General features: G+C 45.7%; 2 protein-coding genes across 5 annotated transcripts; both read left to right on the top strand.

The window, feature by feature from the left end:
- The first annotated feature begins 9,216 nt into the window (after nucleotides 1-9,216).
- LOC140410269 (uncharacterized) lies at nucleotides 9,217-12,865 on the top strand. Its single transcript, XM_072498236.1, has 2 exons — nucleotides 9,217-9,306; nucleotides 10,152-12,865. Exon 2 carries the CDS (start codon nucleotides 10,241-10,243, stop codon nucleotides 11,024-11,026), a length of 786 nt encoding a protein of 261 aa, XP_072354337.1. The 5' UTR covers nucleotides 9,217-9,306; nucleotides 10,152-10,240; the 3' UTR covers nucleotides 11,027-12,865.
- LOC140410266 (uncharacterized) lies at nucleotides 11,044-47,397 on the top strand. 4 transcript variants are annotated; one of them, XM_072498235.1, is made up of 2 exons: nucleotides 11,044-11,390; nucleotides 41,183-47,397. In XM_072498235.1, the coding sequence occupies exon 2, from the start codon at nucleotides 41,534-41,536 to the stop codon at nucleotides 42,449-42,451; it is 918 nt and encodes a 305-aa protein (XP_072354336.1). In that variant the 5' UTR covers nucleotides 11,044-11,390; nucleotides 41,183-41,533; the 3' UTR covers nucleotides 42,452-47,397. The 4 variants fall into 4 exon arrangements, with proteins under 4 accessions (XP_072354336.1, XP_072354333.1, XP_072354335.1 ...); XM_072498232.1 differs by lacking the exon at nucleotides 11,044-11,390 and adding an exon at nucleotides 37,207-37,276; XM_072498234.1 differs by lacking the exon at nucleotides 11,044-11,390 and adding an exon at nucleotides 37,257-37,303.
- The last annotated feature ends 13,551 nt before the right edge of the window (nucleotides 47,398-60,948 follow it).

Genomic DNA, 60,948 nt, shown 5'->3' with positions numbered 1-60,948 from the left:
AGATGCTGCAATCTGAAACCAAAAGAGAAATGTTGGAAACTCTCATTAGGTCTGGCAGCATCTGTAGGGAGAGAAAAGAGCTAACATTTCAAGTTCAGATGACCCTTTGTCAAAACCCACATTCTAGTGGATAGAGCTTTGACAAAGGGTCATCTGGACTTGAAATATTAGTTATTTTCTCTCCCTACAGATGCTGCCAGACTTGCTGAGACCCGCCCTTCAACCTAGTGACAGAGAAGCAAATTTGTAAATGGCTGCAGGGGTTTGATGCTGCTGTTATTGCTTCTGTTAATCACATCCAGGATTGTTAATCTGACGATATTTAGCTTGTTTCTGCTGATGTTAATCTCATAATTAGCTGGAGTTAAATATTCGGGAGATAGAACTGGTTTTCAGGGCTGCAGGGTGCCTTTTGAAACACATATCTGTGATCATTCTCCTTGATTCAAGCATGCTGCAAGGTTAGATTTATCCAATATAACGTGGGTGACACAAGAGTTAACACAATCTACAAGTACAAAGGTGACAGAGTAGATGACACAATAGTTTTGCCCAGCAAAGCTCAGTCTCATTCACTCATGATAACAAAAGAGAAAATGCTGGAAATCTCATGTTTTCCTATCATTTCCCTAAAGCTGTAAATCCCCATGCGACACACGCTCCCAGCTTCCCTGGGATGAACATCTGAAACTCTTTCCACAGTCAGTGCAGCTGAATGGTTTCTCCTCGGTGTGAATTTGCGGGTGTGACTCGAGCAGATCCTACAGGGAATCTCTTCCCACACATGGGAGCAGGGGAATGGTCTCTCCAGTGTGAATTCGCTGGTGTGCAATGAGGGTGGATGACTGCCTCTTTTCACAGGAATTGCAGCTGAATGGCCTTTTTCCACTGTGAACCCACTGGTGCCTCAGCAAACTGGATGACTGAGGACGGATGAATGCCTGAACCTCTTCCCATAGGAAGTGCAACTGAATGGCTTCGCCTCAGTGAATTTGCTGGCGTGTGCTCAGTCCAGATGAATGAGTGAATCCTTACCCACACACACAGCAAGTGAATAGCTTCTCAGTGTGAATTCGCTGATGTGATATGAGTTTGGTTGACTGAGTAAATCCCTTCCCACACACGGAATAGCTGAGTTTCCTGCCTGTAAATGTTCCCCTGCTGTATGACAGCAGTTGACAAAACTCTTAACAGGAAGCACAGGCAATTCTAGTTCCGATGGAATATGTTTTCCTATCATTTCCCCAAAGCTATAAATCCCCATCCCACACACCTGCCCAGCTTCCCTGGGATGTTAAGCACACCCACCTCACCATTTGCACCATTTCTTTCCTCCTCAGTTTTATCCCTCCGTCCTAACCTCTGGGTTCAGTTCTCCAGCTTCTTCCTGTAGACAATAAATTCAATGGGTCTTATTGGGGATTTGGGGTCTCCAGCAGGTGTTTCTGAATCCTCCCTGCCCACCTCCCAGGGTTTCTTTCCTTCCCAGAGATCGGAGTCCTCCCCGAGGCCAAAGTGTAACCTCTGATTTATTGTCCTCCCTCTCCCATCCTCTGATGTGAACCGTCCTCCACTCGCTGAACCAGGATGGCGGCCATGAACCTGGGCCTGTCGCTGGGAGGGAGAAGCCCGCAGTTGCAAACCAGGGAGCTGACAATAATTCTGAAGTGTTTGCGGATCCACAAAGTGTTTCCAAATCCTCCCTTAAAATCAGATTGACAATATTTCAGAACTGATCCTGTGATAGCAGCAATCCTATTGCTTTCTGTTTTCAAGACAATTAGAACTCTCGATGGAGACTGGGTGTCTCAGAGGATGATATACACAAGGAATTTGTGAACTAACCAAGGGTAATAGTGAGAAAAAGGGATTTGGAAAGCAGCAGACACTTTATATTATTACAAAAGAAATGGGGCCTGGTTGTGTAAATATCAAATTGTACACAGCACACACACACACTTTCAGGCACACATAGGGACTCTCTGTCCGATCAGGTGGATAACATTCTGCCTCACACCAACCAATGACTAATAGTGGGGGGTAAGGGCCACCATGTTTCAGAAATTCCATTCAACTTTACCCTGCAGGGACTGTGAGCAGTTCTGGCCATCCAATTCCACCCATTTCACTGAAACTGAAATTCAGATTAAACAACATCTGGGACAGAAGCAACAATAAAGTATTAACAATGAGGAGCAGTCTAATGGCAACCCGGAAACTCAGCCCATGTGGGAGATAGAGTAAAACACAGTTAACATTCAGGGATAATTATAGCTTCTACCTTCCTTGTGGCGTTAGAGGTTATGCTATTTCCACTTAAAAAGATGGTCTGATTGAAGGTCGCCCAGGCCAAATAGCAGAATTAATGGAAAGCCGACTACAAAACGATATTAGAGCGTTAGGTTTACAGGGAGTTTGTAGCCGTCTTCCCAAACATTCTGCTGCCTGGCTCTTCACTCCACATGGCCTGATCTTGTTCACCTTGTAGATTGGACATACTGTTATGGAAAACAAGCTGGTTGCAAAGCAAAGAGAAGAGATTAAGAGGAGGTCCTCAGACTGACAAAAGGTGGGGAATAGGGTTCCCGCAGGGAGCAATGCTGGGTTGGATAGGTACATAGATCACAGTAGAATGATGGGGTGTAGATTAATTTGTTCTTAATCTAGGACAAAAGTTCGGCACAACATCGTGGGCCGAAGGCCTTTTCTGTACTGTATATTTCTATGTTCAGTGTTATTCACAATTTACAATCCACCATTTCGACTCAGAAATCCAATTTTAAAATTTGCGAGCAGAGTAACAGTAAACACAGATAAGAATTTCCAATTCACAAAACTTCGTAACACAGCTCATTAAATCTTTAATACATGAAGATTAAACAATGACACGAGGACGTGATATTTGGATTGGATTTGTTTATTGTCACGTACCGAGGTACAGAGAAAAGTATTTTTCTGCGAGCAGCTCAAACAGATCATTAAGTACATGAAAAAGAATAAAATACATAATAGGGCAACACAAGGTACACAATGTAAATACATAGACACCGGCATCGGGTGAAGCATACAGGGATGTAGTATGAATCAGGTCAGTCCATAAGAACGGCGTTTAGGAGTCTGGTAACAGCAGGGAAGAAGCTGTTTTTGAGTCTGTGCATATTCTCAGACTTTTGTATCTCCTGCCCGATGGAAGAAGTTGGAAGAGTGAGTAAGCCAGGTGGAAGGGGTCTTTCATTATGCTGCCTGCTTTCCCCAGGCAGAGGGAGGTGTAGATGGAGTCAATGGATGGGAGGCAGGTTTGTGTGATGGACTGGGCTGTGATCACGACTCTCTGAAGTTTCTTGCACCGAGCAGTTGCCATACCAGGCTGTGATGCAGCCAGAGTTTTGTGGTGCAAACTGTAAAGGTTGGTAAGAGAATGTGGACATGCCAAATTTCCTTACTTTCCTGAGGAAGTATAGGCGCTGTTGTGCGTTCATTTTTTAAATGTATTTTATTACAAGCATGTATCAAGCTCAGGTTGCAGTGAATAAATGCCCCGGGAAACATACTTCCCAGCAATCAACTATACAGTCTGTACAGATTTTCCCCTTTTTCACCCTGCGCTTCCTCCCCCCCTTCGCGGCCAGCCCTCAAACACAGTCAGAAACATCCCCCACCTTTCCGCAAACCGTCCTGAAGATCCCCTCGTACAGGTACAGGTCACCCAAGCAAGCCGCTATCCCCGGTGGCGATGCCAACCGCCACTCCAGCAAAATTCGCTGCCGTGCAATCAGAGAGGGGAAGGCCACAACTTCGGCCTTCCTCCTCTCCATGAGCTCCAGCTCCTCTGAGACCCCAAATATCGCCACCAAAGAGTCAGGGTTCACCTCCTCCTCCACGATCCTGGCTATGACCGCGAACACTCCCGCCCAGAATCTATCCAATTTTTCGCAAGCCCAAAACATGTGCGCGTGATTCGCTGGCCCCGCCCACACCTCTCACACTCATCTGCTACCCCCTGAAAGAACCCAGTCATTCTTGCCCAAGTCATATACACCTTGTGCACCACCTTAAACTGTATCAGGCTCATCCTCGCGCAAGAGGAGGTCCCGTTTACCCGATGCAGTGCCTCACTTCATACTCTCCAATTGATCTCCCCTCCCAACTCCGCTTCCCATTTCTCCTTGATCTTCACAACCCACCCGCCTCCCTGCTTCCCCCAGCCACTTGTATATATCCCCAATTCTTCCCTCCCCTTCCACATCCAGAAGCAGCAGTCAGTCCAGCAGGGTGTATTCTGTTGTGCTTTCTTGGTGGTAGCGTCAATGTGGGTGGACCAGGAAAGATTTTTGGTGATATGCATCCCAAGGAATTTGAAGCTGTTAACCATCTCCACCTCGGCCCCGTTGATGCTGACAGGGGTGTGTAATGTACTTTGCTTCCTGAAGTCAATGACCAGATTTTTAGTTTTGCCGGCATTGAGGGATAGATTGTTGTCGTTGCACCACTCTACTAGGTTCTCTATCTCCCTCCTGTATTCCGACTCATCGTTATTTGAGATCCGGCCCACCATGGTCGTGCCGTCAGCAAACTTGTAGATGGAGTTGGAACTTAATTTTGCCACGCAGTTGTGTGTGTACAGGGAGTATAGTAGGGGGCCAGTTCTAAGTACGCAGCCTTGTGGGGTCCCGGTATTGATGACAATTGTGGAGGAGGTTGTTGTTGCTTATTCTACTGTTTTGTGGTCTGTGGGTCAGAAAGACCCACAAAAGATCTAGTTGCAGAGTGAGGAGCCAAGTCTTCGGGCATCACGGTAGCACACGTGGCTAGCGCTGTGGCTTCACAGCGCCAGGGTCCCAGGTTCGATTCCTGTGATGGTGGGTATGGTGCGTTATGGGCTGCTGGGGCACTTGACAGCGGATCATTGGTTTCCTGCTCGAACTGAGCACAGAATATATTGAATTCATCAGGGAGGGGTGTGCTGCTGCTGGAGATACTGCTCGGCTTCGCTTTGTAGCGTGTTATGTTGATTAACTGCTTTACTGACGAATTCGCTGAAGACCAAATTCTGCAGTAAATACTGAGGAAAAATACAACAAAACCCTGGTATCTAAAATGCCCACATCATTAAAGATGGAATTCCTGGAAATTCGCTTCAGGTCTTTCTTCATCCAGAGATCAAATGACAGCAGCGCAAAGATTCTTGCTATTGTAATACAGAGTTTAAACTTTATATTTAACTACATTTTCCAATGTTAAAAGTGCTATATCAATATCAGTTGTTGATTTAAAGTGGTAGACTGTCAGCTTCAAAACTTCACAGGATAATCACCATAATCATTTTAAACTTGAAACTAAACCCTGCAGTTTCAATCAAGAGAATACAGTTTTACACCAATCTCTGATTTAACAGCACGTTTCCAGTCTGCCTGACTCAGATTGCACAATCACAGTTGTAAAGGAGCTTCATCTCTGTGCTTGGGAGCTTTGAAACACAATGATTACAAAACAGAAATCAGAGAGTTAGAGTTCCAGGGAGTTGCTATTTTTCTGTCCATTTTTCTCTGTGGCCATGGAATCCATACAGATCATCTTTAGATGGTATGTGCTGCACAGAAGCAATTGGAACACATTTCTTACATCCCTGAAGATTAACCCAAACAGGAAGTCTGCTGTCAGAGAAAAGAGATGAGAAAGACCAAAGTTCTGCTTGTACCTCTCATTGGCCCTAAGGGGCCTTGACCTGGTTGAAGTTCTGTCCCTGCTATAGAATCCTTTCCCCAGATTGTACTTCCTGAGCTCCAGCCAGGTGACGTTAAACACTGACCAGGGGAAGACAAAAATCCACAACAATGTGTTTAACACAAAGCTTGACAAGTTATTTGACATTTATCCAGAATATTAAACAGCAGCCCATTTGTTTAGTAACATCAGCAGAAACAAACTCAAACTGTCAGAACAATAGAAGTTAACACTGAACATGATTAACGTGTGATCCCAGAATCTATTCCATTCTGTCACTTGTGAACTCAGTGGTGTGCCAGCCAGGTGAATGACTGAGTGAATCCCTTCCCTCACACAGAGCAGGCGAATGAGCTCTCCCCAGGGTGAACTCGCTGGGGAGAGCTGAATGATTTCCCAGGGGTTCACACTGACTCCCCTGACTGACTGACTCAGATTCCAGTCCTCAATCCCCCCCAGATTGGGGACACAACTCGCTGCTGCCTTTGCTCCTCCGGCCTCTGAGCTCCTCTTGCCAGGACAATCAATGGCCCCTCTTCAACATGACCCCGGGTTGATGGGAGGGTCTGGGGGCCGGGGACAAGGGGTGACCATTAAAGCGATGCTGCAGTCCCTCCCCCATCCTCGCCGCCGTTTCCCGGTTTCTTCTCCAGTTTCCACCGTGTCTGACTCACAAGAAAGTAGTCTCCCAGAATGCCGCGCGAGTGGCCTGGGGGGCATGCGCAATCGGAGCGCCTCGGGAAATTAGCGAGAGGGATAGAGCAGATTCCGGGGCGCGGGGGATTGTGCGGGAGGCATCCACCATTAGTTGAATCAATCATCACAGAGCACAAGCCACTTTTAGGGCTTTTCAGGGAAGACAAAAAGTGACTTCTTGTCAGCTAATGTGTATACCTTTGAACATCGGTGACGGGTTCACATAGCCAATGCAGACACCTTAAGTTTTCTTTTGTTCATTTACGGGGTGTGGGCGTCACTGGTTAGGCCAGCATTTATTGCTTATCCCTATTCCCCTTCACAAGGTGGTGGTGAGTTGCCTTCTTGAACCGCTGCAGATCTTGAGGTGTAGGTACACCTACTGTGCCGTTAGGGAGTTCCAGGTGGTTGCCCCAGTGACAGTGAAAGAATGGCGATATATTTCTGAGTCAGGGTGTGGAGTGACTTGGATGGGAACCTCCAAGTGGTGGGGTTCCCAGGTGTCTACTGCTCTTGTCCTTCGAGATGGTCGTGGTTGTGGGTTTGGAAGATGATGTCTGAGGAACTGTGGTGAGTTACTGCAGTGCATCATGTCGATGGTACACACGGCTGTACTGTCCCTCAGTGGTGGAGGGTTTGAATGTTTGTGGAAGGTGGAGCAATCAAGTGGGCTGCTCTGTCCTGGATAGTGTCGAGCTTCTTGAATATTGTTGGAGCTGCACTCATCCAGGCAAGTGGAGGGTATTTCATTACTCTCCTGACTTGTGCCTTGGAGATGTTGGACAGGCTTTTGGGGGGGTTAGGTCGTGAGTTACTTGCCGCTGGATTCTCAGACTTCTGTTACGTGAAAGCATGCTAGCCCCTCTTGTAACACAAGAGATTGTAAAGGCTTTAAACTTTCTGAACTCTTTATCTTTGCCAGCACACCAGATTAAATACTGAACCATTAGAGAACCACTTTCTTCGAAGACTAAACTGGATACTGTATGGGTGGCAGAAGAGAGATCTGCAGAGAAAATGAAGCTTGATCAGCTCAGGAAAGATGAGCTTAGCTGCGACGATGGTGTCATGATTTGGTGTGTGAGTGGTCATCCCCATACCAGGGAGAGAGTTACTGCTGGAATAAATGCATTGTGCACATCTGAACTTGTCAAAGATGAAAATGCTAGCTAGAAGCTCTGCTAGGTTGTCCGGCATAAATGCTGATGTAGCAAGGATTGTGAAACAATGCGGCTGTGCCAGTTTCAGCAGAAGCTACCTGCTACAGCTCTCCGACAACTGTGGGAATGGCCAGGTCGGGTATAGGATTATGTTGGCCCATTTATGGGCATGATGTTCCTTTGAAAATGAGCGCCCAGTCGAAATGGATGGGGTTTTTGAAATGAAGTCCTCAACTTTGTATGCCAGTTGAGAAACTACGCCAATGCTTCACCACCCAGGTCACAGCAGAAGTACTTGTCTCGAGCAATGGAGAAGTGACGAATTCCAGAAGTTCATGATGTTTAATGGAATAAAGCAAATCCGAACTGCACTTCATCACCCCTCATAAAATGGACAGACGGAGCACGCAATTCTGACTTTTAAGGCTGGTGTGAAGCAATCGCTTGCGCCAATAGAAACCAAGATAGCAAGGTTCCTGTTAGCCTATAGAACCACTGGAATAGCTCCAGCTGAGCTGCTGATGGATCAATGCTTGAGAACCAGGTTGAGCCTGGTGATTCCAAATTTGGCATGGAGGGCAGAGACAAGGCAGAGTTGCCAGAAAAGGAACCATGATTTCTCAAATTTGAAAAGAGCATTTGAGATAGATGATTTGGAAAGCATTTTGTAAGTGGATCAAGTTGGGTCCTGGGAGTTGTGATGGCCAAGACCTGGCCATTTCCCTGTGAAGTGAAAGTCCAGGACAAATTCTTAAAGAAACATACAGATAATTTGAGGAGACTGAAGCTATTTTGAGAGCCAGTGCTGCTGCCTGATCCAACTGTGCCAGGAAATAGTATTATTGTTTGTCCAAGGAGTGAAGTATCTGATCAGCCAGTAACAGGCCAAAGTGCTGCTCCAAATGAAAGCGAGGAAACAATGGGAAGTGATGTGATAGTACCAGCAGAGTCCTGGTGAAGCATGTCCAACCAAAATTACCTCTACAGTGGAACCTCAACCCCAGTTGAGCTGTGTCACTCCCAGAGAAAAAGTAAGTGCCCTGGCAGTCTGAGTTTCTGATAAACTCCCGAAAAATTGTTCATTAATGCCAATGTTTTGAAAGTAAAGTTATGAATGTACAACATAATAAGAGACTTTAAGGGAGAAGGATGCAGCAGCTAGCCTACTTAAGGGGCATGCATCAGAAAGGTTATGGACCTGATCGCCCAATGGGGAATGAGCACGGGGTCTTTTGCAGCCAGATTGATTCAAGAGTTGAGAATGGGCACATGGAATACATGCTGTAGATAGTTTGAATTTGTAATAAACCCTTCGTTGTCACTGGGGGCCGCCAATTATTACATTTACTACACTCCCTATATAAAATATATATATATAGTTTGGTATATCCGTATAAAATATACATTATGTATATGTTTGTTATCACTTGGTCCCCTCTCACTGTTCCCACTTCTCGTCTCTGTTGACTCAGTTCCTCTCACCTGGGGACAGCGCGTCATAATCAGTTTCAGCGCACCAGCTTCCACCAGATGTCCCGCCCCCTTACTGCGCCGCCATTGGTTGGAGGACCTACCGCCTCCTCGGTCCTCCAGTTCCGCCCCGCCTTCTCCCTATTGGCCAGTGTTCACGGCGTCAACGAGCCTTCAGAATCACGTGGTCTACACTTGCGAGCGTCGCGGTCGCATCTGCTTCGGCGGTGACACGTTAGCCCGGTCGGACTCTCAGGTTTGTATTTTATTTTATTCTCTCTCCACCCGCCTCGACGCCATCCCCGAGCTCACTCAATTTGGGAAAATTAATTTTCCTCCACGATTCGGCCTTGCAATGTCCGCCTTGCTCAGGAGTCCGACGCGCACAGCCGACTGAGCATGCGCGTCTCCCGGCAGCAGCTCGGCATATTTAAAGGGACACTGTTCCTCTGCAATCACTAATGATTCAAAGCAGTGTTTTTCAAACTTTTTTTCCGGGGACCCGTTTTTACCAACCGGCCGACCTTCGCGACCTACCATTTTCTCTTACCTTATTCGTTGCTGACAAAAATGGAGGAAATGGTTTTGGGTCCTATTGGCCCCAATGGTCCCTTTGGCCCCCCCGAACTTGAAAGAAAAAGGCTGCGACCATAAAAAAGAAATGCCCGATCATCGGTGCGCATGCACAATGCCACCAGATTTTAAAAATCTGTTTCTGGCCATTTTGAAATCCGCTCGCAGACGGCATTATTCAAAGCCGGCTGTTGCGCGCGGATTTGCTCGGTCGGGAGTGCCAGGACAGACGGGTCCGCGACCCTCCCGACACCTGTGGGTCGCGCCCCTGAGTTTGACAATACCTGATTTAAAGGGTCAGGCATTCTGAGAGTGACTGATTTTAGTTTGGAGAGGAGAAATTGCAGGTTCTTGAGTTTAAGTCGCCAAAGTCCCAGATGACCGTTGAGGGGGAGAACTAACTGTTGGTGATTTACCCTGATGATCACCACTCATGCACACTCTGGAGTAATATATAGGAAACTTAGTAAATTGCCCTGCATTCCTCCTGCAGTTTTTAGTTGTTGCTGATGGTAACTTCCTTTATAGGGAAAGAATCTGCAAACAGGAAGCTCAGAGAAAATACCAGACCGATCTGCCGGACTCACACCATTCATCAGGACCTGATTATTGGCAATATGGAACAGTACTGCAGCATTTGCAGTGTGGACAAACTGTACTCATGTTCCATGTGTGGATGCAGATTTGAACGATCATCGGACCTGGAGAGGCATGAGTGTGACCAAAGCAGGGAGAGGCTGTGTAAATGTGGGAACAGTGCAAAGAGATTCAGCCACCCATCTGAGCTGGAAACTCATCAACACAGTCACACTGAGGAAAGGACATTCACCTGTTCTTTGTGTGGGAAAGGATTTACTCAGTCATCCGACCTGCTGAGACACCAGCGAATTCACACTGGGGAGAGGCCATTCACCTGCTTCGTGTGTGAAAAGGGATTCGCTGAGTCAACAAGCCTCCTGGCACACCAGCGTATTCACACAGGAGAGAGGCCGTTCACCTGCTCCGTGTGTGGAAAGGGATTCATTCGATCATCAACCCTGATGGCACACCAGCGATTTCACACCAGGGAGAGACCGTTCACCTGTTCCGTGTGTGGGAAGGGATTTAAACAGTCATCGGACCTGTTGACACACAAGCGAGTTCACACTGGGGAGAGACCATTCACCTGCTCCGTGTGTGGGAAGGGATTCATACAAATCTCCCATTTGCGAAGCCACCAACGGCTTCACACTGGGGAGAGGCCGTTTACCTGCTCAGTGTGTGGGAAGGGATTCACGCAAGTCTCCACTCTACTAAGCCATCAGCGAGTTCACACTGGGGAAAGGCCCTTCACCTGCTCTGTGTGTGGGAAGGGATTTAGTCGATCATCCAACCTGATGAAGCACCAACAAGTTCATAACTAACTGCACTGCTCCAATTCTGCAGGTACTCGCTTGTTTGAGTATTACTGACATGTCGTCAAAGCTTTACGTGTTGCACTCATCAGGACGGATGCAAGAAAGGGAACATCAATGTATACTGCATCGGAAAATGATTTGTTTGTTAACAAGGCAAATCTGATCATCTGAGGTGTTTCAATGAAGAATTCACCAATGAAGTGTTATCCCTCAGACCTTTGTTTAATTCATAAACAGCACAATGACTAGATATGTACCTCCTGCTTGGAGAGGACAGGTCCCTGTTTATGAATATATGTAATTGTTATTAGATCGTTTCGCGACTTGGGCGGCGAGATGGCAGCTGGAGTTTAATCCGGACAAATGTGAGGTAATGTGAAGGTCTAATACAGGTGGGGAATATACAGTGAATGGTAGAACCCTCAAGAGTATTGACAGTCAGAGAGATCTTGGTGTACAGGTCCACAGATCACTGAAAGGGGCAACACAGGTGGAGAAGGTAGTCAAGAAGGCATACGGCATGCTTGCCGTAATTGGCCGGGGCATTGAGTATAAAAATTGGCAAGTCATGCTGGAGCTGTATAGAACCTTAGTTAGGCCACACTTGGAGTATAGTGTTCAATTCTGGTCGCCATACTACCAGAAGGATGTGGAGGCTCTAGAGAGGATGCAGAAGAGATTTACCAGGATGGTGCCTGGTATGGACGGCATTAGCTATGAGGAGAGGTTGAATAAACGTGGTTTGTTCTCACTGGGATGAAGGAGGTTGAGGGGCAACCTGATAGAAGTCTTCAAAATTATGAGGGGCATAGACAGAGTGGATAGTCAGAGACTTTTTCCCAAGGTAGAGGGGTCAATTACTAGGGGGCATTGGTTTAAGGAGCGAGGGGCAAGGTTTAGAGGAGATGTACGAGGTACGTTTTTTACAGAGGGTAGTGGGTGCCTTGAACTCGCTGCTGGAGGAGGTGGTGGAAGCAGGGACGATAGTGACGTTTAAGGGGCATCTTGACAAATAAATGAATAGGATGGGAATATAGGGATATACGGACCGCAGAAATGTAGAAGATTTTAGTTTAGACGGGCAGCACAGTCGGCGCAGGCTTGGGAGGGCCGAAGGGCCTGTTTCTGTGCTGTACTTTTCTTTTGTTCTTTGTAACTTTTAGCCAAGCGTGAGTGAACATTGTGAGCCTGTCTGATCATCTTAAATTGGCTGTGGTACAATTCTTAACACAGAATTGGGGCAGCACGGTAGCATTGTGGATAGCACAAATGCTTCACAGCTCCAGGGTCCCAGGTTCGATTCCGGCTTGGGTCACTGCCTGTGCGGAGTCTGCACATCCTCCCCGTGTGTGCGTGGGTTTCCTCCGGGTGCTCCGGTTTCCTCCCACAGTCCAAAGATGTGCGGGTTAGGTGGATTGGCCATGCTAAATTGCCCATAGTGTCCAAAATTGCCCTTAGTGTAGGGTGGGGTTACTGGGCTATGGGGATAGGGTGGAGGTGTGGACCTTGGGTAGGGTGCTCTTTCCAAGAGCCGGTGCAGACTCGATGGGCCGAATGGCCTCCTTCTGCACTGTAAATTCTATGATACTCTGCATTATTCAGCAAGTGTTGTTGAATCACGGAATCATATCTAATGGCCTGGTAAATTCTGAGTTTTACAAGCATGATCTGGTTGAGTGTGGTCAGTTATCTGCCAAAGAGGCATGCAGTTTTTTTACTGAATATTTTTATTGAAGGTTTTACATTTTACCACAAGACGCAACAAATTTCCAAAATCTAGTTCAGTACAAAGTGATCATTATTCCACATCTGCATAAAGAAAACGCAAACAAATGTTCATACAAATGGTTCAGATTATCAATCATTGTAGTTGGTGTCTCCTTTTGTACAAATAATGAAAGGATCCCAAAGACTGGGTATCTCAGCATAAGGCCATGAGCGCATCTTTTCTTTTTTTTATTGTCACAAGTAGGCTTACATGAACACTGCAATTAAGTCACTGTGAAAAGCCCTAGTCGCCACATTCCGGCGCTTGTTCGGGTACACCGAGGGAGAATTCCGAGTTCTCAGCTGATATGGGAATTGAACCAGTGCTGCTGGCCTTGTTCTGCATTACAAACCAGCTGTCGAGCCCACTGAGCTAATAGCGCCATGGTGCACACTGTTCGTCACAGGATAACAAAGACAGAGCTACACAATATACAGGATCTCTAATGGAGTAAATACAACCAATCGGGACCTCAGTCAGCATCCCAAGGCCTGAGGGCAATAAAGGGATATCCCAGGAAAAAGGGAACATCAAGATAGCTCCATTTGGTCCAACACATGGTGATGCAGTGTACATTCTCGTATACATGAGCCAGTAAGCCAAGGATTCTAAGACCTGGCCAAGACACTTAACACAACAGAGCTCACTCCTGTCCAGCCAAATCAGAGCACAGTTCAGGCCCCTCTGTCACTGGAAAACGTAAGTTATTTTCTACCAAGGAAACCCCACTGACTAGGAGAAGAAGAATCGTCAAGACACCATCAACAAAATATCTTGGGGAGACATGCAGCTGTCCTCTGCTGCCAGGATAAGGGAACCCGTCTGAAATTAAATATACTAAATCAGAGGCTGTATCAGCAGCTCACCTATCCAGATAAAAAAGGAAACTCCTGAGAGAGAGGGGGAACACCAGGATTAGCCAATAGACGCCAAACATGGTCCACCAATGTACCCTTTCACAAAAAGGATACAGAGAACAGAGCAGCATAACCCACTCCCCTAAGGAAGCCCTAAGCTCAAGAAGAACAGTCTGGGAGTCCCTATATAAGACCATTTCCAGAAGGGTGACTTACTTCTCCATCCAGCCTCATGTCCAACTGAAGAAAGACTAATAATGCTTAGCTGAAGCATTCAGACTCGCACTCAGGCCCCACGGCCAACAAGATACTACATCCCCAGGGGAACCAAATCTCAAGTCGAAGAGCAGTCCAGAAGGGGACATCTCTGGAGGGTGGGAGACCTACTTCCCTGTTCAACACACCCTCCACCTGACCCAGATAAACACAGTTACAACTGTGATACCCTACTCAATCAAGCCAAACCAGGATCAACACACACAAGAATAGGGGCTGATAGGCCAAGTGTATTCACATCACTCTTATACATTGAATAAAGCCTACTGTAGAGGGTTCCATCTCTGCTACTCCACTACTGGGCCGATATCTGGGGTTTGAGTATCTGTGTGTGTCTCTCTCCAGCTGGCACTGAAACTTCAGAGGCCAGGGGATGCCGCACTGGGACACCTCCACGGAAGAGAGCACTGAATCAAGCCTGCCGTTTATCCCTAACCGGAAGCCTGAGGCTTATATCACACAGATATCCAGACCCCCACCAATGCCCAGGTGATTCTCTCTCTTGCCGGTGGTGCAACACCCACCCGGTTCCTACTTCGCTGGAGTAGCTTTCCCAAGAGAGAGAATAGGACACTGCTGTTTATTACCTAACCAGCAGCCTGTCCTGAGTGAATCGTTCAAGATGACCCTAGATTCTCGACCCCGGAATTAAGGTGAGGAATATCTTAACAATGACTTGGTCAGAGATCGCTGGTGAGAGATTGAAGAATTTAAACGACTCCAATTATCAGCAAATCAAGGTTTATTGCAAAACCCAGGTCAAAATCATCAAACAGAAGAAATTATAATAAAATCTTAAACTCTAACACAAGCTAAGTCTATTCAGAAAGTACTATAACGGACACAACGTAAAATCTTATTGTTACACAGTTTTAGCAATGACACAGAACACAAATCAAGTCCCCTTCCCCAAAGCCTCAACCACTATCAAGGTCAAGGGAGTTTCGCAAGCTGCTGCAGGGTACTTACGGTCACAGGCTGCAGGAGGTCAAGTCGAAGGTGGAGAGGTCAAGCCAAGAGACCCTCAATCGAAACACAGCCCCTTTTATATCCGTTTTACCTGGCTTTTTCCTGTGTTCGGCCAGCCCCTTTTGCATTGAATCCATAAGGTTTAAAGTTCCCGCTGGTCCTGCCCCCTTTGAGCCTGTCAGACCTGTCAAGATAGGAGTACCTCCCCTAGGTCCGCCTCCAGTCTGCTTTTTGAGATAACGAGGTTGAGCTCCCTTGTGAAGATTTTCAAAGTCTTCCGTCTGCTCTGGAGATCGCTGCTATGTTGATGGGGTGTTGATTGGATACTGCTGTGGTGGAGGCAAAGTCATTTACATCTGCATGGGGCTATGACCATCCCATTGTCCTGCTTGCAGGCAGGCCCCTTACAGCATTACCTTGCCCCTTTGTCTCTGTGTTTAATCTTATCTAGTTGTCTGGCTCCTTCTTCCTTGTAGCTCCTGGGGGGGGTTTGTAAATACCTATGCCCCTACTCAGCTCAGCGGACCAAGCCTGCTGGGAAATTTGGTTACGTTCCTTTGGCTGAAAAGTGTCCAGTTTACAGTCTCTGGGTTTTATTCTTGGGCAGTCCAAAAAGGGCCGAATTGCCCGAAAACCTGACAGATGCCCCTTCGATACGTCCCTACCTGCTTGGACCGTATCGACACAGGTGAAGGGCAATCATTTCCTTTTGTGTCGACCGTAGGCCCCCCCTCAACAACATGCGAAACTACAAGTCCCAAGACAGTTCCCTTAATCTAGGCTACCCCTAATTTCATTGAAAGGGAAAGACAAGACCATACTTAATTCAAACACACAGTAACATACACACATTTCACCGGAACCCCAAACGTAAGGGTCCCTGTACATATATCACAATCAAGTAACTGAAACCCGCGAATCCATACAACTATTTACATTTGAATCTCTTTATTTCACTAAGGATCCTCTTTTCTGGGCTGCACTTCGCTTCTTCCCGTTGAAGGCTCTTCATTTTTCCTCCGTCGTCGATACCTGCAGCTGAGAGGTTCAGTCCAACTGAGGCGACAGCATAATGTACCCCCTGGTACAACATTTTCTTTGTGGGGACAAACACTAAACCATTCTCAGGCCCCCCTGGTGGTGATCGGACAGTTGTGAGGGTCGATTGGTTGGGCTGTGGGCAGGGGTCGCTTTACCTGAACCAGCAGTTCGGTAGCTTTTACAGTCATCCCTTCCCTGGGCGTTACACATCCCTCCCCAGTGCGGTCAATTCATCCCGTTCCCTGGGTTCTGCCATCACCTTACAAAAGTGATCGATGCCCCTTGTGGACATGCCTTGGTAGACCCCCATAAACACAAATAAATGCCCTGGTCAGAAGCCCACCACTTTTCCCAGCAAACGGTGATCCTACCCGGTGACCCCGTGATGGTCCGGTAGGTGTTGTTGTCCAGGCGTTCCCAGTCCGAGGACCGATCCCTCATGTCCAGCCTCAGCTTCCTGAGCCACCACCATCTCCCCAAAGGAACGTCCCCCTCACAGGTTAAACACACCCGCCTGCCCTCAGTCACCCTAACCCGGTCAGTCGCCACCTGTATCTCCTCGCAGAGTACAGAGGCCTCTCCATAGGTGAAGCTCTGGTGGCTGGAGTACCTGGTCGAGTTCGACCCCAGCCACCCAGGCCACCTCCCCAGGTGTGAGTAGCGGGTCTGCTCTGTGGCCACCTGGTCTCCCTGTCCGGTAGTGACAAGAGGGGCTCTGCCGCCAGAGCACCCATAGACGAAGGACTCTTCTGTCTCGCCTCTGCGGAGTTCTCCCGGTCCCACCATCGCCAAGATCATCAGCAAGCTCCACATCGTCGGGTGCCCCATCTGTAAAAGAGACAAAACACATCCTTGCCTCTACAGAACTACCTACCTTAAAGTGCATGGCTTCTATCCAGCGCAGTAGCAGCTCCCGCTTTGAAGTTGGGAAATTGACATGAAATTGCTGCAGCCTGTCTGTGGTTCTGTGTCCACAGCCCGGCTCCACCAGGGTCCTAGTGCCTGCTGCTCAATTATTATATCACTGCACTATGCGCTTCTGTGATCCCACGATCCTAATTAACCCACACACCACTAAACACTAATTAGTACTAACGGGGAAAATGCTATATACAATGCCACCCGTTTACGGGTGGCCAAATTAAAACTGGGCCCCGCTATACTGGGGCAGTTCACCTGTTTGGACCAACGGCTCGGGCCAGACCGTCCCCTCCCGGGGGTTCGGGCTGCCCCTTGCCTCTCCTTCCCCAACAGGGTTCGGGGATCCCTCAGCGCTCCCTTCTACTCGGGCCCCCTTACTGCGGGACCGGGTTCTAGGGAGGTGTGAATGGGACCATCTTACCGGGGGCTTGGAGACCCGATTGCTCCTTCGTCCCCTGAATGGTTCACAAGCCCAAGGTGATACCTCCACTTCCTCCGCCTCCCTAGCCTCTATACTAAGGCAGGCCACCTGACCCACAGGTAAGGGCTTGGGAATCGTTACTGTCCCTGGGCTGGGTGCTTGCAGCATTTTTGGTTTCTTTGGGACTGCCCCTCCGGGACAGCACCTTGTCACCGGTTGTGTGACCGTGGAGTCAGGGACCTCCCCCACCGTCGTTAATTCTACGGGGGGTTTCTCCACTACCACCCCCAGTCTTCCCCCCACCTTGCTCTTTCTTGCCTTTATGGGGTGGAACAATTTAAATTGACTGATGTGGCGTTCGCATGGGTCCCACCTTAAGGGATTTAAACTGCAAATAGCCGCTGAGGCAGCCTCCAGAATGGGACCCTGCACCTGGACCGGACCAGGGTCTAGGGCTAGAACTACCCCTGCGCTCCCTTTTTCCTGAGGCTGCTCCCTGGGTAGTCATACGGGTTCTTGTGGTGTGGGTGCGGGCAGGTCCAGGCCCGTTGCCATTGCCACCTGTCCCGACCCAGCTGCTAGGCTCTGCAAAAAGGCTAAAAGTTTTTTTAATTCGATGGTTTCCGGGGCAGCTGCTCCTGCCGCCGGGGTCTGACTCTTTACTGCGGGAGCCCTCTCCTGCTTGCTAGGGTTCTCACACTCCCTCTTGAAATGCCCGGCCTTACCACACCCGTAGCATACCGGTCTCTTGTCGGAGGTCCGGGTGCCCGCATGCTTCCACTCTCTCTTAGGGGGTGCTGGCGCGATTTCATGCACCTTACCCTTAAGGGGCTTTTCCTCACTCCTCTCCCCATTGCGATATGCGAGGGTGAGTTTCCTAAGGACCTCTGCCTCATTAAGGTCCGGGGTCTGCGGGTCGAACCAGTGTTCGGCTTTTGCCCTAACGTTAGGGAGACAGTTGGCTACTAGGGTCTTTAGCCAGTGGGCTGTTCTCTCCCCTAAATTCTGTCTATCCGCGGGGATCCCGCACGCCTCCACATAGACAATCCACAGCCTGTCTGCGAACATAGTGGGAGATTCCCCTGGTTGCTGCTTGGTTTCCCCCACCCTCATGAAAGGGCTCCCCAGATTCAAACCCATTGCCTCCAGCACAGCAGTCTGTGCTGCCGCCCATGTGTCAGGTTGTCCCCCATTCCCGGAGGTCACTGCCCTGCATAGCTGTGCATCTAGGGTCATCAGGAGCATCCTTACTTGCTCCCCCTCGTCGCAGTCATTAATGCTGGCTGCCTGATCCACCTCCATAAAATGAAGCGACGGATCCCCTTTCGGAGTTAGCCTGGGAACGTGGGCCACCATCCCCCTGAGCGCGGATGCCCCATGAGGAATGATAATGTCGCCCTCAACCAGTCCCCTATTTGCCAGCCCTGCCGGGGGACCATACCTTCTCTGCCTGACAGGGCACATCTGCCCTACCTGGGGTTCCTGCTCCTCCGCCTCCCCGGCGTCCAGCTCTCCTGCCCCGTTGGGTAGCCCCCCTGTCCCCGGGCTAACTACCCATATAGGAGACGCCGCTATCTGGGGATACACCACTGACCCCCCTTGGACCTGCCCCTGACCGGGCGGTCCAAACCCTACCTGCTGACCCGGCCCCATCACCGGCATCCCAGGCAGTGGTCTGTCCCCATCCCATGGGGACCCACATACGAAACCAGGCGGACACGCCGCCAGCTGGGGGTACCCTGCCGACCCCCCTTGGACTTGCCCCTGAACGTGCAGTCCGATCCCCCCCTGCCGACCCGGACACAATCCCGGCGCCTCAGGAGGCGGTCTATTCCCCTTAGCCTTTGGGGAATCATCCGCTGCGAGGAGCCCCTTGCCCCTTGGGAACCCCCCTGGACCTACCAGGTGTACCTGTCCCCTGACCTTGGACAAGGTCTCCTCCAACTCCGTTATCCGTGCCTGGCACGGCCCATGAGCACAGTCCCCTACTTCCTCGCGAGCCACTCGGTACGCTGCCTGGATGTCCCGGAACTTCCCCTCCAGCTTCCTACACTGCTCTGTACTCCGAGCATAGAGTTCCTGGAGCCTCCATTCCTTTGTCTTACCCTCCACTATCTGGCAGTGGAGATATTCCTTCTCGCACCGGTTAGACTCGCTTTCCTGTAGGCTGTCCTGTTTCATTTCTGCCAATTCCTCCCGCAGTCGTTCCGCTGCGCTAGCGCTGTCCCCTGCGCTGGCCCTAACTTCTCCCAACTCCTGCTCTAATTCTTCGACCCTTCGCTCTGTTTTGGCTACCTGCTGGGACAAGCAGACCAGCCAAACTGCCTTCTCCAAGTGCCTTTTGTGTGCCTTACTTTCTGTCCATGCAGCCGCCGCCATTACGGGTCGCTCCGCATTGATTAGTTCTGAGACCCAAGGTTTGGTGAGGTTGACCTTTTGCCACATATACGAGGAGATTCTCTCCTCCATTTTACTTCGTTCCCTCACCCCCTCTGCCAAGTCACATACTCCGAACCACCGGGCTCCTGCCCAGGTCGCCATTGTAGAGGGTTCCATCTCTGCTACTCCACTACTGGGCCGATATCTGGGGTTTGAGTATCTGTGTGTGTCTCTCTCCAGCTGGCACTGAAACTTCAGAGGCCAGGGGATGCCGCACTGGGACACCTCCACGGAAGAGAGCACTGAATCAAGCCTGCCGTTTATCCCTAACCGGAAGCCTGAGGCTTATATCACACAGATATCCAGACCCCCACCAATGCCCAGGTGATTCTCTCTCTTGCCGGTGGTGCAACACCCACCTGGTTCCTACTTCGCTGGAGTAGCTTTCCCAAGAGAGAGAATAGGACACTGCTGTTTATTACCTAACCAGCAGCCTGTCCTGAGTGAATCGTTCAAGATGACCCTAGATTCTCGACCCCGGAATTAAGGTGAGGAATATCTTAACAATGACTTGGTCAGAGATCGCTGGTGAGAGATTGAAGAATTTAAACGACTCCAATTATCAGCAAATCAAGGTTTATTGCAAAACCCAGGTCAAAATCATCAAACAGAAGAAATTATAATAAAATCTTAAACTCTAACACAAACTAAGTCTATTCAGAAAGTACTATAACGGACACAACGTAAAATCTTATTGTTACACAGTTTTAGCAATGACACAGAACACAAATCAAGTCCCCTTCCCCAAAGCCTCAACCACTATCAAGGTCAAGGGAGTTTCGCAAGCTGCTGCAGGGTACTTACGGTCACAGGCTGCAGGAGGTCAAGTCGAAGGTGGAGAGGTCAAGCCAAGAGACCCTCAATCGAAACACAGCCCCTTTTATATCCGTTTTACCTGGCTTTTTCCTGTGTTCGGCCAGCCCCTTTTGCATTGAATCCATAAGGTTTAAAGTTCCCGCTGGTCCTGCCCCCTTTGAGCCTGTCAGACCTGTCAAGATAGGAGTACCTCCCCTAGGTCCGCCTCCAGTCTGCTTTTTGAGATAACGAGGTTGAGCTCCCTTGTGAAGATTTTCAAAGTCTTCCGTCTGCTCTGGAGATCGCTGCTATGTTGATGGGGTGTTGATTGGATACTGCTCTGGTGGAGGCAAAGTCATTTACATCTGCATGGGGCTATGACCATCCCATTGTCCTGCTTGCAGGCAGGCCCCTTACAGCATTACCATGCCCCTTTGTCTCTGTGTTTAATCTTATCTAGTTGTCTGGCTCCTTCTTCCTTGTAGCTCCTGGGGGGGGTTTGTAAATACCTATGCCCCTACTCAGCTCAGCGGACCAAGCCTGCTGGGAAATTTGGTTACGTTCCTTTGGCTGAAAAGTGTCCAGTTTGCAGTCTCTGGGTTTTATTCTTGGGCAGTCCAAAAAGGGCCGAATTGCCCGAAAACCTTACACTACCACCCCTGCCTCTAGGCAGCGTAGAGGCGCCATATAGGCCTCGACATCAACGAGATTCCCCCCATTTCCCCTCACCAAAGAAACCCGAGGAACAGGATAATATGCCCACCGTACATTCCATGAGCCGCCAAGTAATCAAGTGATTACTGTCACAACCCGCGCAGCCAAGTCAATATAGAAGACCAACCTAAGAAAGGCTGGATATCCAAGGATTAACTGACCACACTCAGGGACACACCAGTACATATTGACCCTACTGTTACAGCACCAGTTGCGCCAACAACAGGAAAAAAGGAACCCAGCCCTTTCCAGGATACATGAGCTGTCTGCACCTTCATAGGAGATAAGCAAGGAGAATAAAAGTACAAAAGAAAAATGCAACCTCAATAGTTCTAACTATAGAGGCAGTTTTCCTCACCCACAATGAGGACTTGTAAGGCTATGCCAACCACCTACCCGCCACCCTGCTGTGGTGTTACTCATCGTATCTATAAATAAACTGCAAGGTACCAAAAAATGTACTTTCTCAGTGTAAATGCAAGGATTACAGCCCAAAAATAACAGATAAATACCGCACAACTCTCACGTCATACAACCAATTCAATATGCTTCCCAATAGAAAGAAGGTGTCCCACAACTATCCCCAAACAAGGAAATATCTCCGTATTGTAAACACTAAACCCGAGGATTAAATTTTAACACATGACCAGAAGCAGCGTGGGCAGACCCCCTGCTACCACACATGCCGCTCCCCTGGTAACACACATGAAAGGGAACATTGAATGCAAACTGTAACGCATCTTAAGCTAAGGCCTGTCTTCTACTGTTGGAGCATGCTGGTGGACGAATACCAGCAGAGAGAAAAAATAGACAATCCTGATTTTCGCAGGATAACAGGTGACAAATGCCTCTGTGCTCATATATCCTAAACCCTTGTCAGGATAAAAGGCAATAGCACGGAATCAGGAGTATAATCACAAGGGAACAATGTTCAGGATTAATGATGACCTGTAGGGTAATATCATCCATGGAGCTTTGAAAGGCTAAATACATGACAGGATTGGCGAGCAATAACCAAGATCCATCCAGAGTTTCACTGATACCTTTGGACCTCCTCCATGTCGTTCCGAAGCCCTGGTAAAATAATTACCTAGGCTCAGCGGGTGGCGAAGACTCGTCACATGCAGCCACCTCCAGCCCTTCTCGACAAACACTGAGGACAAGGCAATGTAAGGCCAGTGGTTGGAGTCTTCAACCGACCCTAGGCCTTGAAAACGGATGCAATGTGCTTCATTGAACTCAAAATGCCCAGCCTTCAAATCGAGATTGTGAAAGCATAACGACTACATAGAACATACAGTGCAGAAGGAGGCCATTCGGCCCATCGAGTCTGCACCGACCCACATTAATCCCTCACTTCCACCCTATCCCCGCAACCCAATAACCCCTCCCAACCCTTATGGACTAGTTCTCAAATTCGGCCGGGTATTCATCCCTCATGGGATGGCCGGGCACACGGATACTCCTTCTCCGGCCCCGTCTCCCCAAATCAACCAGGATGTTTGATATACCATGCAGCAGGGTTTCCAAGGACTGAAGGTGAGCCCTCACCGAAGAAATTGCCCCATCGACTGACAAGATTCTCTTCCTCCACTTCATCCATTCTCTTTAGGATATCTCACAGCTCATCGGTATTGTCACAAATAATCTGAGCCAGGAAGCCGAGACCACCATCCACAACTTCACTCACGATGACAGCCATCATCTCGACGCCAAAGGCATTGCCGAAGCATGGGTCCACTCACCAGCGAAACCGCCACCGCAACCTGGGCCCCATGCGACCACCTCTGACCGCTATAATCAAACAAGGATTTTCTGAATTTATCTCGGCTCCCAAACTTTAGCTGGGATCTGCCAGAAACAAAGCGCGGATTATACACATCGGGATCAAATAATTATGGGTTGTGCATCAGGATAAAAAAGGATTAAAGGATGAGTAGCGCCAGAGCTGGCGAAAAGGCAGCCACTTCCGTGTTTACATCACGTGACCCCCAGGGAGACATGCAGTTTGATACAATCCAGCAGCCATGTGTACGGCCACATTCCTGACATCACAGCAACATTGAAACTCATATATCACAGTACTCATTTGTGTTGGAGGCAGAACGTCTTTTTGGCTTGAAGGAAGCATCTTGTTTGTGGAAAATTCACTTGTGTTCTTACTGCACAGAGGAGCAGTGTGAAACCGGGTAACTTAATCTGTTGCTTGGATCACCATGTCAGGATTATTTGAGGTGTACTGAGCAGTTTACAGGTCCAAGTATTTGAGAAACAGGTGAAGCTAACTTCACACTGCTGGTGTGGGACTTAAACCCATAACCTGCTAACTTGGAGGTGAGTGTGTTGCCATGGCTACAGCTGTCCTGATTAACCAATAATATTAAGGGAATGGCCGACAGATTCACCATCTTCTCATTGAATGGAGAACAGGCTTGAGGAGGCTAAATAACCTGTTCCTAGTCTGATGTTCCTCATCTCCTCTCCTGTGTTCAGTTATCCCAATTCTTTCCAAAGTGGAATCCCCCACATTTCCCACATTATACTTCACCTGTCCAATTTATCCCACTCGCCGCTCCTATATATTTTCCTTTGTAAACTCTTTGTGTCCTCCTCACAACCTCTTTCATATCAGCAACAAGTTTGGTGACAATGCAGTCAGTCCTTTCACCAAAGTCATTGATATCGATTGTAAACATTTGAGGCCCCAACATTAATCCCTATGACATTCCAGGTGTTACAGTTTTGCCAACCTTAAAATGACCATTTATCCCAACTTTATCTATCCTTAAAGGTAAAGGGTGTGACCAAAAGGTGCAGAGGACCCAGGATGTCAAGGATATATGAGGAAAAAAAAGGAGGCTTAGGACAGAACATGGGTCTGAAAACAGTGGATGCCAAGAGGAGTATGGGAACTGCAGGGATTACTTAAAAAATACATTTGGGAGAGCAAAGAGGGGGCATGAAAAAACACTGGTGTACAAAATAAAGGAAATCCCAAGGTGTCTTCTAAGTATCTTAAGGACAACATTAATTCTATGATAAGAGGGTAACCAGTGAAAGAGTAAGATCCAGTAGAGACTAAAGTGACAATCTGTGTGTGGAGCTGAAAGACGTAAATGAGGTATTAAATGAGTATTTTGCATCTGTATTCACTATGAGGAAGGACGATGAAGGTATATAGAAAGCGGGGAATAGGACGTTGATATAATTCAACAGATTAGCATTAAGAGGGAGGAGGTGTGAGTGATTTTAGCAGATTTAAAAGTGGATACATCCCCAGGCAAATATGAGATGTATCCCAGGCTGCTGGGTGAGGCAAGGGAGAAGATTGCAGAGGCTCAGCACTAATTTCCAACTCTTCTCTGGCCACAGGCGAGGTGCCAGAGGACGGCTAATGTGGTCTCGTTATTCAAGAAAGGAAGTAGATAAGAACTAGGTAATTGCAGGCCAGTGAGTTTAACATCTGTGGTAGGGAAGTTATTGAAAAACATTCTGAGGGAGAGAATTTATGTTCACTTGGAGTGGAAAGAATTAATCAAGGATAGTCAGCATGACTTTGTCAGGCGGAGAACATGCTGAACAAATTGAATTGAATTTTCTGAGGTGATGACTAGGTGTGTAGATGAGGGCAGTGCAGTTGATATAATTTACATTGACTTCAGTGTTGGCTTTGATAAGGTTCTACTTGGGAGGTTGTTGAGCCCCAGGGAACGAGAGCAATTTGGCAAATTAGATCCAAAATTGGCTTAATGGCAGAAGTGGAGTGCCTCGTCTATGAAGAAATGTTGGTATTATTTTCTTTGGAGCAGTGAATCTGGGGGCTGGGGTGGAGGTCGGGGTGGGGGTGGAAGGGGGACCTGATTGAGGTGTACACAATTGAGGGCCACAGGTAGTGTTGATAGGAAGAAACCTGTCCCCTTGGTAAAATGATCAATAACAAGGGGACTAGATTTAAGGTAAGGGGCAGTAATTTAGGGAGCATTTCAGTAAAATCTTTTTCACCCAGATGGTGGTGGGAATCTGGGACTCACTGCCTGAAATGGTGGTAGAGGCAGGAACCCTCACAACATTGAAGAAGCATTTAGATGAGCATTTGAAATGCCATATCATATAAGGCTGCAGTCCTGGAACATGGGATTAGAATAGATAAGTACTTGATGGTTAGCACAAATACAGTGGGCCAAATGACCTCTTTTTCTATGCTATAAAATTCTATGACTATATGTATTACCCCAACATCAGAAGCTGTTATCTTGCATTGTAATCTTTAATGTGGCACCTTTTAGAATGCTTTTTGGAAATTTAAATGAATTACATCTACTGGTATCATTTTACCTACCCTGCTTGTTAAATGCTCAAATAACTCCAATAAATTTGTCAAACATGACTTCCCTTTCACAAAATCTCTCCCTACTTCCTTAATGGTTTTTTCAGCATGTTCCCAACGCCAAGTGTTCGGTTAAGTGGTTGTTTTGTCCTCCTTTCTTGAATAAGTGTTACATTTCCGAGTTTCCAGTTCGCTGGGATCTTTCCAGTATCCAGGGAATTTTGGAAGATTACAACCAATGCATCCACTTTCTCTGCAATCGTTTCCTTTAAGTCCCTGAGGATACATCTTGAGATAGCGAAGGTGGAAACTGCTCAGCTTTTTCTCCTGACCAGTGAATGCTGTCCAGGTCTCACCACTGTAGAGGAATGTGCTGAGGTTGCAGGCTTGGCAGACTCTCAGTTTGATTCGTGGTCAGGTTGCTGTTTCACATTATCTAGTTTATCTATTTACATTTTTATATACGTCTTTAATTAATAAATAATACATTAAAAAAATTCAAATCTGGTTTTATTTTTGACTATGATTCCCCTGTCCCAGTGCAGCTCTAGTCCCCACTCCCAGTTGGTGTGCTGATTCAGTTGCTCTCTCCTGGGTACAGCTAACAAATCACCCCAGCGCACCTGAGCTCAACACCAAATACTGCCCTCATGCAGCGCCCTCTTTGCTTGGAGGATACTGATTTCCCACAACAATGTCGATGTCCCCATAACCCCCATTGGATTCTCATTTTATTCCGCAGGAGTCCACTGCAAAGGCGCAATGCAGGCTCAGTGCTGTTGTTACACTGAGCGTGGTTGGCATTTGATCTGCATATTTAAAGAGACATTGTCCCTCTGTACAGTGATATTTTGAAAGTGCCCTATTTCAATATCAAGTGAGGAGTGGCAGAATAATAATAAGATAATAAGGTAATAAACTCACGATTCAAAATTTCTTTCCGCTCACACAGAATATAGAAACAAGCTATTCACCCCAACTATCCCATGCCAGGGAGTTTGCTGTGTTCCAGCCTCCATAAAACCTTCCCTCATTGAAAATTATCAGCGTAACCCAAATACCTTTTGACCTCCTATCTGTCCAGCTTCCGCTTAAATATATCTATACTATTCAAATCAACGTCTCCCTGTGATAACGAGTTCCACATTCTCATCATTCTCTGGGTAAAGAACTTGTTTCTGAATTCCTTATCGGATAACTTGGTGACTATCTTGGAATAATTATCTCCAGTTTTACTGTTCCCCACTATTGGATTCTCTCTGTATCCTTTCTATCAAAACATTTTAATAATTTAGAAGATCTCTATTAGGTCAGCCCTTTTTCATAAATCCAGTCTATCAATTGTTTCCTGAGTTGTAAACCTGCATGTTTTTATGGTATCATCATTCACAATCTTCTCCCTCTCCTCTCCCAATGTCTTGATATCCTTTTTATAATATGGTGACCAGAACTGCGCACAGTGCTCTTTAAGTGTGGTCTCGCTATGGCTGGGCATAGGTTGAACATCACTTTCCTACTTTTCAGTTATATCCTTCTTGAAATAAAATTGAGTGCTTGGTTTGATCCTTACAACCTTGCTAACCCTGTGTCATGGTTTATAGTAATTTTGTACTTTTATTTCGAAATACCATTTGTCCTGGACCCCATCTAGACTTGCACCTTCAAAAGAATAAATAGCCTCCCTATTCTTCTGATTAAAAAAATATTTCATGGGATGTGGGAATCATTCATGAGGCCAGCATTTCTTGCCCATCCCTAATTAGCCTTCAACTGGGTGGCTTTGCGGCAGCACGGTGGCGCAGCGGGTTAGCCCTGCTGCCTCACAGCGCCGAGGTCCCAGGTTCGATCCCGGCTCTGGGTCACTGTCCGTGTGGAGTTTGCACATTCTCCCCGTGTTTGCATGGGTTTCGCCCCCACAACCGAAAGATGAGCAGGATAGGTGAATTGGCCACGCTCAATTGCCCTTTAATTGGAAAAATTAATTTGGTATTCTAAATTAATTTTAAAAATTGGCTTTGCTGGGCCATTGCAGGGGGCAGTTTGAATCAGCCATATGGCTGATGAGTCACATGTCGCCAGACCATGTCATTTTTAATTTCCTCCCCTGAAGCGCAGTGGTCAACTATGGATTTCTATGATAATTGACAATAATTTCCGGGCACTCTTACTGCGACAGCTCTCAATTCAAGGAAACCCACACACACACACGGGGAGAATGTGCAGACTCCAAACATTCTGCACAATGACCCAAGCTGGGAATCGAACCTGGGACCATGGAGCTGTGAAGCAACAGTGCTACCCACTGTGCTACCGTGCTGCCCATCAGTGCAGAAGGAGACAATTCGGCACATCGAGTCTGCACCAACCCTCTAAAAGAGCACCTCACCAAGGTCTGATCCCCCGGCCGAGCCTCGTAACCCAACCTAACCTTTGGACACTTGGGGGCAATTTAGCATACCCAATCCACCTAACCAGCACATCTTTGGGCTGTGAGAGGAGAATGAGATAATGTTTTGAGTCTGGATGACTTTGTCAAAGGGAGCAATGGAGCCGGCGGCTGGACCGGGAGGATTTGGAAGCACTTTGCGGGTCCACAACCCCTTCAGAATAATTGTCAGCTCCCTGGTTTGCAGCTGCGGGGCTTCTTCCTCCTGGGGACAGGCCCAGGTTAACGGCCGCCATCCTGGTTCAGGGAGTGGAGGATGGTTCACATCAGAGGATGGGGGAGGGGAGACAATAAATCAGAGGCCTCAAATCAATGAGGATTCTGATCTCTGGGAAGGAAAGAAATCCTGGGTGGTGGGCAGGGAGGATTCAAAAAACAAATCAAATCCCAATAAGAAACCTGCAGGTCCTATATTTACAGCTCCAAGGATTTCTTGCTTTACCTGTCTTTGTGCAGCAATAATTATTGAGAGGAGCTGCAAGGTCCCAGTGACCAGGAGAGAATGTATTGATTATATTCACACTGCACAAAGGGGCTTGGAAACTGAACCCAGCTAGAGTGGAGAAGGGAGAAAACCGGGAGTGAAGGAAAATAACGGTGGAGCCGTTGTGATGGAATTTCCTGTGTGACCAATTCTCATGGAGAAAATTCCTGGACATTTTGCCATGAGAGTCCATATGAATAGGTGTGGTGATGTTGGGTTAGGTGATACCAGAATTGTGGAGGGAGGGGGGAGGGCGAGGAGTATTGGCTGCGGTGCTGTTGGAACACAGAACCATTGGGGCAGTGTTTGTCAAATGTTTTTTCTCTGAGGCTGATAGCCTCATTGGTTTTTGGCATGTTTTTAATGTGCTGTCACGTGTCGGGTGCAGTAGTGTAGTCTTTTGATTTGGAGTCAGCTGTAAGATAATAACTGGCTCTGGGGTCTCGACCTCAAAAGGAATTTTTCACCCACCACTTCTCTTTCCAAATCTGGAACTTCTCTCTTGCCAGTATTTCCCTGCATAAAACACACTTGGGCTTTGTATCCTTTTTTGCATTGGCACAATTAACAAGACCAGACCTCAAGAAATCATCTTTATACTGCTTTATTCCCGAGTTAAGTTTCTTTGTAGGCTGTGAACCAGAGACCCTGGAGCTCTGTACAGAGCTAACACTCGTACTGCTCTATCCTGCCTCAGCAGCTCCCTCCAGCAGATTCAGATGCATCATCCTGACCAGTAGATACTCTGCCTATTTGCTGTCTCAAAACACTTGTAACAAAATGATAAATCTTCACAGTCCACTTGCATTGATTGCTAGCAGCTAGAAAATGGAAGCAGCTGTGATTCAGCGCTAAAAGCACGTAGAGTACATGACGTGGATGCTCGAAATGCCCCATTTACCTTGTCTGCGGCGGAAACCAGCCTATCTTCCAGATCCCTAACCTGCAGATCTCTAGCAGCCTCCTGCCGCCTTAGCTGGTGAGCCAACAGACAGCTGGCCTTCTCCCCATAGTCAGACGCTGCACCCCTGAAACATCTCTACAGGTGCACCGCCCTACACATAGACAGCAGGCAAAACTGCATTTGCAGCTTTTTCCTGCTTGGGTCACTCACATACCTACAGTCCCCTCCCAGGATTTCATCAACTAATCTCTGGTACTCCTTCCTAGCCTCTCTGTCTATGTGTGCCTTATACAATATGATCTCCCCTCTAATCACCGCCTTCAATGCCTCCCAGTGTAGAGGGCGAGACTGTCCCTTTCTCATTGAACTAAACATATTCCCTTGTCTCTCGAAATCCCTCCCGCAGACACCAACGTCCAACTTCCATCCCATAAACTGCGTCTGGCCTGTCTCCGACACTAGATTTACTAAACATGGAGCATGGTCAGAATTAACCACTGGCCAATATTCCGCCTTCTTCACCCTGGGGAGAAGAGTCCAACCATGAAAAAGTAATCTCTCCTCAAATACACCTTATGTACTGGGGACAAAGAATGAGAACTAAGGGCGCCATGGTGGCGCAGTGGTTAGCAGTGCTGCCTGACGGCGCTGAGGAGCCGGATTTGATCCCGTCCATGGGTCACTGTCCGCGTGGAGTTTGCACATTCACCCTGTGTCTGCGTGGGTCACACCCCCACAACTCAAAGAGAGGTAGGTGGACTGGTTGCACTAAATTGCCCCTTGGAAATTTCTTTTAAAATGTGAGCTCTTTGCCCCCAGGGTACATAAGCTGCCACGGGTCTGCACTTCCTGTCTCCTCCATGAAAGTTCTTGATTAATAAGGGGATCAGGGGTTATGGGGAGAAGGCAGGAGAATGGGGATGAGAAAATATCAGCCATGATTGAATGGCGGAGCAGACTCGATGGGCCAAGTGGCCTAATTCTGCTCTTATGTCTTATGGTCTTAATGCAGAAGGCAATCTCAGACTAAAGGGATGATCCTTTAAAACAAAGATGAGGAGGAATTTCTGCAGCCACAGGTTGGTGAATCTGTGTAACTCTTTGCCGCAGAAGGCTGTGGAGGCCAAATCACTGAATGTCTTTCAGTCAGATAGATAGGTTGATGATTAATCAGGGGTTCTGGGGAGAAGGCAGGAGAATGGGGATGAGAAAAATATCAGCCATGATTGAATGACGGAGCAGACTCGATGGGCCAAGTGGCCTAATTCTGCTCCTATGTCTTATGGTCTTGTGGCACTTTCGCCATCATAGAAGGAGCCAACGACTTTGGCTTGGAGCGATCCAGCTCTCGAACTCCCCTCCCCACGAATTAGTTGGTGAGTGTCTAGATCCGGTATTGTGATCAACAGCCACCGTATAAATGTTACATCATCCCAATTTTGGGTGTAGACGTTGACCTAGACCACTGACATTCCTCCAGTGTGCCTGCAACCGTCACGTAGCGACACCCTGGTCAGCTTGGACATTCCCCGCCTGGAAGCGGACACTTTTATTGATTAGAATTAACAACCTTCTGCTATCAGAGCCTGAGTGAAAATCCTGACCACCTAGGCCTTCCTAGGACCTGGTCTGGTCCTGCACCCGCAATTGAGTCTCCTGTAAAAACACCACATCAGCTGCCAAGCTCTTTAAAATAAGACTCTCGCCCTTTTCAAAGCCACCCCAGGCCACACATGTTCCAGTTGACGAGCCTTCTTGCGGTATCTCACCCCCCCCAACCTTTGAGTCAGCCATTACCACTGATGATGGTAATGATTCGTTACCATGATGAATCATCGCTTAATTACAACTTCCTGGGTCCCAGGCCCACCTAAGATTGCCACCAGTTCTGCCAAAAGGATGAGGCAAAGAAAATCCCCATGTGACTTTTAGTTCTGTACCCCTCCCCCTGACCCTTCCCACCCAGTATTTTCTCCTCACCCCTCCCCGCCCCCCCCACCCCTAGTATTTTCTCCTCTCACCCCCCCGCCCCCCCCCCCTTCCCTCCCCCAAGCTTGCAGACTACCTGCAGCCTTGGCTAACTCCTTCCCCCTACTAAACAAAGAAACTAAACTCATCGTCCCTCACCAAAAGAGGCTCGCAGCCCCTCCCTCCACTCCACTCCCGTTTATTAGCTACTCCTTTTTACTAGTGAGGTAGCCCCCACCTAGGGTTTCGGCCCAAAAAAGCTAACAAAAAAGAGCAACATAATCCCCATGGAACAGCCTCTCTGCCCAAGTGCCCAAATCCTAGCCTCCTTAATATAGAGAAAGAGAGAGAGAGAAGAGCTGGGCATGGATCTTGATGAGCATGAATTGGCACCTTCAGGAAAACTAGGAGGGTCTATATTAGGAAGCTGTAAGCAGGAAGTGAAAACAGAAAATTGTGGAAAAACTCAGCAGGTCTGGCAGCATATGTGCAGTGAGAAACAGAGTTTACATTCTGGATCTGTGACTCTGACATCAGATTGGAGAGTGATTTACAACTTTTAGGGAATGAGAGGAAAGAATGTTCCATTAAATCTGGAGTTGTCTGTTCTGAATTTCTATATTGTACTGATGGTGATGACTTCTTTGAACTCCATTTACAGGATATTAGAAGGGGAGGATTTAGTCAGAAATCTCAAACCAAATGTCAGGTTGACAGAGCCACTCGATCCATCGGGACCTGAATATCAGCACCTTTGAATCTGGAAGAAATATCTGTGTCACTGAATAATCAGGAACAGGACATCAGCGTGTGTGAAACAAAACTGATTTATGACATAGGTCCAGAATTTTAACCTCAAGCCCAGTTACATAAAGGGTATTAACATCAGCAGAAAGAAATTAAGATTCAATCCAGAATGTGACAGCAGTGTCAATGGGGTCTGGAACGCATGTCTAGTAAACAGGCTTTGCATATCATTCGCGGGCCTGACCCGGTATCCCGGGCCTCCACGATTCTCTGCCTCCGATTGACCGAGTTGCTGATGGCGCGGTTCACTTGAGCTTTTAAAAATTGTGAAACCAGCATCGTGGCTGCTGCGGGAGAGGAGATACAGAAAGTGTCCAACATGGCCAGTTTGCTGACAGTTGTGCCGCAGTCCGGGGGCTTCTGCTAAGGCCGGGGAGAGTAATGGAGGCTGACCAGGTGGGCACTGTGGTCGGGGTGGACGGACATGGAATACCATTGCCGGAGCCGAAAAGGCAGCTATGCAGCTGCATATGCCGCGGATGACCCACTGTGAACTTAGGGCCACGGATTGTATGGTTGTCCCCCTCAGTGCCCTCTGGCCTCAGCTAACCCATAATATGTATGGCCGAACTCCAGCACAATCAGTGCCATCTTGTTTGCTGGAATGGGTGTGTGTCGGGATTGTAATGTGTTGATGCAGCTGCAGCTTGTCAGCCTCTCAAGTGGCAATCATGGACCCGGCGAATCCCGCACCGTTTTTCATTGGAATTGATTGTGTTCCATGTGGCGCCGGTGCTAGCCCCTCCAGAGTTGCTGAATCTGTCCAGGTTCAGCGCCAGTTTTGCTGTTGTGAAAGTCCACGAATTCTGCGCTGGCGTCAACACTTAGTCTCAGAAATAGAAAATCCCACCCCCTGTAATTTGTTGCAGGCCTCCTCAGTATTGACCAAATCCCCAATGTGGTGTCATCCCCAAATTTCAAAATTGTGTTTTTGATTCCAAAGTCCAAATTGTTGATATAAATTGTGAACAGCTGTGGTTCCAACATTGATCCTTGATCTCTCCTTTGCCTCCACTCTCTGCTTTCTGTATTGAAGCCAGCGACCAATCCATTCTGCCACTTTCCCCCTGATTCCACATTCCCCAACCTTATTCATTAGCGTTCTTGGGGATATCTTTTGAAAATCTAGCTTGTCATATTTACAGCATTACCATCATCTGCTCTCTCTGTTATCTCCTTGGAACATTCAAGAGGTTGGTCAGACAAGATGTTCCCTTTCAAAATCCATGCTGACTGTTCATTGTTATATATTTTTTAATTCTCTCTTTAGTAGGAATTCCAATATTTGTCCCACCACTGATGTGAAGCAGACTGGTCTATGGTTCCCTTGGCGTGTTCTGCCCACCTATTTAAATATAGGAATTACATTCGCTTTCTGCCAGTCTTCTGCCACTAAATATTTTTAACAAGTTATTAAATATGTCGTAATTCCTCTGCTATCTCTTCCCTAAATTATTTTTTTTAACGATTTCAATCCATCCACACCATTTAATCTTCTTTCAGTGTGATTAATTTGTTCAATACAGCCTTTAAATGCACTGATCTCATGACTCAACTCATCATTCAATGTCACGTTGACCTGTTCGATCTCCCTGAGATACTTAGGCCATCACTCATTACCAGCAGTGCTATCCTGTGTGATGTCCCAAGGAGCTGGAGATTGTGATAGGTGGGGTGTTCACTCAGATCAATAGTTCAGTTTTCAAATATCAAAAACTGAACATTTATTTAAAGGTCTTAAGATACTCAGCAAAAGAAAGTAAACACCTCGTTCTTATTTGAGTCTAACTTTACACACAAGATATCCCTATTAAAACCTGGAAGGCGAATTTGTTTCCCAGGGAAAACTCACCGCAAAATGTAACAGCGACAGTCAGATTACCAGTACAGGTCCTCATACAGGCCAAAGTTCAATCCACAATAGGATTTTCATGGAGTCCGAGGTCAGCAACACACTGCATGCACAGGGCAACTTCTTCACTCTCCAAGGCTTCCTTGCGTTCACCAGTTGGCTTTTCCCCTAGCCGTACTCAGTGTTCTGCTTATATAGTCTAGCAAGGCTACACAGCTGATCCTCGTTGCACTGATTCCTGATAGGGGTTTTCCATCAGTCTGCCATGAGGCTTTGGGTTGACTTCCAGTGGCCATCTTGGTAGGTCACTGTCAAGAAACTGGATAATTTTATGTGACAAGTACTGTCCTTCCAACACACAGGCCCTGGTGACACCACAGCTGTCTCTTCCTTATTAGTCCAAAGCCCATTCCAGTCATCATTTTTAAAATGAATGTTGTGAAATGTTTCACTATTTTGTTTTGTTGTCTTTGAAAATTTAATTTTATACTACGGGAGTCACTGTGAAGAATGTCAGTAAAAATGGGAAGCGATAATTAATCAGCACTTTCTAATTGGAGACGTTAATCAGTGGAATCTCTCAGACACGGAATTGTAGATTTTGCACCAAAGATCAATTTATGATGGAAATAAAAGCGACGGGGGTACGGTGGCGCAGTATTTAGCATTGCTGCCCCATGGCGCCAAGCACCTGGGTTCGATCCTGGCCCCAGGTCACGGTCCATGTGAAGTTTGCACATTCTCCCTGTGCTTGCGTGGGTCTTACCCTTACAATTCAAAAGGTGTTGGAAAAAATGAATTGCATACTCCAATTTATTTTTTTTTAAAGTGAAAAAGGACTGAAATAAAAGTTTCGAATTTTATAGTAAACCAATTCGTTTTGGAGTTCTTGAATTAAGGGAAAGATCACCGATGGTGCCTTTTATAAAGGAACTTGGCCATCATGAAAATCAGCAATGTATCTGGAACATGAAACTCCAGACAGTTAAGATTAGAAGGAACAATTTAAATATTGTCAAACTCTCAATCCTAGACATCATTAACAGCAGCAATATCAGCAGAATCCAACCCCAGCTGTCACTTATGAACCCGTTGATGTGACAGCAGATGTTATGACTGAGTGAATCTCTTCCCACATACGGAGCAGGTGAACGGCCTCTCCCCACTGTGAATCCGCTCGTGTGTCACCAGGTGCGAAGACAGAGTGAATCCCTTCCCACACACGGAGCAGGTGTATGGTCTCTCCCCACGGTGGATTCGCTGGTGTCTCCACAGGTTGTTTAACTGAGCAAATCCTTTCCCACTTGGAGCAGGTAAATGGTCTCTTTCCACTGTGATCTCAGTGTTTCAGCAACTGAGAAGAGGTGAATGGCCTCTCCCCTGTGTGAACCGGTATGTCAGTAGAGTAGTTAATTGGGTGAATCCCTTCCCACACATTTGAGCAGGTGAATGGACTTTCCAGTAAGTGCAGCATAATGGTTTCTTCTCAGTGTGAGCTCGCTGGTGTGACTGGGTGCAGAATGACTGAGGAAATCCCTACCCACATATGAAGCAGATGAACGGCCTTTACCCAGTGTGACTGTGTTGATGGCTTTTCAGCTGGGTTTGATATTTGAATCCCTTCCCACAAGCCCCACATTTCCACAGTTTCTCCATGGTGCTGGTGTCCTTAATTCTCTCCAGTTTGGATGATACGTTAAAGCCTCACCCATACACAGAACATGGATCTAGTTTCTCCCCACTGTGAATGCTGTGATTTTTTTAAAATACAAAATAAATGGTTCTGTATGAAAGCTCTTTCCACAATCAGTACACTGGAACACTCTCACTCCAATATGTGTGTGAGTCTTTTCCAGTCACAGTGAATTTTGAAATTTTCTTCCAGAGACAGAACAGGGAAATATTTCTCCTTCCACTGTCAAAAGCCAATGATGTTTCGGTCATTATGAATCGAATGGCAATGCCAAGACCTTGATGTGACGTTTGGTTTTAGGTTCCTGTCTGTAAATCCTCCTGCTTTAATACCCTGGAAAAGAAGTTCACAAAACAAATTCCGAACAGGCAATTTCAGTTTCTCTGCAACATTTTTTCCTCTTGTTTACCCGGTAAATCCCAATCCCCCACACATACTGCATCTGCCCTGGACTGAAATCTAAACAATCCAAACTCCTCACACCATCTCCCCCATTTCATGTCTCCACTCCGCTCCCCACCTCCCTCCCTCCCTCCCAAACCCCAGCACTCCGACTGAAGTCTGTTCTTTGGCCTGTGTGCAGAATGAGAATAAATCAACAAGTCAATAATTTTCTCTACAGAACCATGGTCACACCCACCCTCTGTTCCATTCCCACAGTGACCACGCACATGCTCTGCTCGCTGCTGAAACATGCTGACCGTTAACATGGGCCTATTCCCAGGAAAAGCAGCATATATTTGTGCCACAAAACCAGGGTGAATACTTCTCCCGGAGACACAAACGCAGCAAGTCACAGAAAGTGAGAGATGAACAAAGTGCGGCTGGTGTCTTTACTATTTGCTCCTGGACTGATATTCTCAATTATATTTTGAAATAAAAACTGAAATCGAGAGTAAATTAAAACATAATTTTAGGATTGATCCTTCCCCAGAACGTTATGTTCATTTGTCAGTCAACAATATTAAAATTCTCATCAGAAATACATTAGGCTATTGCTAATTTAATCGTGTCTTTTCACAAATGCTGTAAAATCTTTTCAACAAATGAATATATTTCTCAGTAGGTAAATAATAAATAAAAAAACATTTTAAGCACAACCACCCAATTTGGGATTCGAGACCAGACTCTGGGTTTAAAAGCTGCACTAACTGAACCTGGCCTGGGAATCGCCTTCACAAAACCCTTCCATTTCCCTCCCACCCCATCCCCGCGGGGTGAACACGGCCTACTCGGGGCCTCAGGCCGACCCCAGCCGTTGCTAAAGTTCCCAGTCCAGCCGCGGTGTCCCTGCACTCACAATCCCTTCACTCTCTCACTGTGACTGACACTGAGCATGCTCAGGGCACACATTGCACCTGCGCACTGAGAGCGAGCTTCTCGGCCGCCATCTTAGCAGAGGAAGGCGGCTTTGTTCAAGGAGCTGGACGCATGGATGACCATCTTGGTGAGGGAAGATGTAACCGGGAGGGGGCGGGAGGAATTCCGATGACAGACGCGGGTTACCTGGGCAACCAGCGGCCGCCATTTTGTGGTGTTGATTTTCTATCCGGGTCTTTGGTGAAGGAATGGAGGTCAGTTTGTGAACTGTTCAGAGGAAGGTCTGAAATCAGATTTACATCAGATATCTGTTTGCACAATAACATTTAGATTAATTGCAGTTTAAAATGAAATCTGAATTCTGGAAATACGAAGTTCTTTAGAATTATATAGGATTGGAAATGTTGATTCTGTTTCTCCTCACAGACGCTGCCAAACCTGCTGAGAATTTCCAGAACTTTGTTTTTAGTTCAGATTTACACCATCTCCACCATATAGTCTTTATTATTGTGTTTCTTTCAGTTTGTTGCATACAAAGTTAAGAAAATATCGCAATTTAACCGAACAAATCAGTGATACACATTTGTGTAACAGACTGGGTTGTTCAGCAGCAATGTCAGAAATCACTTCACAGGAAATCGAGAACTCTGTCGACATTTGGTCAATTGAAAATTTACAAGCTGAGATTGTTTGTGAGGCAAGAGTTTTAAAGGTAATGGAATCAAGGCAGTTAGGTGGCATTGCCACCGCTGAATTCCCCACAATCAACATCATGCTGGTTATCATTGATCAGAAACTGAACTAGACTAGCCATATTAATGCTGTGGCTACCAGGGCAAGTCAAAGGCTAGGAATCCTATGGCGAGTAACTCACCTCTTGATCCCCCAAAGCCTGTCCACCATCTATCGACAAGGCCCAATCAGGAGTGCAATGGAATACTCGCCACTTGCCTGAATGAGTGCAGCTCCAACAACACTCAAGAAGCTCAACACTATCCAGGATGAAGCAGCCCACTTCATTGCTCCCTCTGTCACAAACATTCAAACTCTCCACCACCGATGAACAGTGGCAGCCGTGTGCACCATCTACAAGGTTCCTTAGGTATCACCTTCCAAACCCATGACCACGACCATCTAGAAGGATGAGAACAGCAGATACCTGGGAACTCCTTCACCTGGAGGTTCCCCTCCAAGTCATTCACCACTCTGACTTGGAAATATATCGCTGTTCCTTCACTGTCGCTGGGGCAACATCCTGGAACTCTGTCCCCAAAAGCACTTCATACACCTACACCTCAAGGACTGCAGTGGTTCAAGGAGACAACTCATTACCACCTTCTGAAGAGCAACTAGGGATGGGCAATAAATGATCGCCGAACTAGCCATGCCCACATCCCATAAATGAATTTAAAAAGATACAGATCAGGGAAATGCATTCTGGAGTTCAAATGTCTGAGGTACTGATTCTGGTTTAGTTTTGAAGGTGATGTAAGTTTCCTGTCTGTTCTGTAAATTATCTCCAGACCTGTGGATAGGTTGCTCAACGTGAGATGCATAGAGGAAAGTGGAGGAGTGTTGTTGGAATAAAACAGCCTTGTTTGATCTTAGTCTTTACTGAGGTAAGGTTTGTGGTGGTTCCATTGATGAGGAGAAATGGTCTCCTATCATCTTGGATTAGGTGAAGGATGATGACGAATTTCTGAGGAAAGTCAAATTGGAGAAGGATACAGGATAAAACTTTACATTTAACTCTCTGAAAGGCTTTTGTGAGGCCACAAAAGGCCAAGAACCACAGTTGATGCTGTTGCTTTCATTTTTCTTTGATTTACCGTGGTGTATAGATCATGTCTGTGTTGCCTCTCGATGAGAGGAAAATGGCAGGGTAACTCTGGAAGGAGATCTGTGGTCACTAAGAGAAGGTTTTTGAGGAGCATCCATGCAATGATCTTCCCTGTGGTAGGGAAGTAATTATAATAATTTTTATTAGTGTCACAAGTAGGCTTACATTAACACTGCAATGAAGCCACTGTGAAAATCCCCGAGTCGCCACACTCTGGCGCCTGTTCAGGTACACTGAGAGAGAATTCAGAATGTCCAATTCACCAAACAGCACGTCATTCAGGACTTGTGGGAGGAAACCGGAGTGCCCGGAGGAAACCCACGCAGACACTGGGAGAACATGCAGCCTCCGCAAAGACAGTGACCCAAGCCATGAATTGAGCCCCGGATCCTAGTGCTGTGAAGCCAACGGTGCTAACCACTATTCTTGTCTCCCTTCTTGAATATGACTGCAGTGTGCCTGAGTTCCCCTAGCATGCTTCTCTTTTCCCAGATGAGGAATATGAGGTTGTGCAGGTGTGTAACTGCCGTGTTTAGTAATTTTGGCAGCTGTATTGTATTTCAGCTGTCGATTGGCTTTTTTACTCTCACTCAGGACTGGGGTGGCACTGATTCTGAGCCGGTTGGCCATTGAGGAACGGAACTGAGAAAATTGAAGTCAAAGATGAAGTCTTGGTTGAGGAGTAGTTCATAATTTTCTCTCTAATGAACACTGACTGCCTCCTTGTCCTGAATGAGTTCCTCTCCATGATTGGCGCTCAGTGGGTGGGCCACTGAGTGCTTGGGTCACAGATTGTCTTTACAGTGGTGAAGAATCTGCACATGCCGTTTGTTACTGCGAGTGTTTAGATCTCCTGTGCACTTTCTACCCACCTTTTGTTATATCTTGTGTGCCCTGCCACCTATTCCCCGTTGATGACAAATAATGGTGAACTCGTTGAAAATGTGGACCATTTTCTGTATCTCGTGGGCCTCCTCTCGACGAAGATAGACATAGCTGACAAAATTCTTCATCGGCTCTAATGTGACAGCTCAGCCTACAGCCAACTGAAGAAAAAGGTATTTTCTTTATTCTTCAAGGAATGTGGGCATAACTGGCAAGGCAAGCATTTTTGCCCATCCCTAATTGCCCTTGAACTTGCTAGACCCATTTCAGAAGACCATTAAACGTGAAGCACATTGCTGTCAGTCTGGAGTCACATCTAGACCAGATCAGGTAAGAATGGCAGATTTCCTTCCTGAAGGGCACTGAAGATCCAGATAAGTTGTTAGAATAATTGACAATCGTCATTTCTGAGAGGAGGTTTTAATTCCACATTTATCAATTGAATTTAAATTCTACCAGTTACCATGATGGGATTTCAATCCAGGTTCCCAGAGCATTAGTCTGGATCTATGCATTGCTTGTCAGTGATCCTAGCAGAAATGTACTGTTTAACCCCATTGAGGACCAGGATGTTGAATCCAAGATTCAGGTTGTAGTTTAACGGGCAGCAATGATTCCCACGCTCCAAAATGCTTTGTAGACTTAGACAGCCCACAATCAGGTACCACAAAGCAATGGAGAAGTATTATCAGTCTTGCCTTCTATAAGATCCTTCACATCTGATCACGAGAAAGATGGACCAACAGCAACGTTCTCGCCCAAGTCAACACACTTGGCATCGAGGTGAGAATCATTGAATACCCGCGCTGCTGGGTGGGACATGTTGTTTTGATCCCTGTCACAATATTCCAAAAGTAACTGTTTTACTCAGACCTCAGTCACAACTGGAGACTCTCAGGAAATCAGTTGAAACACTGAAGAGATCAAATCTTCCCACTAACTCATGGGAGACCCTAGATTTTGATTGGTCAAAATGGAGAAGGCTCATTCAGGGACTGCTTAAGAAACAGGGCATCAGGGCAGATCAGGGAGGTGGGCATCCCTTTCGGGTGGCAGGCCCAACATACACAAGCTACTGGTGGCCATTTGTGAGGAAGGCGGGGCTTGTCCAGCCACCAGGGCGCATGCATGTCCATCTTGGTGAGGGCACAGCAGGTGGGCGGGCTTCACGGTCCCAGTGACTAAGAGAGAAAGAAATTGACTTGTTCTTTTAATTCTCAGTCTGCACACTGGAATTGGAGAACTGACGAGAGGGAGGGGTAACACTGGGAGTGGAGGAAAGGAACTCATCTGCATCCTGCACAGGGAAAAGGAGACTGTGTGGGGTAATGATTAACAGTTTTGAAGGAAACAATGTTCCATAGAAACTAGAATTGTCTGTTCTAAATTTCTATCCTGGACTTGCAGTAACAACTTTTATAAACTCCCTTTCCAGGTGAGACAACGATATATGGACACAAAATTCAAATCAAACATCACATCAAGAATGGACAGAGTCTCGCTCTTCATCGTGACCTAAATATCATCAGCTTTGACCGTGGAAGGAGAAATGTTTGTCTGTTCTGTCTGTCGGAAAAGATTTCAAATATCAGTGTGACTGGAAAAGCACCGAGAGATACACACCCAAGTGAGAGTGTTCCAGTGCACTGACTGGGGAACTATGGAAAGAGCTTCAACCAGTTAAAGAGCCTCAGAAAACAACACAGCAGAGAGAAACCGTACATGTGTTCTGTGTGTCGACGAAGCTTTAATTGATTATCCAACCTGGAAAGACCCAAGGACACCCATGGAGAAACCGTGGAGATGTGTGGACTGTGGGAAAGGTTTCAATTATCCATCTGACCTGGAAATTCATCGACGTGTTCACACTGGGGAGAGACCATTCACCTGCTCCAAGTGTGGGAAAGGATTCACTCAGTTATCCAGTTTACAGACACACCAGAGAAATCACACTGGAGAGAGGCCATTCACCTGCTCTGAATGTGGGAAGGGATTCACTAGATCCCCCACCTTCCTGAAACACCAGCTCATTCACACTGGAGAGAGACCATTCACCTGCTCCCAGTGTGGGAAGGGATTCACCAGTTCTTCTAACCTACTGACACACCAGCGGGTTCACACTGGGGAGAGACCGTTCACCTGCTCCACATGTGGGAAGGGATTTGCCGATTCCTCCACTCTGCTGAAACACCAGCGAGTTCACACTGACGAGAGACCCTTTAAATGCCGAGATTGTGAAAAATGCTATAAAAGTTCCAGGGAACTGATTCGCCATCAACGTGTTCACACTGACGAGAGACCGTTCAGATGCTCTCACTGCGGCACTGGGTTCAGGACATCGTCTGACCTCATGATACACCAGCGTGTTCACACTGGGGAAAGGCCGTTCATCTGTTCAGACTGTGGGAAGGGATTCACTCATTCATCCAATCTCCTGAGACACCAGCGAGTTCACACTGAGACAAGAACTTTTCAATGTTCTGACTGTGAGGAGAGCTTTAAAAGCAGCAATGATCTGCTGAGACACCAGTGCACTCAGTGTGGGGAGAGGACATTTACTTGCTCTGTGTGTGGGGAGGATTTTGTTGAGCACTCTCCCTGCTGCAACACCAATGAGTTCACACAGGAGAGAGGCCATTCACCTGCTCCATGTCTGGAAAATAATTCACCCCAACTGCTGAGACACCAGCAACTTCACGAGTGACGGCTGGGTTTTGTTCTGCTGTTATTGCTGCTGTTAAATCACATCTATGGCTGAACGTGTGGGATAATCCAGAGGCGTGTTAAAAATCTGTCCCAGCCACTGTATTCCATGGTTCAGAGCTCTAGACATGGAACAGAAGCTCTTTGCAAGTGGGTTTAGAGTTGGAAAGAACAGCGGTGAATGCTGAAAATTTGCTGTCAAATCAGAGATTGGTGTAAAACCGTGATCTGTCCCTGATAAAGTGAAACAGCAGGTTTATGTTTCCAGTCGGAAATTAACAAGTAACTATATGATCATGCAATTTAGGAGCAGGAGTCAGCCATTGAATCCCTCGAGTTGGCTCCGCTAATTGATAAAATCACGGCAGTGGTTAGCACCGTTGCCTCATAGTGCCAAGGACCCGGATTCAAATCTGACCTTGGGTGACTGTCTTGAGTGGAGTCTGCACATTCTCCCTATGTTGCATGGGTTTCCTCCGCGTGCTCCTTTCCTTCCTCAGTCCAAAGATGTGCAGGTTAGATGGATTGGCCATGCTAAATTGCCCCTTAGCACCCAAAGGTTAGCTGGGGTTTCAGGGATATGAGGGGGCAATGGGCCCAGGTGAGATGCTCTTTCAGAGGGTTGGTGCAGACTTGATGGGCTGAATGGCCTTCACTGTAGGGATTCTATAATTCTGATCTTTTGTGGCCTCAACTCTACTGTGTACCCCCTATAACCTTTGACTCCCTTGTTAATCAAGAATCTATCCGTGTTAAAAATATTCACTCACCCAGCCTTCGCTGTTCTCTGAGGAAGAGAATTCCACAGAATAACACCACTCTCAGAGTGAAAGCGTTCTCACCTCCATCTTAAATGGGAGACCCTTATTTTTAAACTATGTGCCCTGATTTATGTCCCCTGGTTCTCGCTTATCTCATAAGAGAAAAATGTCCTCTCTCTGTGCAACTCTGTCAGGTCCCCTCAAGATCTGTATATTTCAATAACGTCACCTCTCATTCTTCGGTACAGATCCAACATGTCCACCGTTCCTCACAAGACAACCCCTTTGTCCCAGGAATCATTCAAGTGATTATTGTTTTTCTGACCTGCATCTAATACAATTATATTTTTTCAAATTAAGTGATCAAAACTGTCCACAATGATCTACATGTAGTCTCACCATTGCCCTGTACAGCTGGAGCAATCCGCCTTGCAATAAATCATAGAATTTACATTGCTGAAGGAGGCCATTCGGCTCATCGAGTCTGCACCGGCCCTTGGAAAGAGCACCCTACCCAAGCCCACCCCTCCACTCTATCCCCATAACCCAGTAACCCCACTTAACCTTTTGTTGGACACTAAGGGCAGTTTACCGTGGCCAGTTCACCTAACCCGCTCATCTTTGGACTGTGGGAGGAAACCGGAGCACCCGGAGGAAACCCACGCACACACGGGGAGAACGTGCAGACTCCGCACAGACAGTGACCTAAGCCGGGAATCGAACCTGGAACATTGGAGCTGTGAAGCAACTGTGCTAACCACTATCCTACCGTGCTGCCCAACTCCAACCATTCATTTGTTGACCTATTCACTGCATGTTAACTTTCCATGACTCGTATACCAGGACACCTCGATCACGCTGTACCCATAATTCTGCAATCTCTCTCCATTTAAATAATTTGCAACTTTTCTATTCTTCCTGGCAAAGTGGACGAGTTCACATTCTCCCAAATTATACTCCATCTGTCAACCTTCTGCTCACTCACTTAACCTATCCATATCCCTTTGCAGGCCCCATACACAGGCATCCTTTCCACAATTTACTCTCCTCCCTATCTTTGTGTCATCAGCAAATTTAGCAAATATCAAAGTCATTAATATGGGTTATGAATGATTGAGGCACCAGCCCCAATTCTTGTGGCATTCCCAATACTTATAGTTGCCAACCTGAAATTACCTATTTATCCCTACTGTCCGCTTCCTGTAGCTAACCCATTCTTCATTCATGCTAATATGTTACCCCTGCACAGTGAGTTCTTATTGTGCAGTAACCTTTAATTGGAAAGATTAAACAGGTTGTGCCTATATTTCATGGAGTTCAGAAGAATGGGAGGTGATATGACTGAATCAGAAATAAGATTCTTAGCGGGTTATACCGGTAAATGTTGGGAGGATGTTTTCACACATGGTAGAGTGTAGGAACAGATGGCATAGTGGCAGAATAAGATGCTTATTTAAGATGGATTTGAGAAATAATTTCTTATTTCAAAGAGTGGTGAATCTTTGGAATTCTTTAACCCAGGGAACTATGGAGGCCGGATCACTGAACATTTTCAAGGCTGAGATCGCTAGATTTTAATAAGTAGCGGAATTAAGGGTTTCGGAGAAAAGGCAGGATATTGGACATAGCGAGTGTTATATCTGCCATGATCTTATTAAATGGGGGAGCAGGCTCAAAGGGTGAATAGCTTACTGTTGTTCCTATTCTTATGGTTTGATTATGTCGAGCCATAACAAATGCCTTTTGGAAACCCAGGTTCCCCACATCTACAGCTTCCCCTTTATCCAAGTTCTTGTTAGTTCCTCAAACACGATGTTCCTTAAAAACAAGTTACTCTGCCTGATGTATTAAACTTTCCCAGTATCCTACTATAACCTCTTTACAAATAAGTAACTGTCGTTAATTGTGAACCTGCTGGTATGTCTGCAGGTGCGAAACTGAATGAATCTCCTTTCAGTTTCGGAGCAGGTGAATGGCCTCGCTTCACTGTGAAGTCACTGGTGTACAGTGAGTTGAGTTGAGTTAATTGCCTGTCTTCTATTGATTACAACCATTCCCGCAGTGAGAGCGCCTGAATGGTCTCTTGTCAGTGTGAATACATTGATGGGACATCAGGTCCCTGGAACTTTTATAGCACTTCTCACAGTCTGGGTATTTAAGAAGTCTCCCCTCACTGTGAACCAGCTGGTATGTCCACAGGTGGGGTGACTGAGTGAATTCATTCCCACACCCAGAGCAGGTGAATGGCCTCTCCCCACTTACTGCGCTGATGATTTTCCAACCAGGATGGGTAAACCAATACATTTCCATGGTTTTCCATGGAGTCAATCCACTTGTGCTTCGACAGGATCGGCTGAAGCTTCATCCACAGACAGAACATGTGTACAGTTTCACTCCGCTGTGAAGGTTGTGATGAATTGGGCAACACAGAATCTGATGCCCTGAGCTCAGCAACTCCCACATCTTCACTGGAGCTTGCAGCCTGGAAGTAGGAGTGAGAGAAGGGGTAAGAATGAGGAGAGGCAAATATTGACTAACACCGCAATCTACAATCCACTTACATTATCAGTATAATGAGACAAAGATCAGAAACACCATAATGTTTCCTGTAATATATCACAAGAAGAAAAAAATATCAGTTTTCTCTAAATCCTCTCCTTCCAATCCCTTGTAAAAGCAATTTCCAGGCGCAGTGGTTAGCACTGCTGCCTCACGGCACCGAGAACCCGGTTTCGGTGCCGACTCCGGGTCGCTGTCCGTGTGGAGTTTGCACATTCTCCCCGTGCCTGGGTCTCACCCCCACAACCCAAAGATGTGCAGGTTAGGTGAATTGCCCCTCAATTGCAAAAACATTGGGTACTTCAAATTTATTTCAAATAAAGGAGTTTCCAAAACCTATCACTGTCAGTCGAGGACAGAAACTCGCAACATTCTATCTTCTTGTTGCATGGTCCAGGATGACTGAACGTGCGCACTGCTGCACATCGCCCCTAATAAAGATGGTGGCCGTTAAACAGGGCCTAACAGAAGGTCGGAGCTGCTGTACCCTGTCATTTGTTATTTGGGGTCTGAGGCCTAACAGTATGTTTGAAAAATATTCCTGCACTTCACCCCCACCCCATTGGTTACATTTCTCTCGCTAACTCCATTCCTCTCTCATCATTACCCACCTGATGTTGATCAGGCAGGATCTTGGGCATCCTTCGTCAGAAACGGAACTGAGCATGTGAAGGATTTCTACCATTCGGTGGAACTCAGTAGAAATTTAAGTTAAAACTTCTCAGGTGCCAATAAGAATTGTTTTATTTGTCTTCTATTGATTACAATTTGAAAGACATTTAAAAGGCAATTCGTAGACAATTTGAAGCTTTCAAAGAATCACAGACATTATCTTCTTGCTACGGCAAACAGCTCGACAATAACTTTTAAAGTCAAAGTCTGAAAATGAAATATGAATACAGGGAGAGAGTGAATTGAAAAATAGAGAGAGCTAATCTTTAGCTTCAAACCAACAAAACAAAAACGACCAATCTGCCCACAAAAACCTACCCTAACCTACCTACCTAAAAAATGGCAGAACGAAAACTCTTCAGTTATACTGTTTCATATCTGTCTTAAGTCATCTAATCACACCCCAATATAATCCTAATTGGTTTGGGTTAGACTCAGGTCCATCTTCAATATGTAACATTACTTCGAATTGTTGCGTATCTGCATACTTGTGTATGTTAAAGAATGAGATATTGTGCTTTATCAAAGCCAGCAAAAACTGGTTGTATGCTGCCTTGGCTATTGTAACAATGGAGACTTCTGGACAATGACTTGCAAAATGTAAATCAAATCTGTTTTAATCTAGTAAAGTGAATTATGCTGCTTCTATGAAATTGTTATGTTTTGGGAAAGTTGGAATCATATATATTTGATTCGATGTTTTATAAACTGTCCATTAAAATGTTTCAGCCTTATAAGTTATGGAATGTGGTTCACGCTGTAATCACTAAAGGCCCGAAAAGAGAACAATAGAGCCTTTAAGTTACTGGGCTCTTGTCACCTCGTTGCCATGGATTCAGCCCTTGTCCTTGGAGAAATGTAGTTAAAAGTGCTTGTCTTATCAATCTTCAGTGTTACTTGAAAACTATGTACCTAAAAATTGTGTTGGACAAAATGATTAAATGAATTTGCAGAATATGTGTTTTTAATCCTTAATTTAAAACTGGGGCTTAATATTTACACTTAAACAGCTGTCTTACCTATATTAGGTGTATTAGAAATACCTGGCTTCTACAGTTCGGCCCTTTGATTAATCGAAAGATTAAGTGAGATATATCAGAATAAGATAAAAGACATCATTAGTGCAATAGGATAGGTAAAAGCGCAAAGAATAACTCATTCATATTGTCATTGCAGTTTTAAACAGTAGAATGGATACTTAGCATTACAACAGGCATTTCAAAATAATTATAATTCTTAAAGAATAACAATTAATAAATTAATCAAATTTGATACTGATTCAGTATTAATAAATTATACAATATGTTAATAATACAGTCAAATAGTTGATTGATCAGTAACATTTCAACAATAGTATTTCATCACAAATTCCTCAATTGGGCGTGCAGTTGGGTTAGTTTGAATCATTCTGATAGTTGGTCCCCTGCGTTTAGCGAATAGTTTTTTGATGCACTTAGCACATTGGTATGTTATGTCAATGATGAATACAGCTGCACAGGAGAATAGGATTATTATTGTGGACATTCCGGTGTGTCCAAACCACCCACAAATTTTATCTCAGAGAGAGATAACTTGGGGTGGATCAAGTTTCTTGATTTCCTTTTGGATATGTAATGCCAAATCTTTAATTTCTTTAGAGTTATCGGGAATGAAAGTGCACCATTCTGCACTGCAGGTGCCACCTTTTTCGGCTAGCACATAGTCAAGTGCCAGTGCCATTTGATTGTGTAATGCTATAGTTCGAATTGCTCGCATTTCGTCAGAAATTTTATCTAGGGCAGTGGCGGTGTAATCGGCTACGTTTTGTATGATGCTTGTTATTTTATTCAATTCATTCTCCATCCTCATTTCCCAATAGAAAGGAATGATTCTCGCATAAATTGCATCTCTTCAGGTCCTGAAAAGGTGGTTAGTGGATAGCCTGCAAATTTCAGTACGTTAATAGATTTTTGGATGTGAATCTGGTACAACATTAACAAAGCCAGTCAAATAACTGAAAATGAGTATTACGGTTAACATTTTACAGATCTTAACATTGATATACTGATTGAAAATTGATATCATGATTATATAATTCAGCAAAAAACAATTAATAATAATTTCATGTATACAAATAAAATGATTATACAATAAAAAGTTAAGCATATGATCTAGTAATAAATGGTAAAATGATCATCAAAATTGATTATGTACTTTATTAATAAATTATTAAAAATTATTCACTAATAAATGAATAATAATGAAACTTTGTATTGGATGTGAATTGTCAAGTCTTTGACATCTTCTGGATTATACACAAAAGCTTGTTGAAAGGGTTAATTTTCTTGCAGAGACAAAAAGGGGCGTGTAGCTTGGAATGATGCCATTCGCATCTCTAAACGTTTTTTATATTTCTCACTCAAATGGACTGGGAGTAAGAGTTGGATTGCTGCCAAATTCCCGTTATCAAGTCTCTTAGAACGATATGTTCTCGCTATGGATTTGCTTTAATCAGAGTTACTTTTCTGAAGTTTTAATTTCCAAGCTAATTCTAAACATTTATTTAAAAATATCAAACACAATAACTTATAAAATATATAATGACCAATTTTGCGCTGTATCTTGATTTTCTGTAGATGAATTTGTCGATTCTGTTAAAGGAAGCACAACTAACAAGATATGTTAATTTCTTAAAATTAATAAAGCAACATTCAGAATAATGACAGTTTTCTCAAGTTGACAGTTCTTGGCAACTTTTTAGCGATACGTTGAAGTTTCTTTAGCTGCTTTGATGGCAGCCGTTCTGTTCTGAGTAAGTTCCCTTTGGAAATTTTCTGTCCCAAGTAAACTTCTTTCTGGGCAATTTGTGCTTTGGCAAAGCTAGCTTTGTGACTATTAGTAGTACTGAGGTGGTTCAAGACCAACTGTAAGTCTTTGTCATGATCATCTTTATTGATGGAAGTTATCAGAACATCATCTTCATACTGGATAATTGAGATGATTCTGTGGAGCCATGTGGTAAACAGTTGGGCTGTTGTGATACTGTTGCTGATTAACTGTAAAAGCAAACCATGGTTGTACTTGCTTAGCAAGTGGTACTGACCAGGAGCCATACTGGGTGTGTCTTGTTTGTACACGTTACATGGTTGACCACAAGGTGGAAATGTATTGTAGTGAACATTGTCTACTTCATTATCATCTCTCGAATCCATCCGTTGTTTATGATAGCATTTTGCCAGCCAGTGTCCTACTTTACCGCAGAAAAGACATTGTGGTATTTCCTGACGTGATTTTAATGGAGCAAGGGTACATGTTTACCCTGGCACTTCTGGTGGAATTGTAGTTACTGCTGATATTCCTGCAGGTGCTGCAACAGCCGCCGCTGGAGCAGCAGGTATCATGGGCTGGATCTGAGCAACATGCTGCATTTGAGCAGCTGCAGTGTTAAAAGTTGCCTGATTGTGCAAACCAAGATCTATCTGAATGCATTGGTCAACTATGTCTCGGTATGTGCCATCTGTAGTCCAAGCTGGTAAAACCAAATTCAAGGCAGCAGAAACTTAAGGTTTAATACCGGCTATAAAAGCCGTTTTTAATGGACTTGATGTGCTTACGTCCCATGTGTCATTTTCCTGGTCGAGTGTCATCCCTGATTATTCCATCCAAGTATGTAAAAATCTTTCCTCAAAATCCTGAATATCTTCATTATTTTTTTGAATGCAAGATGTGATCTTCGACCAATCGGTTCTCGGGGGGTGAAATTTTAATAGCCAATTCTTGACTGCTAGCCAACCAGCTTCTAAATTTTGCAAATCGTCTCCAAGGGCAACTTCTACCTCAGTTCTAAGGGTTGAAATTACACGAGTACCTAGCATGATAGTCAGAATTTGTACTCCATCAAATGGGTGGAGACTGTAAATGCTCTGTAATCTGTGAATTCCATTCCATGTGGTCATACCACCCTTTTTAGGGTGTGGAAGATCTTTGGACCATTCGTCAATTTTTGTAGGATCTGCTGGTTCATGAATCCATTGATGATCACATATGTTTCTCGTGATAGTTTCACCGTCTTCTATTTTTTTGCTTCCAACTCTAACCCGTTTGCGTTTTAAAGGGGCTAGTCGAATTAATTTAGTATTTTGCATTGTAGGAACACTATCTTCGTCTGATTCATCTGACAGAGGAACTGATTTATTCTTGACACTTGATCTCGGCTGTGCAATTGCTGATTGTGCCACTAGGTGGGGTGTTTGGGCTGCTTTCTGAGTTTGTGCTGTTTGTTCAAAATTCTGCACTGAGAGATTGTCTGTCAAAAGTTTGCAGCGTTCAGTGACGTTGTTTATATCTCTTTCTAAAACACATCTTTCTTCGATTAACTTGCAATTTTCAAGTTCAATTCGCTCAGTTTTTAATTGCAACTGTTGGTATTTTGATTCCACTTCAAAAACTTGATTTTGAAATTCTGCTGTTTGAAAAGATAACTGCTGGAGTTCAGAGGTTTTGTTTTGCAATTCTGATCTAATTTCATCATAATGCTCAAGTTTGGATTTTGCATCACACAATTCTTCAACAACTGCAATTAGTTGGTCTTTAGTGGACCTATACTCATCAGCACTTTTATTTTTAATAATTATCTCTTGCTGTCTGCGTATCTGTCCCATAATTACCAGGGACCATTTTACACCTTCTGCACCGTGTAATCGTGTGCATTTTCCCCACGCTCTCTTAATATTATCGAAGGACCACTGTCCTCTGGGGATATCATACTTTGATGCAATTTTTCTTGAGGTTTCACATCGGTCAAATTGTCTACGAATGAAAGACCCAAAATCCCCCAACATATCTTCAATAGAAACATCTGGTATTCCAGCACTTCCCTTGGATGTAGTGGGGAGTAATTTTCTGCCTGCAAAAGGCTCTGAATCTACACTTAAATATTCCTTGATCGCTGACTGCCGTGACTAATCATTCAGCCCCGCCTATGTTAGTCTCAACGACTGGCACCTGATTGATTTAATACAGTCTATAAAAATGTCCTTTTCAGGGGTCGAAGCACTGATCGATGCAGCTTTAAGACATTTAATGGGTGAAAAGGATATTTCTTACCCTAGTCTAGCCGTGAGTTCCGACTGTCTTCCATCCCTCCTCCGATTATTCCCGAAGCTTTCCGTCGTCGCGTGTGAAGGTCATATCAGAACTCCTCCCCTTTTGCCGAATACGCCAGTTGAAGGCTTTTGAAAACCATCCAGAACTCCTCCCCTGTTGCCGACTACGCCAGTTGAAGTATTTCTACCATTCAGTTACCAGCAGCTCTGCGATTTCTGGAACTCAGTAGAAATTTAAGTTAAAACTTCTCAGGTGCAAATAAGAATTCTAGTTGAAGGATTTTAGTAATTAGAACTCACCTTTTGCCGACTACGCCAGGTGAAGGATTTCTACCATTCGGTTACCAGCAGCACTTTGCGATTACTGGAAGTCAGTAAAAATTTAAGTTAAAACTTCTCAGGTGCCAATAAGAATTCTTTTATTTGTCTTCTATTGATTACAATTTGAAAGTCATTTAAAAGGCAATTCGTAGACAATTTGAAGCTGTCAAAGAATCACAGACATCATCTTCTTGCTTAGGCAAACAGCTCGACAATAACTTTTAAAGTCAAAGTCTGAAAATGAAATATGAATACAGGGAGAGAGTGAATTAAAAAATAGAGAGAGAGCTAATCTTTAGCTTCAACCCAACAAAACAAAAACTACCAATCTGCCCACAAAAAATTACCCTAACCTACCTACCTAAAAGATGGCAGAACAAAAACTCTTCAGTTATACTGTTTCATATCTGTCTTAAGTCATCTAATCACACCCCAATATAATCCTAATTGGTTTGGGTTAGACTCAAACACATCTGATTTGACGGCAAGCCGTCCATCTTCAATATGTAACATTACTTCGAATTGTTGCGTATCTGCATACTTGTGTATGTTAAAGAATGCGATATTGTGCTTTATCAAAGCCAGCAAAAACTGGTTGTATGCTGCCTTGGCTATTGTAACAATGGAGACTTCTGGACAATGACTTGCAAAATGTAAATCAAATCTGTTTTAATCTAGTAAAGTGAATTATGCTGCTTCTATGAAATTGTTATGTTTTGAGAAAGTTGGAATCAAATATATTTGATTCGATGTTTTATAAACTGTCCATTAAAATGTTTCAGCCTATAAATTATGGAATGTGGTTCACGCTGTAATCACTAAAGGCCCGAAAAGAGAACAATCGAGCCTTACCTCATTGCCATGGATTCAGCCCTTGTCCTTGGAGAAATGTAGTTAAAAGTGTTTGTCTTATCAGTCTTCTGTGTTACTTTAAAACTATGTACCCAAAAGTTGTGTTGGACAAAATGATTAAATGGATTTGCAGAATATGTGTTTGTAATCCTTAATTTAAAACTGGGGCTTAATATTTACGCTTAAACAGCTATCTTTTACCTATATTAGGTGTATTAGAAATACCTGGCTTCTACAGCTTGCTCCAGTCACAGCACGGTCCCACACCGACATGGTGTCTCCTATAGTAAGGAGTGGTCACTTTCTGCCCCATGGTGAATAATGGGTTAAAGCACTGGCATTAAATATTAATATTAGTTAATTTTAAATGATGCTTGGTGATCTGATTAGGATTGCAGGCAAAGGATCCAGACATAAAATTAGAAATTGATCATTTCAATACCTCCAGTGCATTGCTCCTCTGCTACAGCGCTATCCTGAATGTGAATAACAGCAGCAATTAGAAATTACACCTTCTCATCAACTGAGTCCACTCATGGGTCAGCAGGTAGGATGAATGAATTAATCTTTTTTTTTATCACACGCAGCACTGAAGCAGCCTCTGGAGTTTTTGCTCCAGGCAAGTTAGGGAAAGAAAATCATATTCTGTTCCTTTTATTAATCACTATCTGGTAGCCCCTGAAATGAAAATTGCTTATTGTCACAAATAAGCATCAAATTAAGTTTCTGTGAAAAGCCCCTAGTCGCCACATTCCGGCGCCTGTTTAGGGAGGCCTGTACGGGAATTGAACCGTGCTGCTGGCCTGCCTTGGTCTGCTTTCAAAGCCAGTGATTTAGCCCTGTGCTAAACCAGCCCCTGGTGCATTGTCAATATTGAGTGAGGACAGGGTCAGACATGCCTGTGATGTCCTATCTACAGATGTTCACTGTTCAGAGTCACACATGAAGAATAGTTACTAATGAGAAATACTGGAGGACCGTCAAAAATTGTGAACCTAATGGGCAGCATGGTGGCACAGTGGTTAGCACTGCTGCCTACGGCACTGAGGACCCAGGTTCGATCCCAGCCCCGGGTCACTGTCTGTGTGGAGTTTACACATTTTCTCCATGTCTGCGTGGATCTCACCCCCACAACCCAAAGATGTGCATGTTAGGTGGATTGGCCACGTTAAATTGCCCCTTAATTGGAAAAAAATAATTGGGTACTCAAAATTTTATTTTAAAATTGTGAACCCGTATTCATCGTGGGACACTACTTGAGGAAACAAAGGAGTGAAGAAGACATGAGGAGAAGAGAACAAAGAACAGATATTGCTGGGAGAGAGCCATATGTGGTTCTTGAAAATAAACCAGCCATAAATTTGAAGATGGTGATTTAAAATCTTATATTGGTTGATGCACGTTTATTCAACTTCAAAGTACACTATTAAAAGCAGGTTAATCAACTTTGATGAATGCTGACATTAAAACTGCCTCACAGCAAACTGGTAAAATAACTAATCTGGTTGTCAATAATCATCAGAATGGACATTGAATAAAATTTTCTCATGTATTAAATGTTTTCTCAAATATTAAATTGTGGCATCGTGATGTGCTCATATCTCCCCAACCAGGAGACATACCATGGCAGTCGCATTGTGGAGACTGACGTCTCAATAAAGTAGCTCTTGCTGCAAAGCCGATTCTCTCCTACTGAAGATACCTCCATGGCGTTGCTGACACACACGCTGCTGGCCCCTCAGCAGGAACAAAACTGCAAGGGTGTCAGCGGTCTTATTCACATGGTGAGCAGAATGGACCCCTGATGTTGAAACCTGGATGTTGTCCCCATTTGGACATGGTTTCCAGAGGTGACGTTTTAATTGGCTGCTTCCAGAAGATTGCTTCCAACTTCTCCCGTCACCTCTTCCTGATCCCCAATCCACCCAGGAAAATACATGGTGAATTTTCAGAAGCAGGCACATGTGTTGGTAATTTCACTACACTATTGATATAATTTGCAATTAGAATACTCAGTTGAAGTTCTTATGCTTTGAATACGAGGCAGGATCATGGAAAACTGTTTGGAATAGAATTTCAACTGAACATGAAAAATAATTCTGAAGGTCATAGACCAACTACACTTACCCTGAGTTGAAGGGGAACAGGAACAATCAATATTCCACAGCTTGATACATGTTCTGCTTTCTGTTATCAGTAAAAGGTCATAAGACAGCAGTAGCAGCTTTATAAGGTATAATGTGTGATGGGTGAGAATATGATTGTTGTAAGATACTTAAAGAACATGGAAATTTTCAATAGCTTGGTACAGCAAACCACAGGCATTCCACAGTCTTATGTTGTCATGAGTGCAAATATTATGTAGGAAGGTCCAGAAACACATACAGGCAATAAACACAATTGCTGGTGTGTCAGGGAATGTATAAAATGGCTGTCAGTAAAGGTTTCCAGCAGTTGCTCAGATCTTGTGGAAGTTTACCAAGTTGCCAAGGCATCGATAATCAGTCGAAACTCTACCACGTCCGCCAATCTTCAACCTTTAAAAACATTGCGTGTATATCATATAGATCTCTCATCCTGGTAAGGCGTTATATTGGGGGAGTTTTATGGGTTTTGTAATTCCATAAGGCAGGATTGTGTGTGCACCGTACTTACAGTCAAGTCATTAATATTTGTCACAGTCCAAAGATGTTCATGATTTTTGGAGATTGGCAAAAATGCAGAGGATCAAGTCGAAAACCATAGAGCAGTTTTATTTGAGGCTTATGCAAGTTGTTCTTTTTACAACTCAGAAGCAAATCCTTCTCATGGTTTGGTTTTGAAACTGATAGAAGTTTATAAAATTATGAGTGGTATAGATAGGGTGAATAGTTGGGAGGCTTTTTCCCAGGGCAGAAATGACAACTGCAAGGGGGAACAAGTTCAAGGTGAAGGGGGATAGGTTTAGTGGAGATGGGCGAGGGAAGGTTTTTACAGAGGGTGGTGGTGGCCTGGAATGCACTGGCAAGTGATGTGGTTGAGGTAGATGCGTCAGCCACCTTTATGACTTATCTAGATAGACACATGACAGATGGGGTATAGAAGGATACAGGCAGTTGGTCTAGATAGGACACGTGATCGAGTAGGCTTGGAGGGCAGAAGGGCCTGTTACTCTGCTGAACTGTCCTTTGTTCAGATTAGATCCCAGTTGGGGAAGTCTCACTTTGCCTGTCTTACCCACACAATATTGGAGCAAATGAGAAACAGTTCCTGGCCCTAACACACAGTATAGACAGTGAAGCCATGTGGGCCAGTGGTGTTACCTCTGAGCTTCATGTTGAATCTTGTTAAATTCTTAATTTTACAGGTGAGTGGCTTCTCCCTATGAATTACAGACTTGTTATGGGTCGCAGCCTCCGTGACCCTTCCGACACCCGTCCTGACCCACACTTTGAATAACCCTGCATTAAAGGATTAACAATTACATTTGATCATCTATAGTGGGATAATAAGCTAATAATGGGGAGATGGTTGTTGTTTCACTTTCTGCACCCGATAGTGAACAATGCAGATGTTGATCTGTTCCATAACTAGTTTATCCTACAACACCAGGTTAAAGTCCAACAGGTGTGTTTGGAATCACTAGCTTTCGGAGCACAGCTCCTTCATCAGGTGAGTTACAGGTGTGTGGGTTGGACTTTAACCTGGTGTTGTAAGACCTCTTACTGTACCCACCCCAGTCCAACGGCAGCATCTCCACATCATAGTGGAACAGGTTACCAGAGACTTATAGCTTGAGGGATGGCAGTCCCCATCAAGGAGTCTCCTGTTCTTACTGCCTGCCACTGGCATGTGTTGGAAGGATTTTTCATATTGATACTCAACCAGTTTGGCCCCGTTATGAACGCACCTTCATTGGCCATCAACTCCTGGGGTGGGACTCAAATCCTGAGCTCAGAGGCAGGGATACCACCCACTGCACCACAAGACTTCCCTGGGAGATGGTGCCAGAGTCAGTAAGCCAGAGACTCAGGATAATGTTCTGGGAACATATGTCGAAATCCCATGTCAGCTTGTGGAATCTATCGTATATAAAACTATTCTCAGTAATGGTGACCATGTTACACATAATGATATCCAGAATACTGAAACCAACATTCAGAATACACACAAAAATAAAATAACTGCAGGATCAGTAGAGTATCATGTTAAAATATTTACTATTTTGTTTTAAATTTAAAAATTCCCCTGCAGTCACTTGTGAACTCGCTGGTGGTCAGGAAGTGAGACGATTCTGTAAATCTCTTCCCACACGCAGAGCACGTGAACGGTCTCTCGCCAGTGTGAACTTGCTGGTGTGTCAGCAGGTCTGATGATTGAGAAAACCCTTTCCCACACTCAGAGCAGGTGAATATCTTCTCCCCTGTGTGAACCCATTGGTGCGTCGCTAGGTTTGATGATGATGATGTGAATTCCTTCCCACACACAGAGCAGGTATACGGCCTCTCCCCGGTGTGAACTCGCTGGTGTTGAATGAGGTGAGATGACTGTCTGAGTCACTTCTCACACTGAGAACAAGCGAACGGTCTCTCACCAGTGTGAATGAGCTGGTGTTTAATTAGGTCCGGTGAGATTTTAAAGTATTCCCACAGTCGGAACATTTAAAAGGTCTCATCAGTGTGAACTCGCTGATGTAACCCAAGGCTGGACAACAGAGTGAATCCCCTCCCACACATGGAGCAGGTGTACGGTCTCTCCCCAGTGTGAGTGTGTCGATGAGCTTCCAGCTGGGATGGGCAAATAAATCCCTCGTCACAGTCCCCACATTTCCATCTTTTCTCCGTAGTGCGGGTGTCCTCGTGTCTCTCAAGGTTGGACAATCAGTTGAATCCTCGTCCACGCACGTGTACAGTTTCTCCCCACTGAATGGTGTGATGTTTATTCTGGATGTGTAACAGGTTAAAGCTCTTCCCACAGTCAGTCACTGGAACACTCTCACTCGGGTGTGTTCGTCTCGGGGCTTTTCCAGTCACAATGTTCAAAACCTTTTCTCTCAAACAAAACAGACAAACATTTCTCCTTCCCCTTTCAAAGTCCGATGATATTCAAGTCCTGATGAATTGAATGACTGACAAGTATCGATGTGATGCTTGATTTGTCTTTCCCGTCTGCAAATCCGCTTCTTTAATATCCTGTAAATGCAGTTCACATAAGTCATCACTAAGTCCAGGACAGAAATTCAGAACAAGACAATTCTAGTTTCTCTCGAACATTCTTTCCTCTCTTATTCTCACAAACATGCTGTGCAAAAAACTAAAACATCTGGAAATCAGCAGGAAAGCCTCAGCATGAGTTAAGAGAACTTCCTAACTAAACCAGAATGGTTTTACCAGGGTCTATGAGATACTCTGTACCCTGAGATACACATTGGTGGTGGAAGGTGTTAACCGTACTGGTGGAGACCACACGCTCCCTCGCCAAAGCCACCCAGGCACAGACAACACCATGGAAGAGATGCCAGCAGCCTCTTATGGGTTAAAAACAGAAAATGCTGGAAAAGGTCAGCAGGTTTAGCAGCATCTATGGAGAGAGAAACAGAGTTAACTTTTTGAGTCCAATATGATACTTGGGGCCAGCGAGGATGCATATAAAAAACAAAGGATACTACAGCACAGGTACAAGCCCTCCGGCCCTCCAGGGCTGCGGCGATCATGTTGCCTGTCTAAACTAAAACCTGCACGTCCGGGGTCCATATCTCTCTATTCCCATCCTATTCATGTATTTGTCAAGATGCCTCTTTGGCGTCACTATTATATCTGCCTCCAACACATCCTGGGCAGCGCGTTTCAGACACTTACCACCCTCTGTGTAAAAAAAGGTGCCTCGTTCATCTCTTTTAAACTTTGCGCCTTGCAACTTAAACCTATGTCCCCTAGTAATTGACTTTTCCATCCTGGGGAAAAGCGTTTGACTATTCTCTCTGTTCATGCCACTCCTAATTTTGTAAACCTCCATTAGGTCACCCCTCAACCTCCGTTGTTCCAGTGAAAACAATCAGAGTTTATCCAACCTCTCATTAATAATTGTACTGCGGTGTTCCGGTTGCGGCGATGCATCGCTAAGCCGCACGTTTCGGCACCTCCCGTTTCAACGGACTTTTGGGCTCTTATCGGGAGCCCCAATGGGAACGTTTTTTGGCCAAACCCACTGTGAGGTGACAAAGGAAGCAGTCCCCCCGGAGGTGGATGGAAAGGAGCGGCAGTAGCAGCCAGATTACGGAGGATTTATTTGTTCTTAAGGGCAGCACGGTAGCATTGTGGATAGCACAATTGCTTCACAGCTCCAGGGTCCCAGGTTCGATTCCGGCTTGGGTCACTGTCTGTGCGGAGTCTGCACATCCTCCCCGTGTCTGCGTGGGTTTCCTCCGGGTGCTCCGGTTTCCTCCCACAGTCCAAAGATGTGCAGGGTAGGTGGATTGGCCATGATAAATTGCCCTTAGCGTCCAAAATTGCCCTTGGTGTTGGGTGGAGGTGTTGAGTTTGGGTAGGGTGCTCTTTCCAAGAGCCGGTGCAGACTCAGGGGGCCGAATGGCCTCCTTCTGCACTGTAAATTCAATGATAATCTATGATTAACCTAGGACAAAGGTTCGGCACAACATCGTGGGCCGAAGGGCCTGTTCTGTGCTGTATTTTCTATGTTCTATGATCCTTTGGAGAAGCGGCAGAGAAGAGAAGGGAGAAGCAAGATGGCGGCTGAGGGTGCCGAGATGGTATGGGGCCCGGAACAGCAGGAGTTCCTCCGACGATGTGTGGAGGAGCTCAAGAAAGAGGTGCTGGCGCCGATGTTACTGGCAATCGAGGGACTAAAGGAAACACAAAAGGTCCAGGCGATGGAGCTCCGTGGAGTGAAGGCAAAAGCAGCCGAGAACGAAGATGAGATACAGGGCCTGGTGGTAAAAACGGAGACGCACGAGGCACTACATAAGAGGTGCATAGAAAGGCTGGAAGCCCTGGAGAACAGCTCGAGGAGGAAGAACCTACGGATTTTAGGTCTCCCCGAAGGAACAGAGGGAGCTGATGCTGGTGTGTATGTGAGTACGATGCTCCATACTCTAATGGGAGCTGAGGCCCCAACGGAAGTGGAGGGAGCGTACCGGGTCCTCGTGAGAAGACCAAAGGCAGGGGAAACACCAAGAGCAATGGTGGTGAAGTTCCATCGCTACAGGGACAGAGAGATGGTCCTGAGCTGGGCTAAGAAGACACGGAGTAGCAAATGGGAGAACGCGGTGATACGCGTGTATCAAGACTGGAGTGCGGACCTCCGGGTGCGGCGATGACCAGCTAAGCCGCACGTTTCGGCAGCTCCCGGTGGAACGGACTTTTGGACTCTTAATAATAGCCCCAACGGCAATTTTAACGGCTAAAAGCACTGTGCGGTAAACCAGAAGGGAATCCCCCCTGGATACGGATGGAAAAAGGAGAGGAAAGTGGCCGGATTGCGGTGGATCCTTTAGAGCAGCGGCAAGGAAGGCAAGCAAAAACCAAGATGGCGTCGGAAGGTGGCAGTTTAATATGGGGCCCTGAACAACACGAGTTTTTGAAACGCTGCGTGGAAGAGCTTAAAAAGGAGATGAAGAAGGAGCTGTTGGCCCCGATATTACAGGCGATTGAAGGGCTAAAAGATGAGCAAAAGACCCAGGAGCGGGAGCTTCGGGTCGTGAAGGCAAAGGCTGCCGAGAACGAGGACGATATACAGGGCCTGGTGGTGAAGACGAAGATGCACGAGGCACACCATAAACGATGTGTTGAAAGGCTGGAGGTGCTGGAGAATAATGCGAGGAGGAAGAATTTAAGGATTCTTGGTCTTCCTGAAGGTGCAGAAGGGGCGGACGTCGGGGCATATGTGAGCACGATGCTGCACTCGTTAATGGGAGCGGAGGCCCCGACGGGTCCGTTGGAGGTGGAGGGAGCATACCGAGTGATGGCGCGAGGACCGAGAGCAGGAGAAATTCCCAGAGCCATAGTGGTGAGATTCCTCCGTTTTAAGGACAGAGAGATGGTCCTCAGATGGGCAAAGAAAACTCGGAGCAGTAGGTGGGAGAACGCGGTGATCCGCGTATATCAAGACTGGAGTGCGGAGGTGGCGAGAAGGAGGGCGAGCTTTAATCGGGCCAAGGTAGTGCTTCATAAAAAGATTAAATTTGGAATGCTGCAGCCGGCAAGACTGTGGGTCACATGTCAAGGGAAGCACCACTACTTTGAAACGGCGGA

Source organism: Scyliorhinus torazame, chromosome 4 (assembly GCF_047496885.1).
Source record: "Scyliorhinus torazame isolate Kashiwa2021f chromosome 4, sScyTor2.1, whole genome shotgun sequence".
Taxonomy (NCBI): Eukaryota; Metazoa; Chordata; class Chondrichthyes; order Carcharhiniformes; family Scyliorhinidae; genus Scyliorhinus; species Scyliorhinus torazame.
This window is presented reverse-complemented; position numbering and strand designations above follow the sequence as displayed.

Bases quoted from the DNA above. Each gene is read 5' to 3' on its own strand.
- LOC140410269 (XM_072498236.1), top strand. From the start codon at position 10,241: ATGGAACAGTACTGCAGCATTTGCAGTGTGGACAAACTGTACTCATGT.
- LOC140410266 (XM_072498235.1), top strand. From the start codon at position 41,534: ATGGAGAAACCGTGGAGATGTGTGGACTGTGGGAAAGGTTTCAATTAT.